General features: G+C 43.5%; 5 protein-coding genes across 5 annotated transcripts in view; 2 read left to right on the top strand and 3 right to left on the bottom strand.

Moving 5' to 3' along the window:
- The window catches only part of LOC307234140 (sodium bicarbonate cotransporter 3-like), a 34,401-nt gene extending 29,944 nt beyond the window's left edge, over nt 1-4,457 (bottom strand). The window contains exon 1 of the mRNA XM_080005738.1: nt 4,366-4,457. Coding sequence (XP_079861864.1) covers nt 4,366-4,410 — 45 coding nt within the window. The 5' untranslated portion in view covers nt 4,411-4,457. The remainder of the gene's footprint in view (nt 1-4,365) is intronic.
- Nucleotides 4,458-15,317: 10,860 nt separating this feature from the next.
- Nucleotides 15,318-16,913, top strand: ankrd34a (ankyrin repeat domain 34A; the record flags this gene model as incomplete). The annotated part of the gene is made up of 1 exon (XM_080005013.1): nt 15,318-16,913. One exon carries the CDS (start codon nt 15,318-15,320, stop codon nt 16,911-16,913), a length of 1,596 nt encoding a protein of 531 aa, XP_079861139.1.
- Nucleotides 16,914-18,468: 1,555 nt separating this feature from the next.
- On the bottom strand, nt 18,469-48,514 carry iqgap3 (IQ motif containing GTPase activating protein 3). Its single transcript, XM_080005737.1, has 37 exons — nt 48,348-48,514; nt 47,639-47,726; nt 46,957-47,113; nt 46,458-46,535; nt 46,112-46,188; nt 45,707-45,774; nt 45,461-45,574; nt 44,148-44,326; nt 43,641-43,719; nt 41,042-41,205; nt 39,929-40,013; nt 39,672-39,835; nt 39,432-39,592; nt 39,174-39,289; nt 34,720-34,877; nt 34,515-34,590; nt 34,106-34,273; nt 33,875-34,017; nt 32,287-32,451; nt 32,063-32,134; nt 31,527-31,596; nt 31,134-31,342; nt 30,762-30,914; nt 30,524-30,687; nt 29,674-29,895; nt 29,420-29,560; nt 28,088-28,172; nt 27,675-27,907; nt 27,459-27,591; nt 27,167-27,269; nt 26,808-26,931; nt 26,382-26,469; nt 26,088-26,300; nt 25,410-25,570; nt 20,488-20,601; nt 18,888-18,996; nt 18,469-18,803 (listed from the first exon to the last, which is right to left on the bottom strand). The coding sequence occupies exons 1-37, from the start codon at nt 48,367-48,369 to the stop codon at nt 18,690-18,692; spliced, it is 4,770 nt and encodes a 1,589-aa protein (XP_079861863.1). The 5' UTR covers nt 48,370-48,514; the 3' UTR covers nt 18,469-18,689.
- A 10,775-nt stretch (nt 48,515-59,289) lies between these two features.
- Nucleotides 59,290-61,189, top strand: LOC307234138 (gonadotropin-releasing hormone II receptor-like; the record flags this gene model as incomplete). Its single annotated transcript, XM_080005736.1, has 3 exons — nt 59,290-59,766; nt 60,449-60,650; nt 60,777-61,189. The coding sequence occupies 3 exons, from the start codon at nt 59,290-59,292 to the stop codon at nt 61,187-61,189; spliced, it is 1,092 nt and encodes a 363-aa protein (XP_079861862.1).
- Nucleotides 61,190-65,356: 4,167 nt separating this feature from the next.
- The window catches only part of LOC307234137 (immunoglobulin superfamily DCC subclass member 3-like), a gene marked incomplete at both ends in the record, with an annotated part of 18,715 nt that continues 11,982 nt past the window's right edge, over nt 65,357-72,089 (bottom strand). The window contains 6 exon segments of the mRNA XM_080005735.1: nt 65,357-65,475; nt 65,691-65,795; nt 66,368-66,556; nt 66,644-66,808; nt 66,931-67,181; nt 67,392-67,557. Coding sequence (XP_079861861.1) covers nt 65,357-65,475; nt 65,691-65,795; nt 66,368-66,556; nt 66,644-66,808; nt 66,931-67,181; nt 67,392-67,557 — 995 coding nt within the window.

Genomic DNA, 72,089 nt, shown 5'->3' with positions numbered 1-72,089 from the left:
ACTGCCTTGCCCAAGGGAGGTAAGACTTCCTCTTCACCAGCTGGCACTTGTACCTGCGACCCTCAAGTCGAAAGTTCACTGTTCAAATCCTGGAAAAAAAATCCCCACTTCCCCCAGATTCTATCTGAAAAACACACAATACGTTGAATCTGGCAACCGGTCAATTCTGCAGAGAAACAAACAAAGAACGGCCGTGTTCCACTGTGTGCAACCCTGCCAGGAGATTAGAAGAGTCAAGGACCGAGTCCAGCAACAGCAACCACACCACGGTGACCAAAAGCAGATTTCACAGGTGGACTGACGCAGGTTCAACCAAGACAACCTGTTGCTCAACCTGACAACCAGTTACTCAGCCTGACCACCTGTTGCTCAACCTGACAACCAGTTACTCAGCCTGACCACCTGTTGCTCAACCTGACAACCTGTTGCTCTACCTTATAACCAGTTGCTCAACCTGACAACCGATTGATCAACCTGACCACCTGTTGCTCACCTAACTCAGTACTACCACCTAACACAGTACTACCATCTAACTCAGTACTACCACCTAACACAGTACTACCACCTAACACAGTACTACCACCTAACACAGTTCTACCACCTAACTCAATACTAACACCTAACACAGTACTACCACCTAACACAGTACTACCACCTAATACAGTACTACCACCTAACACAGTACTACCACCTAACTCAGTACTACCACCTAACACAGTACTACCACCTAACTCAGTACTACCACCTAACACAGTACTACCACCTAACACAGTACTACCACCTAACTCAGTACTACCACCTAACACAGTACTACCACCTAACACAGTACTACCACCTTACTCAGTACTACCACCTAACACAGTACTACCACCTAACACAGTACTACCACCTAACTCAGTACTACCACCTAACACAGTACTACCACCTAACACAGTACTACCACCTAACTCAGTACTACCACCTAACACAGTACTACCACCTAACACAGTACTACCACCTAACTCAGTACTAACACCTAACACAGTACTACCACCTAACACAGTACTACCACCTAACACAGTACTACCACCTAACACAGTACTACCACCTAACCCAGTACTACCACCTAACACAGTACTACCACCTAACACAGTACTACCACCTAACTCAGTACTAACACCTAACACAGTACTACCACCTAACACAGTACTACCACCTAACACAGTACTACCATCTAACACAGTACCACCACCTAACACAGTACTACCACCTAACACAGTACTACCATCTAACACAGTACTACCACCTAACACAGTACTACCACCTAACACAGTACTACCACCTAACACAGTACTACCATCTAACACAGTACTACCACCTAACACAGTACTACCACCTAACACAGTACTACCACCTAACACAGTACTACCATCTAACACAGTACTACCATCTAACACAGTACTACCACCTAACTCAGTACTACCACCTAACACAGTACTACCACCTAACACAGTACTACCACCTAACACAGTACTACCACCTAACTCAGTACTACCACCTAACACAGTACTACCACCTAACACAGTACTACCACCTAACTCAGTACTACCACCTAACACAGTACTACCATCTAACACAGTACTACCACCTAACACAGTACTACCACCTAACACAGTACTACCATCTAACTCAGTACTAACACCTAACACAGTACTACCACCTAACACAGTACTACCACCTAACACAGTACTACCATCTAACACAGTACCACCACCTAACACAGTACTACCACCTAACACAGTACTACCATCTAACACAGTACTACCACCTAACACAGTACTACCACCTAACACAGTACTACCACCTAACACAGTACTACCATCTAACACAGTACTACCACCTAACACAGTACTACCATCTAACACAGTACTACCATCTAACACAGTACTACCACCTAACTCAGTACTACCACCTAACACAGTACTACCACCTAACACAGTACTACCACCTAACTCAGTACTACCACCTAACACAGTACTACCACCTAACACAGTACTACCACCTAACTCAGTACTACCACCTAACACAGTACTACCACCTAACACAGTACTACCACCTAACACAGTACTACCACCTAACTCAGTACTACCATCTAACACAGTACTACCACCTAACACAGTACTACCACCTAACACAGTACTACCACCTAACACAGTACTACCACCTAACTCAGTACTACCATCTAACACAGTACTACCACCTAACACAGTACTACCACCTAACACAGTACTACCACCTAACACAGTACTACCACCTAACACAGTACTACCACCTAACACAGTACTACCACCTAACACAGTACTACCACCTAACACAGTACTACCACCTAACTCAGTACTACCACCTAACACAGTACTACCACCTAACACAGTACTACCACCTAACACAGTACTACCACCTAACACAGTACTACCACCTAACACAGTACTACCACCTAACACAGTACCCCTATTAGGGTCCTCACAAAGTCTCTACATCCTCCTGTGTGTATGTGTGTGTGTGTAAATATGTGTGTATTTGAGATATTACCAAGTTTAATCTAAATCACTTTCCACCAAAGACAATGGATCAGTGAATCGGTTTGATATCAATACAACACTGATCACTGATCATTGATCATTGATCAGTGATCTGATCAGTGGCTTTGGTGTGAACTCTGTATGACCTCGTATTGTTACTTTCATCTCATATCAGATCAGCAACAATATTCAACATGAATTCAGACTGAAACCAAACGACACAGGAAGTGATTATGTGCCATGTGATATAATATTTCACTTGGAAAAACTATATATATATAAATACAAAAGTTTATTAGTATAAATCAATTAAATTCTAAATAAAATACATATTAATAATTAAACAAATACTTAATTTTGGGGAAACCTGATCTGGGACGGCTACAAAGCACCATGTGTCTGTTTAAAGAAATACTTTTTTGGACAATTTCACCAACAATAAAGGTTGCCCAGTTGCATATGGTCTGGTTGCCCAGTTGCATATGGTCTGGTTGCCCAGTTGCATATGGTCTGGTTGCCCAGTTGCATATGGTCTGGTTGCCCAGTTGCATATGGTCTGGTTGCCCAGTTGCATATGGTCTGGTTGCCCAGTTGCATGTGGTCTGGTTGCCCAGTTGCATGTGGTCTGGTTGCCCAGTTGCACATGGACTGGTTGCCCAGTTGCATGTGGTCTAGTTGCCCAGTTACACATGGACTGGTTGCCCAGTTGCATGTGGTCTGGTTGCCCAGTTGCACATGGACTGGTTGCCCAGTTGCATGTGGTCTGGTTGCCCAGTTGCACATGGACTGGTTGCCCAGTTCCAAACCCCATTGATGCCAAACAATGAGCATACGTTGAGAAACACCCCAGATGAGTTTTCCTTCTGCATTGCTTTAGTTTTCTTAAAGTGTGGACCCAGGTGAGCAGCACTTCCTGTGTGGACCCAGGTGAGCAGCACTTCCTGTGTGGACCCAGGTGAGCAGCACTTCCTGTGTGGACCCAGGTGAGCAGCACTTCCTGTGTGGACCCAGGTGAGCAGCACTTCCTGTGTGGACCCAGGTGAGCAGCACTTCCTGTGTGGACCCAGGTGAGCAGCACTTCCTGTGTGGACCCAGGTGAGCAGCACTTCCTGTGTGGACCCAGGTGAGCAGCACTTCCTGTGTGGACCCAGGTGAGCAGCACTTCCTGTGTGGACCCAGCATGGTGGCCGTGCACAGGGACCAGAACCAGAATTCTAGAAACTCAGACAGGTCTGCAGGTCTGTCTGTCTGCATGCCTGTCTGTAGTCTGTCTGTCTGCTGGTCTATCTGCATGTCTCTGTCTGCAGGTCTGTCTGTCTGTCGGCAGGTCCGTCTGAAGGTCTGTCTTTCTGTCTGTCTGTCTGAAGGTCTGTCTGTAGGTCTGTCTGTCTGCTGGTCTATCTGCAGGTCTCTCTGCAGGTCTGTCTATCTGCATGTCTGTGTGCAGGTCTGTGTGCAGGTCTGTCTGCAGGTCTGTCTGTCTATCTGCATGTCTGTCTGTCTGCTGGCCTGTCTGTAATTTTATCTGTCTGCAGGTCTGTCTGTCTGTCTGCAGGTCTGCATCTCTATCTGCAGGTCTCTCTGCAGGTCTGTCTATCTGCATGTCTGTGTGCAGGTCTGTCTGCTGGTCTGTCTGTCTATCTGCATGTCTGTCTGTAAGTTTATCTGTCTGCAATTCTGTCTGTCTGTCTGTCTGTCTGTCTATCTGCAGGTCTGTCTGTCCGTCTGCAGTTCTGTCTGTCTGTCTGTGTGTCTGTCTGCAGATGAAGCTCAGAAACATCAGGAAGTGGAAACAGGAAGAACTTACAGATGTGAGCAGAGGACGCATCTGTTCTCTCATCTCCTCCTCCATCTTCTCCCTGTCTGTCCGTTTGTCCTGCAGGCTTTAAACCGGGTCCTGGTCCTGGTCCTGGTCCTGGTCCTGGTCCTGGTCCTGGTCCTAAAGCGCTGGACCTCCGCCGTGTGTCTTACTTTCCTTCTTCTTCTTCTTGCTGGATAGAACTCTGCGATAAGCCCCGCCCCCTCTCGGTTTGACTGACAGGCCCGTGGATCCATTTCTACCAATGGCGGCAGTGGAAAGTAGGAGGGGCGGGGCTTAGCGGGCTGCTCCATCACCATTCATTTGTTGATGAATGAATTAATTGATGAATTGATGAACCGTTCAGCTTCACTTTACAATTACAATAATCACTTCTTAACATTAAAATAGTAATGAATACATTTATGAATTCAACATGGAATAAATAAAGATGTTACAACATATATATTTAAATATATATAAGATGTTATATATATAATATATATAAATAAATGAATATATATAATAAATTATAATAAAACATATATAATATGATGTATATAATGTACATATCATATTATTGATAATATGTTAGTTAGTACTGTACAGTGTACTACTGTGTAGTGTAGTACTGTGTAGTAATGTTTCTGTGTAATATTCTGCTTCTGTTCCTGTGTTTGTGGCAGAACTATTCACTATAATAATAAAATATAATATTATTATTATTATTATATTATTCAAGCAAAATCGGATCAAATCAATAATAAAATGACGTCCACAGAAAGCAAACAATGAATGAATCAATTCAAAGTCTTTGGAAATGAGTTCATGCTCCACAATGAGTTTAAGTCACTAAAAATATGTAAATATGGATCAGATCAGCTCAGTGAGAGACCCCGCCCCCCTGCGTGCATGTGTGTGTGTGTGCGTGTGTGTGTGTGTGTGTGTGTGTGTGTGTGTGTGTGTGTGTGTGTGTGTGTGTGTGTGTGTGTGTGTGTGTGTGTGCATGCTCACTCAGCAGTTTATCTGGGATCAGCAGCTGTAGCTGTTGGTGCTGTTGGTGCTGTTGGTGCTGTTGGTGCTGTCACATTGTTTCATTCGGTTCTTTCTTCATTGTTCTTGTCGTCACTTTGAAAGCAGCAGTTCCAGAGTTCACTCCAAAGAAAACTATTTACCAGTTGCTTTCATGTTGGAAACACATCATAAATTCCATACTTCATATTTCCTGAACTATAGGACTATGAATCTGTGTGTAAGGAACTCAGGGATCAGGAGCGGAGACGCATGTGTCTCTGTGTTCACAGATAAGAAGAAGAATTAAAGCTGCGGCAGCGATGAGCGGCTCCATGAATGGTCTTGGAGGAGTCCAGCAAAGTACGGAGCATGAAAATGACCAGAAAGCGTCAAAAAGGTCACGTAAACAGTGCCTTTCATCCAACATGAAATTCAACGCGTTGCCATGGCCACATTGTGTGACCAAAACAAAATATTTTAACATTTAACCGTGAAGGTGTCTTGTAGACACTCGCCAAGTTTGTGGTCGATCTGATAAATCCCCTCGGAGGAGTTCACCAAAGTACAAAGCATTAAAATGACCAAAAAGTGACTGAAATTGCACCTTTAATCCAATATGGCCGACTTCCTGTTGGGTGTCGGTCATGGCGGCCGAACAATTGTTTTCAAGTCTGGTGATGTTACATAAGTGAACCAAATTTGTTGAGTTTTCATGGAGAAAAGTGAATAGGTTTGGCCACGCCCATGCACGGAACCCGTATAATAACAATGGGAGGACGGGGGCAAACGTGTGTGTTTAACGTTTTGTGTGTTTGAGTTTCTTAAGGCCCCGAAAAAGCTGATTCAATTTGTCTGAAGATAATAATAACGATAATGATATTTATAACAACAATAATAATAATAATAATAATAATAATAAGAGACAATGCGTGAGCAGCGCTCACTTAATTCTATTCTATTCAGAGAAGAGAATGTCAAACAGCGTATTGGCCACAGTAACATTAAGCTTTTATTTTGAAGTCGAGCTTCACGGACTTTATTTGTGGAGCAGACTTCCGGTGCGTTGTGCTTCATTCAATTCCATTGGGAGAGGAGGGAACTTCCTCATCCTTCCTAATTAAACTCAGTTTAAGTACTACACTGAACATACAGTGTTTTTAATAATAACACAGTGTTTTTAATAATAACAGTGTTTTTAATCACAACACAGTGTTTTCAATAATAACAGTGTTTTTAATAATAACACAGTGTTTTTAAAAATAACAGTGTTTTTAAAAATAACAGTGTTTTAATAATAACAGTGTTTTCAATAATGACAGTGTTTTGACAATAACAGTGTTTTTAATAATAACAGTGTTTTTAATAATAACACAGTGTTTTCAATAATAACACAGTGTTTTTAACAATAACAGTGTTTTAATAATAACAGTGTTTTTAATAATAACACAGTGTTTTAATAATAACACAGTGTTTTTAATAATAACAGTGTTTTTAATCACAACACAGTGTTTTCAATAATAACAGTGTTTTTAATAATAACACAGTGTTTTCAATAATAACACAGTGTTTTTAACAATAACAGTGTTTTTAATAATAACACAGTGTTTTCAATAACACGGTGTTTTTAACAATAACAGTGTTTTTAATAATAACGGTGTTTTTAATAATAACAGTGTTTTGACAAAAACAGTGTTTTTAATAATAACAATGTTTTAATAATAACAGTGTTTTTAATAATAACACAGTGTTTTCAATAATAACACAGTGTTTTGAACAATAACAGTGTTTTTAATAATAACACAGTGTTTTCAATAACACGGTGTTTTTAACAATAACAGTGTTTTTAATAATAACGGTGTTTTTAATAATAACAGTGTTTTGACAAAAACAGTGTTTTTAATAATAACAATGTTTTAATAATAACAGTGTTTTTAATAATAACACAGTGTTTTCAATAATAACACAGTGTTTTGAACAATAACAGTGTTTTAACAATAACAGTGTTTTTAATAATAACAGTGTTTTAACAATAACAGTGTTTTTAATAATAACAGTGTTTTTAATAATTACACAATGTTTTTAATAATAACAGTGTTTTTAATCACAACACAGTGTTTTCAATAATAACAGTGTTTTTAATAACAACACAGTGTTTTCAATAATAACACAGTGTTTTTAATAATAACAGTGTTTTTAATCACAACACAGTGTTTTCAATAATAACAGTGTTTTTAATAATAACACAGTGTTTTCAATAATAACACAGTGTTTTTAACAATAACAGTGTTTTTAATAATAACACAGTGTTTTCAATAACACGGTGTTTTTAACAATAACAGTGTTTTTAATAATAACGGTGTTTTTAATAATAACAGTGTTTTGACAAAAACAGTGTTTTTAATAATAACAATGTTTTAATAATAACAGTGTTTTTAATAATAACACAGTGTTTTCAATAATAACACAGTGTTTTGAACAATAACAGTGTTTTTAATAATAACACAGTGTTTTCAATAACACGGTGTTTTTAACAATAACAGTGTTTTTAATAATAACGGTGTTTTTAATAATAACAGTGTTTTGACAAAAACAGTGTTTTTAATAATAACAATGTTTTAATAATAACAGTGTTTTTAATAATAACACAGTGTTTTCAATAATAACACAGTGTTTTGAACAATAACAGTGTTTTAACAATAACAGTGTTTTTAATAATAACAGTGTTTTTAATAATAACACAATGTTTTTAATAATAACAGTGTTTTTAATCACAACACAGTGTTTTCAATAATAACAGTGTTTTTAATAACAACACAGTGTTTTCAATAATAACACAGTGTTTTTAATAATAACAGTGTTTTTAATAATAACACAGTGTTTTTAATAATAACAGTGTTTTTAATCACAACACAGTGTTTTCAATAATAACAGTGTTTTAAATAGTAACACAGTGTTTTCAATAATAACACAGTGTTTTTAACAATAACAGTGTTTTTAACAATAACAGTGTTTTTAATAATAACGGTGTTTTAACAATAAGTGTTTTTAATAATAAGTGTTTTTAATAATAACAGTGTTTTTAATAATAACGCAGTGTTTTTAATAATAACATAGTGTTTTAACAATAACAGTGTTTTTAATAATAACACAGTGTTTTTAATAATAACACAGTGTTTTTAATAATAACAGTGTTTTTAATAAAAACAGTGTTTTTAATCACAACACAGTGTTTTCAATAATAACAGTGTTTTTAATAATAACACAGTGTTTTCAATAATAACAGTGTTTTTAACAATAACAGTGTTTTCAATAATAACACAGTGTTTTTAACAATAACAGTGTTTTTAATAATAACAGTGTTTTGACAATAACAGTGTTTTTAATAATAACAGTGTTTTGACAATAACAGTGTTTTTAATAATAACAGTGTTTTTAATAATAACACAGTGTTTTCAATAATAACACAGTGTTTTTAACAATAACAGTGTTTTAATAATAACAGTGTTTTTAATAATAACACAGTGTTTTAATAATAACACAGTGTTTTTAATAATAACAGTGTTTTTAATCACAACACAGTGTTTTCAATAATAACAGTGTTTTTAATAATAACACAGTGTTTTCAATAATAACACAGTGTTTTTAACAATAACAGTGTTTTTAATAATAACACAGTGTTTTCAATAACACGGTGTTTTTAACAATAACAGTGTTTTTAATAATAACAGTGTTTTTAATAATAAGTGTTTTGACAAAAACAGTGTTTTTAATAATAACAATGGTTTAATAATAACAGTGTTTTTAATAATAACACAGTGTTTTCAATTATAACACAGTGTTTTGAACAATAACAGTGTTTTAACAATAACAGTGTTTTTAATAATAACAGTGTTTTAACAATAACAGTGTTTTTAATAATAACAGTGTTTTTAATAATAACACAATGTTTTTAATAATAACAGTGTTTTTAATCACAACACAGTGTTTTCAATAATAACAGTGTTTTTAATAACAACACAGTGTTTTCAATAATAACACAGTGTTTTTAATAATAACAGTGTTTTTAATAATAACACAGTGTTTTTAATAATAACAGTGTTTTTAATCACAACACAGTGTTTTCAATAATAACAGTGTTTTAAATAGTAACACAGTGTTTTCAATAATAACACAGTGTTTTTAACAATAACAGTGTTTTTAACAATAACAGTGTTTTTAATAATAACGGTGTTTTAACAATAAGTGTTTTTAATAATAAGTGTTTTTAATAATAACAGTGTTTTTAATAATAACGCAGTGTTTTTAATAATAACATAGTGTTTTAACAATAACAGTGTTTTTAATAATAACACAGTGTTTTTAATAATAACACAGTGTTTTTAATAATAACAGTGTTTTTAATAAAAACAGTGTTTTTAATCACAACACAGTGTTTTCAATAATAACAGTGTTTTTAATAACACAGTGTTTTCAATAATAACACAGTGTTTTTAACAATAACAGTGTTTTTAATAATAACAGTGTTTTAACAATAACAGTGTTTTTCATAATAACAGTGTTTTAATAATATCAGTGTTTTTAATAATAACACAGTGTTTTTAATAATAACACAATGTTTTTAATAATAACAGTGTTTTTAATCACAACACAGTGTTTTCAATAATAACAGTGTTTTAATAGTAACAGTGTTTTCAATAATAACACAGTGTTTTTAATAATAACACAGTGTTTTTAATAATAACAGTGTTTTTAATCACAACACAGTGTTTTTAACAATAACAGTGTTTTTAATAATAACAGTGTTTTTAATAATAACAGTGTTTTGACAATAACAGTGTTTTTAATAATAACAGTGTTTTAATAATAACAGTGTTTTTAATAATAACACAGTGTTTTCAATAATAACACAGTGTTTTCAACAATAACAGTGTTTTTAATAATAACAGTGTTTTAACAATAACAGTGTTTTTAATAATAACAGTGTTTTAATAATAACAGTGTTTTTAATAATAACACAATGTTTTTAATAATAACAGTGTTTTTAATCACAACACAGTGTTTTCAATAATAACAGTGTTTTTAATAATAACACAGTGTTTTCAATAATAACACAGTGTTTTGAATAATAACAGTGTTTTTAACAATAACAGTGTTTTTAATAACAGTGTTTTAACAATAACAGTGTTTTTAATAATAACAGTGTTTTAATAATAACAGTGTTTTTAACAATAACACAGTGTTTTTAATAATAACAGTGTTTTTAACAATAACAGTGTTTTAATAATAACAGTGTTTTAATAATAACAGTGTTTTAATAATAACAGTGTTTTTAATAATAATAGTGTTTTTAATAATAACACAGTATTTTTAATAATAGAAGAAGAAGAAGAAAGAAGAAACAGTCTTTATTTGTCACACGACACATGCTTGATGGTGCCGGTGAAATGGCTCCTCTGCTTTTAACCATCCTGGCTTGTCCTTCCTCCGGGGCCACAGCCAGGAGCAGTGGGCAGCGTACGTGGACGCACCCGGGGACCAGGTGATAAGTGTCCATCGCTGGTCAGACCATGATGGGTGCATGTTTTTGGTGGGGGTCCTTACTGACGTGAGGTGGAGGAAACCCCATGTGAGCACGGGGAGAACATGCAAACTCCACCCAGAAAGGCTCCTGTTTGGGAGATAACCCACCGGAGCACAGTGCCAAGAGCGCCCCAGGCGGGAATCGAACCCAGGACCTTCTTGCTGTGAGGCAGCAGTGCAATGCACTGCGCCACCGTGCCACTATAATAACAGTGTTTTTAATAATAACGCAGTGTTTTTAATAATAACAGTGTTTTTAATAATAACAGTGTTTTAATAATAACAGTGTTTTTAATAATAAGAGTGTTTTTAATAATAATAACACAGTGTTTTTAATATTAACAGTGTTTTAATAATAACAGTGTTTTTAATAATAAGAGTGTTTTTAATAATAACACAGTGTTTTTAATAATAACAGTGTTTTAATAATAACAGTGTTTTTAATAATAACAGTGTTTTCAATAATAACAGTGTTTTTAACAATAACAGTGTTTTTAATCACAACACAGTGTTTTCAATAATAACAGTGTTTTAATAGTAACAGTGTTTTCAATAATAACACAGTGTTTTTAATAATAACAGTGTTTTTAATAATAACGCAGTGTTTTTAATAATAACAGTGTTTTCAATAATAACACAGTGTTTTTAACAATAACAGTGTTTTTAACAATAACAGTGTTTTTAATAATAACAGTGTTTTAATAATAACAGTGTTTTTAATAATAACACAGTGTTTTTAATAATAACAGTGTTTTCAATAATAACACAGTGTTTTTAACAATAACAGTGTTTTTAATAATAAGAGTGTTTTAATAATAACAGTGTTTTTAATAATAAGATTGTTTTTAATAATAACACAGTGTTTTTAATAATAACAGTGTTTTTAATAATAACGCAGTGTTTTTAATAAAAACAGTGTTTTTAATAATAACAGTGTTTTTAATAAAACAGTTCGATTTCAGTTTAAAACGGGTTCGAGTTAGAAGCTGGTGTTACGGGCCAGACTGGAATTCCCACATGATTTGAACGCAGCATCAGTGTGGCGCATCAGATCTTACGTCACTCTTCACCAATGTAACGGATTACTAAATGTAATGTAACTAATCCGGTTGTAATGAAAGATGAGAAGTAATATGAAATAAAATACAATGACAAGATTAAAGAACAAATATTAAGCAAGCCATTAATAAAAAGAGAATAAAATGAATATAAAAAAGACAAAGTCTTTTATTAATTATGAATAAATCATAATTAATAAAATCATAATCATCATCCTGGTTGAATAAATCATAATTAATAAAGCCTGTTTGAATGTGCCGCAGCGCTTCTACAATATTTATTCCTTGTGATGAATCTGAGTTTATTGATCCTTATTCTGTTTGAATCTGATCAGTTTTTAAATAAAGCTTTGAAAGCGGCGTTGCCATGGAAACACGTGGAGGAATGCAGCAGAGTAGTTTCCGTGGCAACGGTGTGCCACAAAGTAATGACAGGACTAAAATACTACGGAACTATAGTACTACCAATATTGTAGTAGTATAGTTCCGTAGTATTTTAGTCCTACTACCAGTCTAGTATACTACTACCAGTACTGTAGTAGTATAGTAGTGACAGGACTAAAATACTATAGTACTATAACGCCATAATACTTTAGTACTGGTAGTACTATAGCAGAATTGACAGGACTAAAATACTACGGAACTATAGTACTACCAGTACTGTAGTAGTATAGAGCTGGCAGGTCTAAAATACTATAGCACTGGTAGTACTATAGTAGTATTGACAGGACTAAAATACTATAATACTATAGTACTGGCAGTAGAAAAGAATGTTCAGTTATTTTGATTACTACAAGTGATCATATTGATAACATAGTAATTATAATAATAACAATAAATATTATTAATAACTATAATAATTATATTTTTAATTTTATTTAAAGATCCTCTTAAAAAGTATTTTTTAAGAGTTGAAGGTTTTTATCGTGTTGTTATATTCATGTTTTATTATTGGTGTTATTATATAATCATGTGTATGTGGTGGAGGTCTCAGTTCCACCAGTGCATTCTGGGTCCATGGTGGGAGGAGCCAATGGAGGAGACGCAGCCTCCCCCTTCTGGTCCATCTCTTCTCCTCCACACCCAGGGTCCCCTCCACCCAGAGTCCCCTCCACACCCAGGGTCCCCTCCACCCAGAGTCCCCTCCACACCCAGGGTCCTCTCCACCCAGAGTCCCCTCCACACCCAGGGTCCCCTCCACACCCAGGGTCCCCTCCACACCCAGGGTCCTCTCCACCCAGAGTCCCCTCCACACCCAGGGTCCCCTCCACACCCAGGGTCCTCTCCACCCAGAGTCCCCTCCACACCCAGGGTCCTCTCCACCCAGAGTCCCCTCCACACCCAGGGTCCTCTCCACCCAGAGTCCCCTCCACACCCAGGGTCCCCTCCACACCCAGGGTCCCCTCCACACCCAGGGTCCTCTCCACCCAGAGTCCCCTCCACACCCAGGGTGCTCTCCACCCAGAGTCCCCTCCACACCCAGGGTCCCCTCCACACCCAGGGTCCCCTCCACACCCAGAGTCCCCTCCACACCCAGGGTGCTCTCCACCCAGATTCCCCTCCACACCCAGGGTCCCCTCCACCCAGAGTCCCCTCCACACCCAGAGTCCCCTCCACACCCAGGGTCCCCTCCACACAAGGTCTCCTCCACACCCAGAGTCCCCTCCACCCAGCGTCCTCTCCACCCACGGTCCCCTCCAACCAGGGTCTCCTCCACCCAAGGTCTCCTCCATACACCCTGGGTCTCCTCCACATCCAGGATCACCCTGACTGACAGACAGACAGGTGGACGGGCAGACAGACAGACAGGTGGACGGGCAGGGTAGCAGAAGCGCCATCAGCGTTTTTCGTTTAATTCACTTCATTTTCCGCTGCAGCTGCAGAGCGGGTGGTGCAAGATGAAGGAAGAAGGGAGGAGGAGAGGAGGAATAGAGCGGGAGGAGGAAGAGTAGAGGAGGAGGAAGAGGAGGAGGAGGAGGAGGAGGAGGAAGAGGAGGAGGAGGAGGGAGAGGAGGAGGAGGAGGAGGAGGAGGAGGAGGAGGAGGGCTGTCGGAACTCAATCGTTTCTGTTGCGGGAACTGAACCTTCATCACTGGACCTTGAGCTCCAGGTTCCGCTGGTTCTACGGCTTCTACTGGATCCGCTGGAGATCTGGGTCCAGGAAGCAGAGGAACCGTCAGAAGATCCTCCGAGCCGCATTCCGTGACATCCGAGCGGTTAGTGTCGGTTACATAAGGGACTGACGGAGCATTTGGATCAGCTTCACACCGGGGATTTTAGTATGAGCATTATTATCATTATTATCATCATAAATATTATTATCGTCAGCATAGTAACCATTAATATGATCATCATCATTATTATTTTTACAATTAATCACCATTCATCACCATTAATATCATCATTATTATTATTAGCATTATCATCATCACTATCATAATTATCAGATTATTATCATCATTAATGTTATTATCCATATTATTAATTCTATCTTTATTATCACCATTACATCAGTATCATTATCAGTGATATTATTAATATTATCATTATTATTAGTTTCTGATAAGATCAAAGCAGCTCCTGCGTTTTTACTCCTATGCCCAAGGTGTAAATATTATACAGAATATAGAAGATGCATATAATATTAATATATTGTACAGAAAGACAGGTGATAGTACTACTATATACACTAGTACCACTATATGTAGGCCGTGTGCTACTATTGTACTACTATATGTGCGTCTAGTACCACTAAGCAGTATATAAAATTCAGACAATGACCTTGTAATGTAAAATGTGATAAATTAAAGTTGTTTTTAAAGATAGTTTTATGATGTAGTATCATGTAGTATTTAATACTTTATAATCTGTACTAAACACTCATGATTTGATGTTAATTTACATATTACGTTCACTTAAGACCAAGAGCTATATAAAATCATTGTGTACACATACTGCACTGTGCATCCTGCACTGTGTACACATACTGTACTGAACAGGATGACGTAACCATGGTAACTAACCATCACCTAGTTAGTGCGCTGTAACCAATGGAGGTGAAATGGAAGCCGTGTTGATGCTGTCAAGGAGTGAAACATTGGTTCAACTAGACGAACAGAGTTGAACTGTTTTAACTAGATGACGAGGGTTAGGGTCACATGGTTTGCTGTTTATGTTCATGCAGATTCCTCTCAAACAGCTTCACTAGAACTTCGTCAGAACTCCTGGACTAACCCCGTCTGTCCCACAGGTCATGTGAGCGCTGCTGAGGAGGGCGGGGCAGCGTCAGGCTGCAGCTGGAGACCGGCCATGGGAGAAGGAGGAGCTCTCCACACGGAGGGCAACGCGCTCCTCAAAGCCGTCTTCCACGGAAAACTCAGACTGACCCGGCTGCTTCTGGAAGGCGGAGCCTACATCAACGAGGGCAACGAGCTCGGGGAGACGCCCATCTCCGCCGCCTGCATCGCCCGCTACGACGACCCGCAGACCCGGCAACGGATGGTCCGGTACCTTCTGGAGAAAGGGGCCGATCCAAACATCCCTGACAAAAGCGGGCGGACGGCCCTGATGCACGCCTGCGCGGGGCAGGCGGGCCGCGAGGTAGTGGCCCTGCTCCTGGAGAACGGGGCCGACCCCAGCCTCAAGGACTACGCCGGAGCCTCCGCCCTGGTACACGCCATCAACAGGGGTGACCGCGACACGCTGCAGGTTCTGCTGGATGCCTGCAAGGCCAAAGGAAAGGAAGTGATTATCATCACCACCGACACGTCTCCTTCAGGGACCAAGAAGACCAAGCAGTACCTGAACTCCCCCCCCTCCCCCTCTCCCGCCCTGGTGGACAAGCTGTCTCCCACCTGCGTGACACCCTCCTGCATGTCGCCCTCCCAGGTGGAGATCGGCACCGCCGCTTCCCCGGCAACCGACAAGCCCAAGGAAGAAGAGGGGATCTTCACCTTTGCACTCACGTCAGCTCTCCCCTTACCGTTGGCGCCACCTGCTGGAGAGAAGCGCCCCACCCCACGCAAGCTTCTAAAGAGGCTGAACTCGGAGCCCTGGGGCCTGGTGGCCGCGTCGGCACTGGGGGCCCCTCTGCAGGACACAGTGGAGGGCGGGGTGGATGAGGAAGGAAGTTTAAATCAGACCAAGACCATCTTGGCTCTGAACGGACTTTCCATCTCAGAGGCAGCGAAGCCTCTTCTGTCGCGGCGTCACAGCATCGAGACCCATGACCCCACGTCCCCCAGAGCAATGGACCGATCCTGCTCCGAGGACTCGGCCTGGGCCGACCGGGTCCAGCAGCACCAGATCCTGTACCGCAGGAACACCGCTCCGGAAGCCCAGGAGAACGCAGGGGGGTTGGGGGCCAGCAGAGCCCTGGTTCATCCCAAACTGACCCGCATGGAGCACTACGAGTCGGACGGCCAGCTCTGCCCCGAGTCCCTCCCGGGGTCTCCGGACTCGGGGAGGGTGTCGGTGGAGAGGAGGAGGTACAACACCTCCCCCCTGTCGCTCTTCACCTGCTCCTCCAAGGAGTCTCTGGAAAACATCCCCAGTTCTGTGTCACCGATCACCATACGCAGACGCCCCCTTCTGGAGCGCAGGGGATCCGGGACCCTCCTCTTGGATCACATCTCCCACACAAGGCCCGGCTTCCTGCCCCCCCTCAACCTGAACCCTCACAGACCCATCCCGGACATCAGAGCCAACGGCAGAGCCCCCTCCCCCGTCCATTCGGGCCAGAAGGTCCTGCTCCCCGTGGCTCCGGCATCCCCCAAGAGGGGCCCGGACTTCAAGACCAAGAAGAAGCTTCTGCGGAGGCACTCCATGCAGACAGAGCAGATGAAGCAGCTCTCCACCTTCCAGGAGATCCTGGCCGAGAAGGTGGTGGAGTCCAACGGTGACTGACAGAGCTCAGCAGGGGGCGCTGCGCCACTGAGTATGTGAAGCTTCAGATGAAACTCTGATTCTAATGTTTACAAACGCGCAATTTGCACCAGTGGCAACGCAGCAATGTCCACGCCCGACCAGGAGTCCTGGCTATTTGATGGAATCAGTTCCTTGCTTTCAGATAAAACTGCAGTTGCTCAGTAGTTGCTTTGATTATAGAAACTGAACTTTATTTGTACGTACAACATGGAAACATGCGATTCTACTTTTCACCGTTTGTTCAGATTTTGCTTCATAGCTGTGGGAAAAACCAGTAGTAACTAGTGTGTAACTTTACTCCATAGTTATGTTCCAAACAGGGTAAAAGGTGAGTTTTCATCGGACGTTAGGTTTGTTTTTTATAGCACATTCAATTCCAAAGAAAGCGCGACAGGCGAGTTGAACCATTTGAGTTTTGATTATTGCAGTCGCTGTTGGTCCTATTCTCCTCACACTGTAAATACTGTACAAAACTGGCAACCCTCATCTAAGCCTGGCAACCCTGGTCTGTTTGTGCAGCAGAGTGAACTGGGACACAGGCGGAAGTAATTCACAAAACACCGCAAAGCTGGTTACGCGCTGCTGGAGCTGGAAACATCTCAACTCTTACTTTCGTCTGGTCTGCAGATTTTGGGATTAAACTTCGTGAGGAGAACAGTTGGATCTTTTTGTCATTTAATCTTCCACGTTTCTACTCGGTCGGTTCAGTGACGCTGCGGGTTCAATCGACTTTGTGATTTATTGTCTGTAAACAACTTGAAGTTTATTATAAACACAAACAAAAACAAAGTATTTTTTTATGCCTGTTGGTAAATAGAAGGTACATTGTATGTAATCTATTTTTCTCCTTTAACTGATTGTAATTTAACCGTGAATTAAAGTGGTTGCCTGTTCTGGTGCGGCTTAGGAGGCGGTGTCACAGCAGGAGGCGGGGCTTCTAGTGCTGCATCTATATATCAATATTCTGGGACATACTACACTTACATACCAATATACTATAAAACTACTACATTACTTCATTTATGTACTCACGTACTACTAAGGTACTACACTGTTACTCAAGTTGCCCTGACATTCCAACTCTGAACTTCATCCGAATCCACCTGAACCTGGAGGAGTCCACCACCTCCACACAAATCTGGAGGCGTCCACCATCTTCACAGCGTTCTTGAAGTTCTGAAACCATGACATAGAACCTGGGGGGGGGGGGGGGGGGGGGGAGTACACACACACACACACACACACACACACACACACACACACACACACACACACACACACACACACACACACACACACACACACACACACACACACACGTTTATTGCGTCTTCTAAACAGGGTCTCAGATGGGATCCAGGGTGGAGCTCCTGGATGGAGGTGGAGATGTTTGCTTCTGCAGATGGATCTTGTGGATTTCTCAGTGAGTGAAGTTTCTGCCGTTCCACCTGATGTTCCAAACAAAAAGCTCCGGGGCCTCCAGGGGCCAGCTGTTAGTGCTTTAGCCAGGACATGGAACAAACACGCTGTACAGTAGGTTTCAAATATTTATTTATGTTTAAATGTTAAAGAATAAAAAAACAAGTTTTGTGTAAAAAAGAGTTGGAAGACACAAAAATAAGTTTCAAACCATTTGCAGGAAGAGAGAGAGAAAGCAGCATCAAACATGTTTCATCGAGTGTTTGTTTATATTTTTGTTTAAAAAGCACCAGGTTGAAGGAGCCAATTAGACGCTTTTCTGCTGAGGGGGCGGAGTCACTTCCTGTAGAACTTCCTGTTGAGCAGGAAGATCAGAAGGTTGACGTTCACCTTGGCGTTGTCGAACATTTTCATCACAGCGACGCCGTCGTACTGGAGCTGCAGGAGGTCCTACACACACACACACACACACACACACACATTAATAAAGCTAAATAAAACCTGGTGCGTTCTGTGCACTATGCGTGTACAGACCTGGTACTTGAGTGTGAACTCCTCCATGTCGACGCCCAGGAAGCGAGTTTTGATTCTGAAACTTCCTGTTTCCTGTCCAGGCTCAATCTCAAACACCACGTTCTTAAACCTGAAAACACACACACACACACACACACACACACACACACACACACACACACACACACACACACACACTTTAACACAGTTAATCAGTTTTATTATGTTTTGTTCTAATATTCAGTTTGTTGGTTTTTGGACCTTTCACACATAGTTCCCATTGAATTACTGGAATAACCTGGCACCGCTAATGAGTTTCACTATTCACACATGCACTGCATTCAGGAACATTTCCACACATGCCATGATAAGGCCGGAACAGATGGGGCAGGGGACAGTCCGTTCCAGTGTCGATGCCGTCGTTTGGACAATCTGTCGGCAACGGACGTACAATCTGAATGGGTTTGGGTTTTCCCCCCTGGCTCTCAGAGACCAGCTCCACCTTCACGTCTCCCCACCCCTCCCGGACGGAGTCGGTTCCCTCCGCCGACGAAGCGGAAAGAGAGCCCCCGTCCCCGGACGCAACAACCCTAACACCATGTTTTTAAATCAGTTTGATCACTTTCAACCTGTCCTCCACCCTCCGCCTCCGGAGAAGGAAGGTTCTCCACCCGTTCTCCCTCCCCCCATCCACTTGCTCCCTCCATCTCCGCGCCGCGGTGCAGCCGGTGGGCGGAGCCAATCGCTGCTGTCCGATGTCCCTGCACTTTAAGCGCTTCCTACTTCCCCAACTGACATACAGCATGTAGCGCCCTCTCCACCCTCAAAGACACATCTCCAGTCTGAGGATTTTTAACAATATAAAGACCTGTTTGTTTTCCTACTCTAAGCATAACCTTTTCATAAATATTTTTACGATATAATTATTTGTAAAAGCTCACTATTTTTGCTTCGCCTATACCATATTTGGCTCCACCCCTACTTTACGTGCTTGTTCTGGCAATGCTACTGCTTCCATTCACAGCAAAGCGTGGGAGGTGGGAAATTGCAAGTACAGATTTCCCGGAATATCGATCCCTGCTCCCATTCACACATGACCCGATGCAGGACATATTCTGGAACATTTCAGCGATACAAACACGCACAGTAAGGTCTGATCGCAGCGTGTTTATTTCCCTGATTTCTCAGGACAGAGTGGATTCTGAGAAAAAAAGGAACCGGAGTCCACTCCAAAATGTGGAATCAAAGAAACAATTTAATTGAAAGCAACACTTTTTTACATTAAAGCAGCACTATGTAACTCTTGGGATTTGGCGACCCGACAGTTTCTGAGTGCACTTTTACACCGCTGCCGTGAAACTCGGCACGTCGTCCAAAAATAATTTATTTTACAAATTTGAACCTTATCGGTCATGTCTCAATAACTGTTCAATATCTGTTAAAGATATAATGTCCACCCAGGTAACAGCGCCCCCAGCAGGGACCTCACTGCTTCAGCGAGCACTCAGTCCACGGCTCCCCCAAGCCACTGGGAGTACATAAATATAAAGTATACATACAAGTATAAACTAGTATACATTCAGTATAAACTAAGTGTAAACTGTGTGTGTGTGTGTCTCACTGTGTGGCGGGCAGCTCCTGGATCTCCAGCAGAACTCCCTTCTCCAGCAGCCTGGTGGCGCTGTAGGTGACTGGCTTCCTCCTCCCGTCCACCGCCTTCTGGCTGGACGCCTGCCTGAGGAGCACGGGACAGGAAGTCAATCATCAAAATATGCTTCAAACCCTTCAAATGACACTGAACTAAACTGAAACATACTGGAATCACTTTAGCTTACATTTTGTTAAGAATCAAATAGTTTTATTGCATCATAGGATTCATATATTTTTGTGAACATCCTTTTTAGTAAAAACAAACAAGGACAGATTGAGACGCTCGGCAGCACCCAGCAGCTACTCACAATGAGAGAAAAATTCCAAGTACAGCAAGTACAGCAGAATTAATGTAAAAAAAGACAATCAATCTTAAATAAGGTCATCATAAATTATAAGGTCTCCATGCATTAATAAAGGATAAATAATAAATAAAATAGCAACATTGCCTGAGTCTGTTTTTTACAGGGGACCGATTATGAAAAACTAAATTTTTCAGTGCCTGTGCACATCCATCTGGGATGGAACTACTAACACACTGCAAAATAAGACGACTCAGTCAGTTTTTGATGTGAGCTGTCAGTTCAGAAAACATCAAGCCCCTTCTTACTGTTGACATATGAATAATCTGCTCTCGGATAAAGAGTGTATTCTAACATGAACATCCCAATCTACGACATAGACAATGACATGTGTTATGCATGTATACCCCGACCAGACACAACATGAAACCAGTGACAGGTGAAGTGAATAACATGGATCATCTGGTTCCAATGACACCTGTCAAGGAATAGGATATATTATTATTATTATTAAATAAATACTGTTATCTATATATATATATATATATATATATATATACACAGACACACACACACACACACACACACATATACATATATAGATATATATACACACACACACACACACACACACACACACACACACACACACACACACACACAGTGATCATTATTATTATTATTATTATTATATATAGTGTTATATATAATTATTATATTTATACTGTTGTATATTATTATTATTATTATTATAAATATATTGTTATATATTATATATATATGAGGCAGCAGGTGAAGAGTCAGTTGTTGAAGTTGATGGACGACTGGGTCAGAGCATCTCCACAAGCACAGGTCTTGTGGCTGTTCCTGCTCTGCAGTGGTTACTACTACTACTAAAAGTGTCCAAGGAAGGACGACTGGTGAACCGGCGACAGGGTCATGGGGCCCAAGGCTCATTGATGCACGTGGGGAGTGAAGTCTAGTCTGTCTGGTTTGATGCCACAGAAGAACTACTGCGGCACAAAGTGGTGAAGAAGTGAATGTTGCTGTGATAGAAAGGTGTAGAACACACAGTGCATGGCAGCTTGCTGCGTATGGGACCTCACAGTGTCCATGCTGACCCCTGTCCACCCCTGAAAGCACCTACAATGGACACGTGAGCCTCATAATTGGACCATGGAGCAATGCAGGAAGATGGAGGTCTGATGAATCACCTATTCTTCTACATCACGTGGATGGGTGGGGTTATGGTCCGATCTCATGGAGCATCTGGTGGATGTGCTGGAACAACAAGCCCCATCCACGGGGGCCCCCACCTCCACCTTCCAGGACTTAAAGGATCTGCTGCTAACGTCTTGGTACCAAATACCACAAGACACCTTCAGAGTCTGGTGGAGTCCATGCCTCCACCTCACAGCTGTTTTGGCAGAACGAGCAGGAGCAACACAATATTAGTGGTTATAATTACGTTGTGACTGATCGGTGTATAATAAATGAGCGTATATCAATGAAGTTCTCTTACTATTTTGAGTTCTAGTCAGGCCAGAACTGAAGCGTCACCGTGTTTATTTCTCCTTAATCTTTCGGGGCTAGCGCTTGGTACTTAGGCCAGCATGGCTGAACAATTCAACTCGGCCAACAGGTTATAGGCCCAGAGCTCCCCAGAGTTATCAAGTTATACAGCGAACTGCCACATGAGAAACGTTGTGACGTACTGCGTGTCCGGTGAGAGTTAGCATGCTGTGCTGGCACCATGAATCGACAAAACGCAGAGTCCAGTAGCCACTGGTCTCAGCTAGTTTTTGACGGAGATTACATTATTATTATTATATTTCATTTAGCAGATGCTTTTATCCAAAGCGACTTACAATTATTCAAACACTGACGGACGCAGCCATCAGGAGCAACTAGGGGTTAAGTGTCTTGCTCAAGGACACTACAGCATGCTAGCAGGAGGAGCCTGGGATCCAACCAGCAACCTTTAGATTACTAGACAACCAGCTCTACCAGCTCTACCTCCTGAGCCACCATCCCCTACCATGAAAGGAACTATGAACTGTGGGAGACTACACTTTTGGGCCATCTACGGTTGCAAGGGCTAAATGATATGTGGAGCTAATCCAGTTTCTGAATGATAAATGTTTGTCACGAAGATGCGAGTGCGAGACCACTTTTGGCAGCTGCAAGTGACCGGGAAGCAGAGGGTGTGGACATAGTCTGCTTCAGATGTGGCCTTACAAGACACAAAGCCAGAGCACGTCAACGCAAGCAGTGGTGTAGTCGGTAAAAGCACCACACATGGGGACGCAGCCAGCAGCGGGACAACGTGCAAAGTTTTCAAGGAGACGAGCAGCCAGGGGTATGTATTCCGGATGAGCGACAGGGGTGTGGAGATCCAGCCAGGCTGTGCCATGGTGGACACGGGGGCAACTTTGCACATCATCACGAATATAGCAAATTTCAAGAAGTCCGACGACAAGTTCCAGCCCGGGACACGGTGCGTGGAGTTGGCTGATGGCACAAGGTGCAACAACAGGGTAAGCAAGAGAGAAGTTTCTTTCTGATAGAGCGAAGATTAAATGTATCAGGTCAGACAATGGTGCAGAATTCATTGGAAAGAGTTACCAGGCCCTACTCAGCAGAAAGAGGGTTAGACATGAGACCTCAACACCGTACTCACCACACCAGAATGGTACTGCAGAGCAAAATGGGCGCATCCTGTTTGACATGACTAGGTGTATGCAAATAGAGAGCGAGTTACCAAAGGAGTTATGGGCCTGGAAGCTATGGAAGTGCAGACAGCAGCTGTAGTAAGGAACAGATGCTTTAACAATCGCACAAAACAGACGCCCTACTTAATGCTGACAGGAAGACAGGTCCAACATTTTCAGGATGAAAAAGTTTGGGTCGGTGTGTTATCCCTGTAAACAGGACAATAGAAAACTGGGCTCAAGCAAGATTCACGTTGAACAACCAGAGGGTTACAAGAAGAAATCGAGCACAAATGGAAAGTGGGTGTACAAGCTAGAAAAGACACTATCGGGGCTAAAACAATCAGGCAGAAAATGGAATAAGAGGCTGCACAAGCATCTGAGTGAAAACAACTTTGTTCAAAGTCCAGCTGATCATTGCGTTTACACAAGTGAAACAGAGGATGAGAAAGTGATGGTGATAAAATGGGTGAATGACTCGGTCATTGCTGCCAATGATGAAATGCACAGAAGAATTCAAGATGAAAGACTTTGTGTCTTTGTAGTATTTCCTTGGTATCGATTTTGATCACAGTGTTAAATATGTTAAAATGTCACTCGATGACGAGAAAATACTTGAAAGGTTTGACACGCGAGATTGTAAACCTAGAGTGACACCTTGAGAACAAGAATTAAACTACACTGACGATGCAGAAATAAGCAATGTCAGAAAGTACAGAGGCAGTAGGCAGCCTAATCTACCTGACTCATGTACAAGACCCGGTCTGAGGTTTTCAGTACGTACACTGTCGCAGTACTTTGCTGAGCCAACAAAAGAGCAATGGATTCCTGTAAAACATGTACTGAGATATCTGAAAGGCAATTGAGAAAGAGTTGTGCAGACAGGAAATGCGAAACTGGGGCTACAAGCGTACAGCGATGTCGATTGGGCAACTATAGTTCCCGGTGAATCACTGGGATAACCTTTCCGGCACCGCCAGTGAGTTTCACTATTTACACATGCAGATACATTCAGCATCGAAGCTAAGCGCTCAGCATGGGAACTGCTCTGACCGCTGCAGAAACCAGCACAAATCTTTTAATAGAAAGAGGAATTAATACCAAATGACCGTGACAAAATTGCAGCAGACGAGTGAAATTTAAGTATTTAAAAAATAATTATGCTGTGTTTCTTTCTAAAAAACAGCCTCGTGCGGTGCAACTGGCAGTGCAGCAGTGCCTGTGCCTGACGAAAGTGGGAACAAACTTTTAAATGAGGCCTTGTTGATCTAATACGAGTGAAGATTCAGCAAGTGGATTTATTTTTTTCTCACCTTAGATTTGTTCAGAAACAGATTTTGGCTGACTGATGAAATCAGTGTTTACATACGTCACACAACGGGCTCACGGAACTGGGGCTCACAGTTTCGGAGTGGGCAGGGGGAGCAGCAGCATTTTAATTGAAAGCGAAACACGCACACTGAAGCGGAGCGTCAGGAACAGGTTGGATTAGAGGCATGTTAGAATGGCTAGAATGTATTATCGGAGTGATTTTTCAGCAATAAACTTCAAAGACATGGTTTGGGGACCTATATTAACTTGTTGAAAAGCAGTATAACAGGTCCCCTTTAGGTAAAATAAAGTCCGACTGACATCATGGCATAGGACGTTCACAAATGGAAATTCAAAATAAATCAGGAAATCAATAGGACTGTACATCAGTGAGATAGACAGCTTCTTCAGGTCACTTGTGAGGATATTTACGATAACGGAAATTCACAGTGATGAAATTATCTTGAGTTTTATTATCGCAATAAAATATCAAATGTTATATTCTCCCATCCCTAGTTGAGACTTCTTCTGATCTGTGTATTACCCACAATCGTCTGCTGTGAGTGTACCTGGCGGTGAGGTTGTCCAGACAGGAAGTGATGTAGTGGCTGTAGTAGTCCACCTGGTGGCGCTGGGCGGAGCTCTTCTCCTGCAGGCCGCTCAGCGTCTGTCTGAGCCGCTGCAGCTCTGCTGCCCTTTGCTGGCGGTGCACGCCGCGCTGGCAGATATCCTACAGTACACAGTAAGTTCAAGTTCAAGAGGTTATTTGTCACATACATATACACACGTTCATACATGTATGCAGTGAAATGTCATGACGAACAATAAGCTCTATTAGCTCTAAAAATACTTAACTGTGCGTAATCGACACAAGGTGCTCATGCAGGTGACCTCAAGGGACAGAGCCGCAATCAGTAATACTATTACTATAACTTATAATAATATATAAACTATATACATTCCAAAGTACACAGCAATATTACTATATAATTTGTGTATATATACACATCCTGAAATACACACTTCAATATATAATACATATATCCGTAATACAGTTATACACATACACACACACACACACACACACACACACACACACACACACACACACACACACACACACACACACACACACACACACACACACACACACACACCAAAACACAAATGATTAAGGAGTAGCTACTATGTCCACTACAGAGTGTAGCATGAATACTGTGCAGTAGTAGTAGTAGTACTGCATGTACCTTGGCAATCAGGTGCAGTACTTGTACTTCGGGGTCGGGGGGGTGTAGTACTCCCAGCGCCTCCAGGCGGCGCAGGCTGCGGAGGATCTTCCTCTTCTTGTCGTCGAGGCTCATGTTGCCGTCGGCAACCAGCGACGGGTTCCTCCGCATCCTTTGAGCCGTGCGTGCGTCCTGACGTGCACGGCTCTGGACCAGCACGCCGTGCCGCAGCTCCTGGCGAATGAGAGAACTGCTTGAGATCTGACCCCGCCCACTAAGGTCCCGGACCACCCCCCCCCCCCGACCACGGCGTACCTGGTCACGTGACGTTGATGTTTGAAGGATCTGACGTAGGGAGTCTCCAGGCTGCGAGCGGAGCACGTCCACCACCAGCAGCTTGGTGCTGAACACCAACACACACACACACACACATAATTATAGATACATACATATATACACACACACACACACTTATATATACATACATATACACACACACACTTATATATACATACATATACACACACACACTTATATATACATACATATACACACACACACTTATATATACATACATATACACACACACACATATACATACATATACACACACACACACACTTATATATACATACATACATATACACACACACACATATACACACACACACTTATATATACATACACACACACACACACTTATATATACATACACACACTTATATATACACACACACACACCTGAGCAGGATCCCTCTGGCATCTTGCTGCTCTCTGGAGTCGTCGAAGACGTCAAACTTGCTGGTGAGCGTCAGAGAAACCTCCATCTTGGTGCAGTCTGACCCTGGATCAGCGGCTGCTTCTCCTGAGACAGGAAACAGGGAGCTGATGCTAGCAGTCGTGCAAGGAACTGACAGGCTGCCCGTTGCAACTGGGCAACCTAACACTGAGAAACTTTATGAACACTGAAGTTTCAGCTACAACAGAAATTAAATCACTTTTGGCCACTTGGTTTTAAATTTTAATAGCATTCGTTATAACTGGGAGGAAACCATGGAGCCGCTTCCTGTTTACAAGAATCACCCGGAGGCGGAGCCTACCGAGCAGGTCCTGCAGGGAGGGGACGGCCCCCAGGTCCCGGAGCAGGAGGCGCAGGGGATCCGAGGGTCCGGAACACAGCTGGTCCTGGTGCTCCAGCAGAAGCTGGACAGGATGAAACAGATATTTCACTTTATTACGTCTGAAGAGGCTCCGCCTACTTTCACCACCAAACACAAGGAGGATGTTGCCATGGAAACAAAGACAGTGGAAAGATCCCCCAGGCTCCCCACGCTTAAAAAGATATTTCTCGGTCTTCGTTGTTGATGAGATGAGAGCAGAGCGTCCCCAGACCTTGTGAGTGTTGAGCAGCTCGCTGACAGAGATATGGATCAGGGGTTTATTGATCAGGATCAGCTCAGAGTATTGATCAACACTGAAACGCTGCTCGGGCTCCGGGACGTCGCACACAGAATGGAGGAACTTCCTGTCGGAGGCAAGAAGGCCGCCACATCACCATAGATCCACAGTATCGAGAACTAGTATTCATATTGTGGTTTTAAGAAGTACCTGAATCTCTGGTGTGTTTTGTCAATGTACTCATTGAGGATGTGGAGGTGCGGGCCGTTGCCGTGGAAATGCTTGTTGGCGGCGGCGTACTGCAGCATGCGGGCGATTGAGCCCAGGATGCGGCGTTGCCCAGGCAACAGGGCGGAGCCAGCAGAGAGGTGGAGCACATCGAATCCGTCCGGGGCAACCACCGCAGGGTTCATGTAGCGGTAGTACACCAAGTTTCCCACGATCTGGAGGAATACACAGCACAGGAAACAGTATACCAGCATAGGAAGTAGTACATTACAACAGGAAGTAATTCACTAGAACAGGAAGTAGCACTTTACAGCAATACACTCATCTAGTACCAGGTAGTGCCTTATAGTAGGTATACCAGGTAGTTTCAGGATGTAGTACTTTGTGTGTAGTACCTTGTAGAGTTCTTCTTCACTGGTTTCAGGAAATTTGGCGCGCAAAGTGTCTCGGAGGACCTTTGCTGCGTAGCGTAGACCGTACCTGAAGGCAAAGCTTCAGTTAGTACCTGGACCTGAATCACCAGGACCTGGCACAGATTATATTTCATCTTCCAGATTAAATAACTTCCTGTCCTTCAGATTATGTAACTTCTTGTCGCCCAGACCAAGTCATTTCCTGTCCCCCATACCAAGTGACTTCCTGTCATGCAGACTAAGTAACTTCCTGTCTCCCAGACAAAGTAAGTTCCTGTCTCCCAGACAAAGTAACTTCCTGTCTCCCAGACAAAGCAACTTCCTGTCCCCCAGACAAAGTAACTTCCTGTCCCAGAGTTTAGGTAACTTCCTGTCCCCCATACCAAGTGACTTCTTGTCACGCAGACTAAGTGACTTCCTGTCTCCCAGACAAAATAACTTCCTGTCTCCCAGACAAAGTAACTTCCTGTCCCCCAGACAAAGTAACTTCCTATTTCCCAGATTGAGTAACTTCCTGTCCCCCTGACTAAGTGACTTCCAGTCCTCCAGACCATGTGACTTCCTGTCCCGCAGACTAAGTAACTTCCTGTCTCCCAGATTGAGTAACTTCCTGTCCTCCAATACAAAGTGACTTCCTGTCCCCAAGTTGAGGTAACTTCCTGTCCCCCAGTTTAGGTAACTTCCTTTCTCCAAGTTTAGGTAACTTCCTGTCCCCCAGGTGAGGTAGCTTCCTGTCCCCCAGGTGAGGTAGCTTCCTGTCTCCCAGTTGAGGTAACTTCCTGTCCCCCAGTTGAGGTAACTTCCTGTCCCCCAGTTGAGGTAGCTTCCGGTCCCCCAGTTGAGGTAGCTTCCTGTCTCCCAGTTGAGGTAACTTCCTGTCTCCCAGTTGAGGTAACTTCCTGTCTCCCAGTTGAGGTAACTTCCTGTCTCCCAGCTGAGGTAACTTCCTGTCTCCCAGTTGAGGTAACTTCCTGTCCCCCAGTTGAGGTAACTTCCTGCCTCCCAGTTGAGGTAACTTCCTGCCTCCCAGTTGAGGTAACTTCCTGTCCCCCAGTTGAGGTAACTTCCTGTCTCCCAGTTGAGGTAACTTCCTGTCTCCCAGTTGAGGTAACTTCCTGTCTCCCAGTTGAGGTAACTTCCTGTCCCACAGTTGAGGTAGCTTCCTGTCCCCCAGTTGAGGTAACTTCCTGTCTCCCAGTTGAGGTAACTTCCTGTCTCCCAGTTGAGGTAACTTCCTGTCTCCCAGTTGAGGTAACTTCCTGTCTCCCAGTTGAGGTAACTTCCTGTCTCCCAGTTGAGGTAACCCGCCCTTACGGCAGCTGGTGCAGGTTGGAGGTGATGGCGTCCAGGACTCGCTCCGTCAGGTGCTTCAGGTTCACGATGGAGACGTCCAGTCTCCGCTGCACCTCAGGGTGCGACAGGGCCTGCTCGGCGGTGACATCATAGGGCAGGACGCTGGTGACAGGAAGTGACATCACACACAGGAAGTGACATCAGAAACAAAGCAGAGATGAAGAAATGGACAGTGAGACAGACGGATGAACAGACAGGCAGGTGGGTGGTCCAACCTCTGGTTCCCGGTCTGGGTCTCGGTCTGGTTGATCCAGCTCCTGTAGACCTCCACCGGGTCGGTCCTGAGGCTGAGGCTCGGGTCCTGCAGCACTTCCTGCACTGCGTTACCCAGAATGCCCTGCAGCGCATTCTGACCCGCCTGCCGGTAGAACGTAACCAGCAACTTCATCACCAAGGCACTTCCTGTCGCCACTTCCTGCGGGCGCTCCACCTGCAGCCTGGGGCAGGAAGTGACGGTCAGTACAGGAATTAATAACACTGCGTGTACTAGTACCGGATGTGGAACTCCAGCACTGCAGTAAATATCAAGAATGCGTCTGTGTGTGTACATGTATGTGATGTGGTACTTTGTGTAGTATTGTGTGTACTCGTATCTGATGTGATACTTTGTGTAGTACTGTGTGTACTAGTACCTGATGTGGTACTTTGTGTAGTACTGTGTGTACTAGTACCTGATGTGGAACTGCGTGTACTAATACCTGATGTGGTACCGTGTGTAGTACTGTGTGTACTAGTACCTGATGTTGTACCATGTGTACTAGTACCTGATGTGGTACTGTATGTAGTACCGTGTGTACTAGAACCTGATGTGGTACCTTGTGTACTAGTACCTGATGTGGTACTGTGTACTAGTACCTGATGTGGTACTGTGTGTAGTACTGTGTGTACTAGTACCTGATGTGGTACCGTGTGTACTAGTACATAATATGGTACTGTGTGTAGTAGTACCTGATTTAGTACTGTGTGTAGTACTGTGTGTAGTAGTACCTGATGTGGTGCTGTGTGTAGTACTGTGTGAACTAGTTCCTGATGTGGTACTGTGTGTAGTACTGTGTGTACTAGTACCTGATGTGGTGCTGCAGCGCTGCAGTAAAGAGCTGCAGCAGCAGGAATGCATCCCTGCATTCTGAGCCATAGTTGAACAGGGAGAAAAGTACAGTTTCCAGGAAACATGTACTTTTACTGTGAGGCATGAGGACGATGAGCTGGGCCAAGTACAGCGGCTGGGTCTGGAGTACATGCAGTACACGCATCAATATATAAAGTACAGACAGAAACACACTCAGTGTACAGGTGTGTGTACCTGCAGCAGGTAGAAGAGGTGCTGATAGTTCTCCAGCCGCTCTCTGCACTTCCTGTTCAGAGCCTTCAGACCTGTAGAACGTTCCAGAACCATCAGGTCTGAGAGCTGCTCCTTGTTCTTCCTGGTCAGCTTCTTACAGTGGGACACCACTTCCTGTACACACACACACACACACACACACACACACACACACACACACACACACACACACACACACACACACACACACACACACACACACACACACACACACACACACACACACACATACACACACAGAAATGATATGATGCAAACCAGCCCAATTATTTTAGAAGGTGGAGAACCTCCTCCTCCTGAGGGTGGAGAACCGCCCCGAGCACCACCTGGTACCTGCAGGGTGACTCTGTTCCGGACCAGCAGTCCGATCTTCAAGTCCATGATGTTGAGGTCAGCCTCCAGCTTCCTGTTGGAGCGGATCAGTCGCACCACTTCCTGCCGCAGTCTCAGAAGCTCCGCCTCCTGGTGGATGTCAGCGTCGCCCAGGTCCAGCAGGTAGACGAACTTCCTGAGGACTGCCAGAGGGGGCACCGCAGAGCACACTGCAACAGGACGACACAGCAGGAACATCAAGCAGGTCCCATCAAACTCTACAAGGGGCCCCGCCCACCACTCCCTCTGAGGTTGGTGACCAATCAGAGTGCTGCTGCGAGCTGCGCGATACTAACTAGCAGAAGGCAGAGGTGATAGACATCCTGTTCGATACTGAGCAGGAAGTTCACTCACCCAGCTTCCTGTACTCCTCCCGTGCCCGGTAGGCTCTGAACCACGCCTGGATCTTTATTACGGCGCCAACCTGCGGAGGGCAGAAACAGAGCAGGTCCTAACAGCTGCCTGACTGCACTGGTGCATGCTGGGTAAATATAGCACAGCAGTGTTGCATGCTGGGTAGTTTGTTTTAGCTCCTATGATGATGCATGCCAGGTTGGAATATTAATTTATCAAACATTTGAGTCTTAAAAACACTAATATTCAACATAACAGTTTAGAATATGGGTGAAGGAACAACTTCCTCATCAATATGAAATTTCATTTATTCAACGTTCAGCTTTTTTTATTTAGATTATTCAACCTCATTATTTCAATAACCTCAGATTATTTTGACAAGCACATATACACAGCATAATAATAATTTCAGAAAACATGGACTGAAGCATCTCCATTCAGCCTGTGGCATTTCCCAGCCTAACGTGTACTTGTACACAGTAAACAAAGTATTGCTCCGTGAACTACTACAGTACTGTGGTTTAGAGTGTACTCACATTGTGTGTGAAGAAGTCCAGACGGGCTCTGAACCTCCTGCGGACCAGAACCATCCTCACCCAGGACTGGATCTGCAAGAGGAGGTCAGGAGCAGCAGGAGGAGGAGGTCAGGCAAGGGGCAGGAGGAGGTCACAGAAGGAGGAGGTCAGGGAGGAGCAGGTCAGAGAGGAGCAGGAGGAGGTCAGGGAGGAGCGTCAACATGGCTGTACTTGCTGTGTCTGACCTGCAGGGCGGCAGACTCCTGGCTCCCCAGGTACTGCAGTCTGGCCGACAGAGTCTTCCTGAGGAGAAAGCCGCGGCTCCTGGCCTGCAAGAGGACCAGCAGGTCCCGTTTCTCGGTCCACTGCCTGGCTCTGTTGGAGGAGGCCGCTATGCTGCTCACCACCTCCTGCAGGGGGCGCCACACACCAAGGCACTGAAGCTGTTTTCACACATGAACTCCAGACAAAGTCCAGATAATCAGGGCTGGACATTTATCCTTTCACACATGTAGTGTGACAGATGCATTTACACCACCCGGAAATAATCAAATTGGTTTAGACGAGGGGCGGAACTTGGGTGGAGCGTGCAGGAGGCAGGATGTCACAAAATGATGCTGCAGAGTTTTACAGCGCACCAAAGATGGCGGACAAGGCTACAGACTTAACAGTAGTTGGGCACTTTTGCATTGATACTCCATGTATTTGGACGTATCCACCTTATAAAGGCAAGAAGAAAGGAACACGAAGCAGCTACGCTCCACGCACCAAGGTAAACAACTGGAGCATGATAGAGACGTCACGCACGACACACCCACTCGTCACTGAGAGACGTCATCAACGCGCGACACGCCCCCTCGCTCACTGAGACGTCATCAACGCGCGACACGCTCACTAAGAGACGTCATCAACCCGCGACACGCCCACTCGCTCACTGAGAGACGTCATCAACGCGCGACCCGCCCACTCGCTCGCTGAGAGACATCCTCAACGCGCAACACGCCCACTCATCACTGAGAGACGTCATCAACGCGCGACATGCTCACTGAGAGACGTCATCAACGCGCGACACGCCCACTCGTCACTGAGAGACGTCATCAACGCGCGACACGCCCACTGAGAGACGTCATCAACGCGCGACACGCCCACTCGCTCACTGAGAGACGTCATCAATGCGCGACACGCCCACTCGTCACTGAGAGACGTCATCAACGCGCGACACGCCCACTCAATCACTGAGAGACGTCATCAACGCGCAACACGCCCACTCATCACTGAGAGACGTCATCAACGCGCGACACGCCCACTCGTCACTGAGAGACGTCATCAACGCGCGACACGCCCACTGAGAGACGTCATCAACGCGCGACACGCCCACTCGCTCACTGAGAGACGTCATCAATGCGCGACACGCCCACTCGTCACTGAGAGACTTCATCAACGCGCGACACGCCCACTGAGAGACCTCATCAACGCGCGACACGCCCACTGAGAGACGTCATCAACGCGCGACACGCCCACTCGTCACTGCGAGACGTCATCAACGCGCGACACGCCCACTCGTCACTGCGAGACGTCATCAACGCGCGACACGCTCACTGAGAGACGTCATCAACGCGCGACACGCTCACTGAGAGACGTCATCAACGCGTGACACGCCCACTCGCTCACTGAGAGACGTCATCAACGCGCGACACGCTCACTGAGAGCTGTATGTGTTCACACATACAGCTCCTCTGAGTAATATCTCGATCATTTTAGGGCTGCAGTGCATGTGTGAAAGCGGCTTTCGACAAGATCAGGCTAACAGGGGCCAGGCTAGCAGGAAGCTACCTGGATGTCGTGGTAGGTGAGGAACAGGGAGTTGTGGGTAAAGGCTGGGGGCCGGTCCCAGGTCCCCTCCAGTCTGGACAGGTGCAGGTAGTATGACGTTCCGTCCTCCGTCTGAGTCCGAACCCACGGACTCCTGTTGTCTCCTAGAAATGACAGTAGAACCGTAAGACCAGCGTGGACCTCAAACCAAGAGACAGACGGATAGGCAGACAGACAGGCAGGCAGACAGACCTCTCTCTGCCTTGGCTCTGCGCAGAGCCCTCAGTTCAGTCTGAACTGCAGCTGCACACTCAGAGCGTAGGCTCTGCAGCGCCACCTCAGGAAGCTGAAGCACCCGCAGCGTCTGCACCGCTGAGCCCTCCTTCACCGCCTGGTTCACTGCAGCCACGGCAAGGGCCCCTGAGAGACAAGTCAGGAGGGGGAGACAGGTGGAGAGAGACAGACAGACAGACAGACAGGTAGAGGATTATATTATTCAAATGTTCACATGATTTCTAATTCGATGGAACACACACACACACACACACACACACACACACACACACACACACACACACACACACACACACACACACACACACACACACACACACACACACACACACACACACACACACACACAGAGAGGGAGTGGCCTTACTCTTCAGCGCCCTTTGTGTCTGCTGATTGGCTGTCATCACGACTTCCTGGATTTCATCCAAATACAGATTGCCGCCCTGGTGTACAGGAAGAGCCATGAAGCAAGGCATGAAGGTTGCTGCTGTGCATAAAATGTGTATGTTGTGTATAAAGTAAAGTAGTATATAGTGTATACAAAGTGTGTATACAAAGTGTGTATAAAGTACCTTGCGTCTCCGGGCCCCCGCCAGCAGTTCGTGGTACCTGCGGGCGGTGGCCGGCTGCACCTCCTCCACGCCACAATGGGGCAGCATCAGGGCGGCCAGCGTCTCGTTGGGGTTTCCGCTGGACGCCGCCTGGTTGATCAGGCCGATGGACAGCAGGTCTAGAGGAAGACAGGAAGTGGTCACCAATCACACAGGAAGTCACAATATACACTGTACTGTAGTACGGCAGCAGTATAAAGTACATGTCTAAACAAAAAATCTCATGTAAAACATCAGTGGGACTTCAAAGGCTTAAGAATTCTCAAGAATACACATATTATTCACCACCCCACCAAAGCTTCTCTCGAATCCACCATTTCATGACAAGTAACTCTGTAATGTCCAAAATCACTACTCCTGAAATCCACCCTATTGTAATTTCCGATCACAGGCCGATTAGTTTCAACCTCATAAGTGAAACCAACCAGAACCCTCCCGGCAGGTGGCGGTTTAACACCTCGCTTTTGACGGATAAAGAATTTAACCATTTCTTTTCCAGAGAATAGACTTCCTTCATTGAACTGAATGCCTCTCCAGAAATGTCACCATCCTTACTCTGGGAATTGGCTACGGTAGTTCTAAGAGGTAGTATTATTTCATTTTCCACTCACAAGAAAAAGAAAGGATGGCAAAATAAACTAGAACAAGGACTTAAGGAGTTGCACTCCCAAAAAGCCCACTCACCCACTCAGCAAGTCCGAAATGAGGACAATTACATTTCAACTTGATATAATCCATCAAAAGACACAATTGCTGCAATGAACAAAAGCAAATTCTTTTGAATTCAATGACAAATCTGGTAAATTTCTTGCCAATCAATTGAAACACGATAGAGAAAAAACACTTATTACAGCCATCAAAGAGCCACAGGGTAGGGTAACATACACCCCCCAAGACATCAATAACATATTAAGAGACTTTTATAATAAGCTTTATTACTCGGATAATGAATCTAATATATATCAAACATTCACTCATTCCTTGATGATATTGACCTCCTTAAACTTTAACAGAGCAGGCTACACACTAGATCAACCACTTCCTCTTGAAGAACTCAGGAAAGCTCTCTTCTCTATGCACAACAATGAATCACCTGGATCAGACGGCTACACAGTGGAGATCTACAAACACTTCTGGCGACTTATAATCCCCATTATTCATCACAATGCTTACAGAGGTCAACCTCCACCATGCCTCCGCACATGAATACCGCTCTCATTTCGGTTTTGCTCAAACCCAATAAGGACCCAACCCTCTCCTCCAGTTACAGACCGATAAGCCTTATTAATTGCGATCTTAACATTATGAGTAAAACACTAACCAACAGAACTGAAAAAGTCATTCCATTTATAATTCACCCAGACAAACAGGCTTTGTCAAAGGCAGACACTCGTCCAGCAATATGCACTGTTTATTCAGTATGATCGGCATATCTCAGAGGAACAACTTTAATACTGTTATTGCTTCTTAAGATGCAAAAATCATTTGACAGAGTTAATTGGACAAATCTCTTCTCAATCCTCAACAAATTTGGCTTTGGAGAGTCACTCATTCAATGGATCAGAATCCTGTACGACTCCCCATCTGCTTCTGTCATCACCAATGGTTACACTTCACAGTGTTTCACTCTACAACGCGGCACAAGATAAGGATTTCCGCTCTCCCCTTTACTATTCGCCATCTTTAATGAACACCTTGCGGCGGCCATCCGTCAGAACAGGAATATCATTGGCATACAAACAGGAAACTCTGTTCACAAAATCAGTTTGTATGCAGACAATATCTTGTTGTACTTACGGAACCCTATATCATCCCTACCGGAGGTGTTCAATCTTATATCTAAATTCTCAGCTTTCTCAGACTATTCAATAAACTGGACTAAAACCACAGTCTTACCACTCAGTGGGGGGGACTGCAATGCTGTAAACCAGAAACTTCCCTTAACCATCACAACGGGCAATATTAGATAACTTGGTATTGATATCTCCACCAACCTGTCAGATTTTTTACCTTTAACTTTACTCTATTGCTCAAATCCACTTATTTATTACATTTCACTGCATATATGTACAAAAGTATGTATATGTATGTGACGAATAAACCTCTTGAATCTTGAAATCCATTGAAGACCTCATTCGATGGAACAACTTACCCATCTCATTAATTGGTAGGATAGCACCAGTGAAAATGAATATACTACCAAAAATAAACAATATATTTTGAATAACCCCAGTGCAACCAACAGTACATTGGTTTAATACTCGAGACTCAATAGTCAATACATTCTATTGGAAATAGAAGAAGCCGAGAATTAAACTAGGAACACTACAGAAAAACAAAGACTGTGGAGGCCTAGCAGCCCCAAACTTTAGATACTACTATCTAGCGAACCATCTTCAACTTATAATTAAATGGTTACATGCAGAGCAACAATTGGGCCATGGATGGAGACACATTGAACAAACAGAATATCAGGAGTTATCATTATCTGATCTATCATTCCTTACTGAATCAATAAGAAAACAATAATTGCTTTATCTATTTATTTATTTATCTTAAACCTGTGCTGTCATCATGCTGCACATACAACACAGAGTATTTGTTCCATTGTATTCAGGACAGAGTTAGTTGCAAGTGAAGTTCAACTTCTCAACCTGCAATGAAACTCTTTATTCATCTTTAATCATCAACAACTGCTGCAACAACTCTGTCCTGTGACGAGCTGTAGAATGACAAGAGCACAGAAGCAGCAGCAACCCCCCTCTTTGGAGAACTATTAATCATGTTTGGGTTTATAAACAACTGATCACTACTCCAAGAGGGAGAATCACCACGGTTGAGACAAATAAACATAGAACCAAAAAACATAAACATTGGACGACAACATGTATTGAAAACCCCAGTGCTCATGTGTGCTGTTGGCAATTGCAGTTAAAATTGCGGGGTGTGGGGTGCGAGTCCTTCAGGCAAGTTGAACCTGAATCACACGGTTCACACGGTGTGTACACACACACACACACACACACACACACACACACACACACACACACACACACACACCCCCCCCCCCCCCCCTCCTGGTATCATCCTTCTCCTTTTCTCCCTCATTTACTGTCATAACTATGACAGGAAGAGGCCACGTGACCTGTTTTTTAATACATGTTGTCGTCCAATGTTTATGTTTTTGAGTGAATGTTGTTTGGTTCAATGTTTATGTTTTCGTGTACATGTTGTTGTTTCTATGTTTGTGTTTTCGTGTACATGTTGTTGTTTCTATGTTTATGTGTTTTTGTGTACATGTTGTTGTTTCTATGTTTATGTGTTTTTGTGTACATGTTGTTGTTTCTATGTTTGTGTTTTCGTGTACATGTTGTTGTTTCTATGTTTATGTGTTTTTGTGTACATGTTGTTGTTTCTATGTTTGTGTTTTCGTGTACATGTTGTTGTTTCTATGTTTATGTGTTTTTGTGTACATGTTGTTGTTTCTATGTTTATGTGTTTTCGTGTACATGTTGTTGTTTCTGTTTATTGGCGTCACCATGGTGATTCTCCCTCTTGTGGTAGTGATGATGATCAGTTGTTTGAACACCAAACCTGGTAAGATGCTTCTCCAAAGAGGGGGGTTGCTGCTGCTTCTGTGCTCTGCTCATTCTACAGCTCCTCACAGGACAGAGTTGTTGCAGCAGTTGTTGATGATTAAAGATGAATAAAGAGTTTCATTGCAGCTTGACAAGTTCAACTCCACTTGCAACCAACTCTGTTCTGGATGCAACGCAACAAGGACTCTGTGTAGTATGTGCAGCATGATGACGGTACAGGGGAAAAAAAAAAAAAAGAATACATTTTTTTTTTAAAAAGGGACTTCAAGGCGTCCTCAGTAGGAGGAGGCTGTTTACTCAGAAGCCTGTACAGGGAAGTGCTGCAGTCCAGGGACTCCAGACCCTAAAGGTTCTGCTGCCGGCTTGGCGATTTGGACGGGCTCACGAGGCTCAAGGGGCTCGTGGAGCAGTGCACCCTGGGAGATCTGGCCTCAGTGTGTCAAAACCAGGCCAGGCCTGCCCAGGAGGAGGAGCAGCATGAGACAACAGGGGCTCCAGGAGCATGGAGCAGGTGGAGCAGGTGGGCCCCATGGACTGAGCTCTGGACATTAGCTTCATGTCTCAGCGGTCTATGGATTCAGATTTGGAGCAAAGCAACATGGCCATTGCTCCGGGGAGGAGGGACGTTGGAGAAGGTCCTCAGCTGCTGCCCTGAAGCCACTGGGTGCTCAAGGTAACACTGAAACCTTCTCCAGCACCATCAGCTCCATCAGGAAGCTCCAACCACCAAGGAACACCATCAGGTTTGTTGGGGAAGGAGCAGCCCAGAAGAGGACGAGTACAGTACAGTACAGTGGAATACAGTAGAGTACTTACGCTGCTCTTCCTGTTCCTGCTCCATGTTGATGCTGGTGATCACTTCCTGTAGCTGGTTCCAGGTCAACATGTCACTTCCTGCCGCATGCTGAATATCAGAGAGCGCCGAGAAATACCTACAGTACACACAATATACACACATTATACACACATTATACACACACAATAGGTTTCAGACAGACTAACAGACAGACAGACAGACAGTCTAACAGACAGACAGACAGACAGACAGACAGCAAGGGCGCCAGACAGACCGACCTGTGCAGCATGTGTTCCTGGACAGCAGACAGGCCGGCAGACAGACAGGTCAGTGCGCTGCAGAACGCCTGCAGGTCTCGCTGCTTCAGTGTCTGGTTAATGAGGGCGACAGCTGAGAGCATCTCCACGGCAACAAACAGCTGCTCCTGCTGCAGCGCCCCCTGAAGGAAGACACTGTTATGGTAGCAGACAGACAGAGCAGGAGACAGACAGAGCTCCAGACAGACAGCCGGTCAGTACCTGTGTGTGCTGCTTTGTGAGCAGCGCCAGCTGCTGGTGGTACAGTGCCGCCGCGCGGGGCTGAACCTGCGGCAGCTGAGCGTCCGGGTCCATCAGGCAACGAAGCGTGCACGTGGCGTCAGTGCCACGCAGCGCTGCGTTGATGCGCAGCACAGCCTCGTGCACTGCAACACACACGCACCATATAAAACCCGGAATGACAACAGTTCAGTTTTCATGACTGAAGTGACTTCCTGTTTGTGAAGGAAGTGACTTACTGCTCCTGCTCTGCTCAACTTCCTGATTCGCTGTATCAACACCAAGCTGCAGCTGCTCTGCATCCAGAGGCTCAATGCAAACCCCCTGCAGTGAGTCAGGGAGAGGGAGAAAGTAGTAGTAGAGTCTTAGTAGTATCGTAGTAGAAGACTGGTAGTAGTAGAGCTGTAGTAGAATGGTAATAGTAGAGTGGTAGTAGTAGAGTAGTGGTCGTATAGTAGTAGAGTCGTAGTCGAGTTGTAGTAGAGTGGTAGTCATAGTAGTAGAATGGTAGTAGTAGAGTGGTATTAGTAGAGTGGTATTAGTAGTAGGGTGGTAGTAGAAGCAGAGTGGTAGTAGTAGTAGTAGAGTGGTAGTAGTAGTAGGAGAGTAGTACAGTAGTTGTAGTACAGTAGTAGTAGAGTGGTAGTAGTATTAGGAGAGTAGTAGTAGTAGTAGTAGAGAAGTTGTAGTACAGTAATAGTAGAGTGGTAGTAGTATTAGGAGAGTAGTAGTAGTAGTAGTAGTACAGTAGTAGTAGAGTGCTAGTAGTATTAGGAGAGTAGTAGTAGAGTAGTTGTAGTACAGTAGTAGTAGAGTGGTAGTAGTATTAGAAGAGTAGTAGTAGTAGTAGAGAAGTTGTAGTACAGTAGTAGTAGAGTGGTAGTAGTATTAGGAGAGTAGTAGTAGTAGAGTAGTTGTAGTACAGTAGTAGTAGTAGAGTGGTAGTAGTAGAAGAGTGTTAGTAGTAGTAGAAATAGAGTGGATGTAGGAGAGTAGTAGTCGTAGAGTAGTAGTCGTAGAGTAGTAGTCGTAGAGTAGTAGTCGTAGAGTGGTAGTCGTAGAGTAGTAGTCGTAGAGTGGTAGTCGTAGAGTAGTAGTCGTAGAGTAGTAGTCGTAGAGTAGTAGTCGTAGAGTGGTAGTCGTAGAGTGGTAGTCGTAGAGTGGTAGTCGTAGAGTGGTAGTCGTAGAGTAGTAGTCGTAGAGTGGTAGTCGTAGAGTGGTAGTCGTAGAGTGGTAGTCGTAGAGTGGTAGTCGTAGAGTGGTAGTCGTAGAGTGGTAGTCGTAGAGTGGTAGTCGTAGAGTAGTAGTCGTAGAGTAGTAGTCGTAGAGTAGTAGTCGTAGAGTGGTAGTACCAGGGCGCCGTCTTCCCGTGCAGCCCTCAGAGTCTCCATGTAGAAGCTGATGTTCTCTGCTCTCAGGTTCCTCAGCCTCAGGGCAGGAAGTAGCAGCGCAGCAAGAAGATCCACTTCCTGTCTGGAGTCCAGGGCCTCATCCACCTGCTCTGCAGCGCAGTGCACTGCAATACACACACACACACACACACACACATTACATGTTAACACACACACACACACAAGTACATACTGCAACACACACACACACACACACACACACACACACACACACACACACACACATTACATGTTAACACACACACACACAAGTACATACTGCAACACACACACACATCACATGTTAAAACACACACACACATACACACACATACACACACACACACACACACACACACACACACACACACGTTAACACACACACACACACACATACTGCAACACACACACACATTACATGTTCACACACACACACACACACACACACACACACACACACACACACACACACACATTACATGTTAACACACACACACTGCAACACACACCTACACATTACATGTTAACACACACACACGTACACACTGCAACACCCACGCACACATTACATGTTAACACACACACACACACACTGCAACACACACCTACACATTACATGTTAACACACACACACGTACACACTGCAACACCCACGCACACAATACATGTTAACACACACACACACACCACATGTACACACTGCAACACACACACACATACCACATGTACACACTGCAACACACACCCACACATTACATGTTAACACACACACACACACACACACACACACACACACACACACACACATGTGCACACTGCAACACACACCCACACATTACATGTTAACACACACACACACACACACACATACAACATGTACACACTGCAACACACACACACATTACATGTTAACACACACACACAAACGTACACACTGCAACACACACCCACACATTACATGTTAACACACACACACACGTACACACTGCAACACACACCCACACATTACATGTTAACACACACACACACGTACACACTGCAACACACACCCACACATTACATGTTAACACACACACACACGTACACACTGCAACACACACCCACACATTACATGTTAACACACACACACACACAACATGTACACACTGCAACACACACCCACACATTACATGTTAACACACACACACACGTACACACTGCAACACACACCCACACATTACATGTTAACACACACACACACACACACACACGTACACACTGCAACACACACACACATACCACATGTACACATTGCAACACACACCTACACATTACATGTTAACACACACACACACGTACACACTGCAACACACACACACACACATACCACATGTACACATTGCAACACACACCTACACATTACATGTTAACACACACACACACACACGTACACACTGCAACACACACCCACACATTACATGTTAACACACACACACACACATACCACATGTACACACTGCAACACACACCCACACATTACATGTTAACACACACACACATACCACATGTACACACTGCAACACACACCCACACATTACATGTTAACACACACACACACATGTGCACACTGCAACACACACCCACACATTACATGTTAACACACACACACACACATACAACATGTACACACTGCAACACACACACACACACATTACATGTTAACACACACACACAAACGTACACACTGCAACACACACCCACACATTACATGTTAACACACACACACACACGTACACACTGCAACACACACCCACACATTACATGTTAACACACACACACACACACACACGTACACACTGCAACACACACCCACACATTACATGTTAACACACACACACACGTACACACTGCAACACACACCCACACATTACATGTTAACACACACACACACACAACATGTACACACTGCAACACACACCCACACATTACATGTTAACACACACACACACGTACACACTGCAACACACACCCACACATTACATGTTAACACACACACACACACACACGTACACACTGCAACACACACACACATACCACATGTACACATTGCAACACACACCTACACATTACATGTTAACACACACACACACGTACACACTGCAACACACACACACCACATGTACACACTGCAACACACACACACATACCACATGTACACATTGCAACACACACCTACACATTACATGTTAACACACACACACACGTACACACTGCAACACACACCCACACATTACATGTTAACACACACACACACACATACCACATGTACACACTGCAACACACACCCACACATTACATGTTAACACACACACACACAACATGTACACACTGCAACACACACCCACACATTACATGTTAACACACACACACACACACACAACATGTACACACTGCAACACACACCCACACATTACATGTTAACACACACACACACAACATGTACACACTGCAACACACACCCACACATTACATGTTAACACACACACACACACACACACACACACACCATCTCCTTCTATACCGTTGGCTCTGTGCACCTCCTCCTGGATCTCCCTCTGGCTCAGGTTCTCCTCATAGATCTCCTTCTCAGAGCTGCATGACTGGGAGAGCAGGACTCACTGGTTAACTAGTCCCTCTAGTTAACTAGTGATGCTGATCAGTAAAGTTCTGCATGAATTTGATCTTATTTAATGAACCACACACACACACACACACACACACACACACACAGTTCAGCTGGATGTGAACAGTTGGTTGATCCCATCAGGATTATTTCCATTCAGTTGTTTTTATTCATATTTCCATTTATTTTGATAATTTGTGGTTAAATCGTCTTTTTGAGAAGAAGCAAAACAGAAAAGTACTGCTGTTACCAAGCGCTGCCACTAGAGGGCGGTAAAGGTCAGGGAATCTGTTGCACTCTTATTCTGTGATTTACATCTTTGGCTCTAAATCCACCGCTAACGATCCTTGTGACTGATCCTAACACTTGAGCAGCCAATCACAGCGCAGAATAAAGGGGCCATGCCTGGGTGGAGGCCCGCTCCGCCTTGTGTGTCCGGGCCTGGCTCAGCACCTCGTGGTACACGCCCATCAGCGCCCCCTGCAGGTCGCACAGGGCGGCGTGCGGGTTGGACAGCGCCTGGGCTGTCAGCCGGGCGTCGCCCCGGGAAACCGCCTCGTTGATGGCAATCACAGCAGCGTGGACTGAGAGGAAGAGGAGGAGGAAGAGGGAGAGGAGAAGGAAGAAGAGGAGGAAGAGGGAGAGGGAGAGGAGGAAGAAGAAGAGGAGGGAGAGGAGGAAGAGGAGGGAGAGGAGGAAGAGGGAGAGGGAGAGGGAGAGGAGGGAGAGGGAGAGGAGGGAGAGGAGGAAGAGGGAGAGGGAGAGGGAGAGGAGGGAGAGGGAGAGGAGGGAGAGGAGGAAGAGGGAGAGGGAGAGGGAGAGGAGGGAGAGGAAGAGGAGAAAGAGGAGAAAGAGGAGAAAGAGGGAGAGGGAGAGGAGGAAGAAGAAGAGGAGGGAGAGGAGGAAGAGGGAGAGGAGGAAGAGGGAGAGGAGGAAGAGGGAGAGGAGGGAGAGGAAGAGGGAGAGGAGGGAGAGGGAGAGGAGGAAGAAGAAAGGAGGGAGAGGGAGAGGAGGAAGAGGAGAAAGAGGGAGAGGGAGAGGAGGAAGAGGGAGAGGAGGGAGAGGGAGAGGAGGGAGAGGGAGAGGAGGAAGAGGAGGAAGAGGGAGAGGGAGAGGAGGGAGAGGAGGAAGAGGAGGGAGAGGAGGAAGAGGGAGAGGAGGAAGAGGGAGAGGAGGAAGAGGGAGAGGAGGGAGAGGAGGAAGAGGAGGGAGAAGAGGGAGAGGGAGAGGAGGAAGAGGGAGAGGGAGAGGAGGAAGAGGGAGAGGAGGAAGAGGGAGAGGGAGAGGAGGGAGAGGAGGAAGAGGAGAAAGAGGGAGAGGAAGAGGAGGGAGAGGGAGAGGAGGGAGAGGAGGAAGAGGAGGGAGAGGGAGAGGGAGAGGAGGAAGAGGAGGAAGAAGAGGAAGAGGAAGAGGAGGGTCATTTACAAATCCTTGAGTTTCACCGTGAATCATCTTCTCACTGTCACCGTCTACAGGACCTGGCACTAACTGAAGGAGTGGTAACCATGGCAACCATTCATCAGCTGCTGGCTGCAGGATTGTAATCATTTTATAACTGAGTGAAATGAAGCTTTATGATTAGAATCCATATTTCAATATTCTTAGCACCTATTTCTTTACATTAGGTGGTTGCCACACCAGATTTGACGATGGCCATAATCTAGTTGCCCGGGGCAACTGGTGAACCGTTACTGTCGGGCGTCTCCATGGCAACCCACCTGCGGCCTGGTCCACCGGCAGCTCGCTGGTGAGGATCCCCCCGATCTTACTGAACGCCGGCATCTGGACGCCCAGCTCCTCCAGCTCCACCTTCACATGGAGGAGCTCCTCATCTGAGGAGGAACCACCAGAGCTTAGACTCCTCCCATCTCTCCCCCCACTCCTCCCCCAACTCCTTCCATCCCCCCTCCTCTCCTCCATCCCCCCTCCTTGCCTCCATCCCTCATTACTACTACCCTCCTTACCGGTGAACTGGACCTTCCCACACAGGTCGTGGATCTGAGGAGCCAATCCCATCCTGAACAGGTACAAGCTGCAGGAGAACAGAGGATGGAGGGATGAGATGGAGGACACCGGGTGGAGTGAGCACCACTGCATAACTCATACTAATTCAACACATCAACAATATTTGTGAGAGCTTGAAATTTGTGTCGCCGTGAATGTTTGGCATCAAATGATGATGGATAAATGGAGTGATGGAGGAGGGAGAGGTGGGTTGAGTGATGGGTGGATGGAGTGATGCAGGAGGGATGGAGTGAATGGCAGATGGAGTAATGCAGGTGGATGGAGTGATGGGTGGGTGGAGAGTTGGGTGGATGGGCAGATGGAGTGATGGAGGAGGGAGCGGTGGATGGACGGGTGGGTGCGACCTGAGGGCGTGGATGCAGTAGATGGCTCGGGGCATGTTCTTCTTGTCGTAGACGTCTGTGGTTTCAGGATGAAAGATCTGAGACAGAAATAAACAAGTTACTCCTTTTATTCTATCGATCGGTTTGAAAATCTCAACATCGATCGCGTGTTTTTCGGAGGATTTCAAATCAACTACGTTCCACAGATCAGAATCACAGATCGACTGATATATTTGAATTTATGTATCAGGATTTATTCCTAAAATATGGTTGTAATGCACATGAAACGTCTAACTGAAAAGTTGGAGGGTACTTATTATGTATTACTGTATGGATATAGAATGACATCATGGCCCCGCCCCCTCACCGCAGGAAGCCCCGCCTCCAACATGGCGTTGCGCCAGTGGTTGATGTTGTCCGTGTGACGGAACTGCAAACCCTGCGCCTGCAGGAGGACAAGCAAGACTGTCAAACAACACAGCACACGGTTAGAGATAAGGATATGGTTATAGATAAGGATAAGACTAGAGATAAGATTATAGAAATAAACTGGACCATGTCATGTTTTTTGATATGGTTTCATAGTTGGTCATAGTTTTGAATGTAGTTGCATTTAAAACAATTACAATCTCACTTCACTTCAATGTCTTTCAGGAGCTTTCCACGAAAGTAACACATTCCAGTTCAGAACAGACTTCTGTCTAATATCCACGTGACTGGTGATCTGATGCTTCTAGAACGCTGCTTTTGTGTGAATACCTTATTCAAGCACCGAGAGTCATCTGCAAAATATCAATATGCATTGATTGGCCAACAGTGATGTTTGATGTCATGCGAGCCTGGTTCCTTCCAGAGCACAATGTTACCGCGTAGCGTCTCTGCTCCGGGTCGTAGATCTTGCGGAGGGGGACGGTGTCGGGGGCGAATCGGTGGCCCAGCTTGGCGAGCCACACCCCGTTCCTCAGGGCCTCCTCCAGCTCTGTGGGGGCGGGCAGCGCCTCCTGCAGGCAGGCCTCCATCCACCTGCACACAGGCACAACAGGTTGGAAACACTGTATGGAGCGAGACACGCACGGCCCCGGCCACACTGATCTGTGCCACCGTCAGCCATCTTGCTCAGATACAAAAATAATAAATAAGTGCGGTAAAGTTGAAATATGGATTATTATTATTATTATTATTATTATCATACAGGATCAGTATCCCTCAATAATCAATTTGTTGCTCGAGGTACGATCACATGTCCTGGAGACGATCTGTGTATTTCTACAGACAATTAGTATTTAAAATGCTTAACAGGCTGAAAAAATAAAATTATAAAATAAACAAATATACACAAATAAAGCCCAAAAATACAAAATAAATATAGAAAGATATACAGAACATACAAAAGCCACTCTATGCACAGGATAAGTCATTGCTATGGGTTTAGTGTGCACACATACATATTTCATAACATTTCATAATATATTAATGTCAAATAAGGTTATAACATTGGGCAATCTACAGCTGATGTGGTTGCCATGGTTGGAGCAGCAGCTGACTCACCTCTTGGCCTCCTCCAGGCGGCAGAGGTACTGATACGCCTCATTCTGGACGCGCTGCTCGTCCATCTGATCAGCCGTCAGACGCTCCCCTGCAGGACACAGCCAGTACTGCATGACTCTACCACGTTTACAATATCTGTACTTTCACTGATTAACTCTATTTTAACGACACCGCATTCAAATTCAAATATCTATACTTTTATGACGTTTTATAGACGATATTACCAGGACTCTGGATATGACAAGCCCTTTGTATACTATGTACATTTAATAGTAAGTACTTTTATACTTTTACTTAGGTATAAATATAATTGTGGTTCTTTCATTTCAGTTATTGTCATGTATTGTCAGAGTATTTTCACTACAGTACAATGTCTGAGTACTTCCTCCTCCACTGAAAACCACATTATGTGTCTTTGAGCGACAAACTACCTGAACTGACAAACGACATGATCTACTGTCAACGACTTTGAACTGGTGTGAACTAACTAGTTTAACTGGTTTTAACTAACTAGTTTTAAGTGGTGTGAACTAACTCGTTTTAAGTGGATGGGATACATTTGGATAGATTAACATTTCATTTATTTCCAACACACTGACAAATCATTTTAAATCATTGTGATTTTAACTTGCTGCTTAGTAATCAAACGGGATTTAACTCGTTTAAACCGTTTTCTCTGTAACGTCATAAATGTGGAAGTTGAACTTACAGGTTTGTGCTGATTCTCCCATTTCCAGGTTCTGTTGTCACTTCTCGTGGTGAAAACCTTGTATTTACCACATGTAGTTGTTATTTTTCCATCTAGTTTGACATTTCACACATCGTTTCATTTATCTGTGACGGAAACGACTCAGCGCGACAGACGCTCCAGCATGCTAATACTAATGCTAATGCTAAGGCTAACTGTTTACTGACGGCGTTTCAAATCTCCCGCCGCAAGCCCATTGGCTGGCCAACCGAAAGCCCCGCCCTCTCTTCTACATCACATGGCGCAGGCGCCTGTGTTCGCGGTGCATCATGGTCCTTGTAGTTCACTTCAAACACCGGCTCTTAACTCTAGGACGCTCTAAACTCCCCGTGAACTCTGAGATACACTCCAACCCTAACCCTAAAGTCTAAACTAACCATCTCCAACCTAACGACTAAACTAACCATCTCCAACCTAACAACTAAACTAACCATCTCCAACCTAACAACTAAACTAACCATCTCCAACCTAACAACTAAACTAACCATCTCCAACCTAATAACTAAACTAACCATCTCCAACCTAATAACTAAACTAACCATCTCCAACCTAATAACTAAACTAACCATCTCCAACCTAATAACTAAACTAACCATCTCCAACCTAATAACTAAACTAACCATCTCCAACCTCAAGATTCAAGACTCAAGATTCAAGATTCAAGATTTTTATTTGTCACATACATATACATACTTCCATACATATATGCAGTGAAATGTAACCTAACAACTAAACTAACCATCTCCAACCTAATACCTAAACTAACCATCTCCAACCTAATACCTAAACTAACCATCTCCAACCTAACAACTAAACTAACCATCTCCAACCTAACAACTAAACTAACCATCTCCAACCTAACAACTAAACTAACCATCTCTAACCTAACAACTAAACTAACCATCTCCAACCTAATACCTAAACTAACCATCTCCAACCTAACAACTAAACTAACCATCTCTAACCTAACAACTAAACTAACCATCTCCAACCTAATACCTAAACTAACCATCTCCAACCTAACAACTAAACTAACCATCTCCAACCTAACAACTAAACTAACCATCTCCAACCTAATACCTAAACTAACCATCTCCAACCTAATAACTAAACTAACCATCTCCAACCTAATAACTAAACTAACCATCTCCAACCTAATAACTAAACTAACCATCTCTAACCTAATACCTAAACTAACCATCTCTAACCTAACAACTAAACTAACCATCTCCAACCTAACAACTAAACTAACCATCTCTAACCTAACAACTAAACTAACCATCTCTAACCTAATATCTAAACTAACCATCTCTAACCTAATAACTAAACTAACCATCTCCAACCTAACAACTAAACTAACCATCTCTAACCTAACAACTAAACTAACCATCTCTAACCTAACAACTAAACTAACCATCTCTAACCTAACAACTAAACTAACCATCTCCAACCTAATAACTAAACTAACCATCTCCAACCTGATAACTAAACTAACCATCTCTAACCTAATACCTAAACTAACCATCTCTAACCTAACAACTAAACTAACCATCTCCAACCTAACAACTAAACTAACCATCTCTAACCTAACAACTAAATTAACCATCTCTAACCTAATACCTAAACTAACCATCTCTAACCTAATAACTAAACTAACCATCTCCAACCTAACAACTAAACTAACCATCTCTAACCTAACAACTAAACTAACCATCTCTAACCTAACAACTAAACTAACCATCTCTAACCTAACAACTAAACTAACCATCTCCAACCTAATAACTAAACTAACCATCTCCAACCTAACAACTAAACTAACCATCTCCAACCTAATAACTAAACTAACCATCTCTAACCTAACAACTAAACTAACCATCTCCAACCTAACAACTAAACTAACCATCTCCAACCTAACAACTAAACTAACCATCTCCAACCTAATAACTAAACTAACCATCTCTAACCTAACAACTAAACGAACCATCTCCAACCTAATAACTAAACTAACCATCTCTAACCTAACAACTAAACTAACCATCTCCAACCTAACAACTAAACTAACCATCTCCAACCTAATAACTAAACTAACCATCTCCAACCTAACAACTAAACTAACCACCTCTAACCTAATACCTAAACGAACCATCTCTAACCTAATACCTAAACTAACCATCTCTAACCTAACAACTAAACTAACCATCTCCAACCTAACAACTAAACTAACCATCTCCAACCTAATAACTAAACTAACCATCTCCAACCTAATAACTAAACTAACCATCTCCAACCTAACAACTAAACTAAACATCTCCAACCTAACAACTAAACTAACCATCTCCAACCTAATAACTAAACTAACCATCTCCAACCTAACAACTAAACTAACCATCTCCAACCTAACAACTAAACTAACCATCTCTAACCTAACAACTAAACTAACCATCTCCAACCTAACAACTAAACTAACCATCTCCAACCTAACAACTAAACTAACCATCTCCAACCTAATAACTAAACTAACCATCTCCAACCTAACAACTAAACTAACCACCTCCAACCTAATACCTAAACGAACCATCTCTAACCTAATACCTAAACTAACCATCTCTAACCTAACAACTAAACTAACCATCTCTAACCTAACAACTAAACTAACCATCTCTAACCTAATACCTAAACTAACCATCTCTAACCTAACAACTAAACTAACCATCTCTAACCTAATACCTAAACTAACCATCTCTAACCTAACAACTAAACTAACCATCTCTAACCTAACAACTAAACTAACCATCTGTAACCTAATACCTAAACTAACCATCTCTAACCTAACAACTAAACTAACCATCTCCAACCTAACAACTAAACTAACCATCTCCAACCTAACAACTAAACTAACCATCTCTAACCTAATACCTAAACTAACCATCTCTAACCTAATAACTAAACTAACCATCTCTAACCTAATACCTAAACTAACCATCTCTAACCTAACAACTAAACTAACCATCTCCAACCTAACAACTAAACTAACCATCTCCAACCTAACAACTAAACTAACCATCTCTAACCTAATACCTAAACTAACCATCTCTAACCTAATACCTAAACTAACCATCTCTAACCTAATACCTAAACTAACCATCTCTAACCTAACAACTAAACTAACCATCTCTAACCTAATACCTAAACTAACCATCTCTAACCTAATACCTAAACTAACCATCTCCAACCTAATACCTAAACTAACCATCTCTAACCTAACAACTAAACTAGCCATCTCTAACCTAACAACTAAACTAACCATCTCTAACCTAATACCTAAACTAACCATCTCTAACCTAATACCTAAACCAACCATCTCTGACCTAATACCTAAACTAACCATCTCTAACCTAATACCTAAACTAACCATCTCTAACCTAACAACTAAACTAACCATCTCTAACCTAACAACTAAACTAACCACCTCTAGCCTAATACCTAAACTAACCATCTCTAACCTAATACCTAAACTAACCATCTCTAACCTAATACCTAAACTAACCACCTCTAACCTAATACCTAAACTAACCATCTCTTACCTAACAACTAAACTAACCATCTCTAACCTAACAACTAAACTAAACATTTCTAACCTAACAACTAAACTAACCATCTCTAACCTAATACCTAAACTAACCATCTCTAACCTAATACCTAAACTAACCATCTCTAACCTAACAACTAAACTAACCATCTCTAACCTAACAACTAAACTAACCATCTCTAACCTAATACCTAAACGAACCATCTCTAACCTAACAACTAAACTAACCATCTCTAACCTAACAACTAAACTAACCATCTCTAACCTAACAACTAAACTAACCATCTCCAACCTAATAACTAAACTAACCATCTCCAACCTAACAACTAAACTAACCATCTCTAACCTAACAACTAAACTAACCATCTCTAACCTAATACCTAAACTAACCATCTCTAACCTAATACCTAAACTAACCATCTCTAACCTAATACCTAAACTAACCATCTCTAACCTAATACCTAAACTAACCATCTCTAACCTAACAACTAAACTAACCATCTCTAACCTAATACCTAAACTAACCATCTCTAACCTAATACCTAAACTAACCATCTCTAACCTAACAACTAAACTAACCATCTCTAACCTAATACCTAAACTAACCATCTCTAACCTAATACCTAAACTAACCATCTCTAACCTAACAACTAAACTAACCATCTGTAACCTAATACCTAAACTAACCATCTCTAACCTAACAACTAAACTAACCATCTCCAACCTAACAACTAAACTAACCATCTCCAACCTAACAACTAAACTAACCATCTCTAACCTAATACCTAAACTAACCATCTCTAACCTAATAACTAAACTAACCATCTCTAACCTAATACCTAAACTAACCATCTCTAACCTAACAACTAAACTAACCATCTCCAACCTAACAACTAAACTAACCATCTCCAACCTAACAACTAAACTAACCATCTCTAACCTAATACCAAAACTAACCATCTATAACCTAATACCTAAACTAACCATCTCTAACCTAATACCTAAACTAACCATCTCTAACCTAACAACTAAACTAACCATCTCTAACCTAATACCTAAACTAACCATCTCTAACCTAATACCTAAACGAACCATCTCTAACCTAATACCTAAACTAACCATCTCTAACCTAACAACTAAACTAACCATCTCTAACCTAACAACTAAACTAACCATCTCTAACCTAATACCTAAACTAACCATCTCTAACCTAATACCTAAACCAACCATCTCTAACCTAATACCTAAACTAACCATCTCTAACCTAATACCTAAACTAACCATCTCTAACCTAATACCTAAACTAACCATCTCTAACCTAACAACTAAACTAACCATCTCTAACCTAACAACTAAACTAACCACCTCTAGCCTAATACCTAAACTAACCATCTCTAACCTAACATCTAAACTAACCATCTCTAACCTAATACCTAAACTAACCACCTCTAACCTAATACCTAAACTAACCATCTCTAACCTAACAACTAAACTAACCATCTCTAACCTAACAACTAAACTAAACATTTCTAACCTAACAACTAAACTAACCATCTCTAACCTAATACCTAAACTAACCATCTCTAACCTAATACCTAAACTAACCATCTCCAACCTAACAACTAAACTAACCATCTCTAACCTAACAACTAAACTAACCATCTCTAACCTAATACCTAAACTAACCATCTCTAACCTAACATCTAAACTAACCATCTCTAACCTAACAACTAAACTAACCATCTCTAACCTAATACCTAAACTAACCATCTCTAACCTAACAACTAAACTAACCATCTCTAACCTAACAACTAAACTAACCATCTCTAACCTAACAACTAAACTAACCATCTCCAACCTAATACCTAAACTAACCATCTCTAACCTAATACCTAAACTAACCATCTCTAACCTAATAACTAAACTAACCATCTCTAACCTAACAACTAAACTGACCATCTCTAACCTAATACCTAAACTAACCATCTCTAACCTAACAACTAAACTAACCATCTCTAACCTAATACCTAAACTAACCATCTCTAACCTAACAACTAAACTAACCATCTCTAACCTAACAACTAAACTAACCATCTCTAACCTAACAACTAAACTAACCATCTCTAACCTAACAACTAAACTAACCATCTCCAACCTAATACCTAAACTAACCATCTCTAACCTAACAACTAAACTAACCACCTCTAACCTAACAACTAAACTAACCATCTCTAACCTAACAACTAAACTAACCATCTCTAACCTAACAACTAAACTAACCATCTCTAACCTAATACCTAAACTAACCATCTCTAACCTAATACCTAAACCAACCATCTCTAACCTAATACCTAAACTAACCATCTCTAACCTAATACCTAAACTAACCATCTCTAACCTAACAACTAAACTAACCATCTCTAACCTAACAACTAAACTAACCATCTCTAACCTAACAACTCAACTAACCATCTCTAACCTAACAACTAAACTAACCATCTCTAACCTAACAACTAAACTAACCATCTCTAACCTAATACCTAAACTAACCATCTCTAACCTAACAACTAAACTAACCATCTCTAACCTAACAACTAAACTAACCATCTCTAACCTAACAACTAAACTAACCATCTCTAACCTAACAACTAAACTAACCATCTCTAACCTAACAACTAAACTAACCATCTCTAACCTAACAACTAAACTAACCATCTCTAACCTTGTGCTGCAATGAACTCCATCGACCATAAGAGGCACATGCACTGTATCTGTCTGTCTATCATCTGTCTACTGTATCTTTCTGTCTCTCCATCTGTCTACTGTATCTGTCTGTCTATCACCTGTCTACTGTATCTGTCTGTCTATCACCTGTCTACTGTATCTGTCTGTCTCTCCATCTGTCTACTGTATCTGTCTGTCTATCATCTATCTACTGTATCTGTCTGTCTATCATCTGTCCACAGCCTCCACCTGAACGTCGGCAAAACCAAGGAGCTGATTGTGGACTTTAGGCGTGGATCACAATCGAGGACGCACGCGCCCTTGTTGATTAATGGGACTTCTGTCGATAGGGTGAGCAGCTTCAGATATCTGGGAGTCCACATCACAGAGGACTTAACATGGACTGTTCACACAGACACTCTGGTGAGAAAGGCGAGGCAGCGTCTCTACCACCTCAGGCAGCTGAGGAAATTCCGGGTCTCGGTGAGGATCCTCAAGTCCTTCTACTCTGGAGCAGTGGAGAGCATCCTGACAGGCAACATCACTGCCTGGTTTGGGAACTGTACTGCCCAGGACAGGCGGGCCCTGCAGAGGGTGGTGCGTTCAGCTGAACGTACCACTGGAACTACCCTCCCCCCCTTGCAGGAGTTATACACCAGGAGGTGTAGTAGCAGAGCCCGTAGGATCATGAAGGATCCTCATCACCCCAACAACGGACTGTTTCAGCTGCTGCGGTCAGGCAAGCGCCTCCGCAGTCACACAGCGAGAACAGAGACTGAGACGGAGTTTCTTCCCTCAAGCCATTAGAACTGTCAATGCTGACCTCACCAGGGGTCCTAACTGAGCCATGCACTAGGCTCCACTACCTACTGTACTGTATGTAGCATACTGTACCGCATACTGTATCACTGTTCAGGGTTGTTCGTGATGTCGTATTGCTGCGCCGTACTGTTGTATACTGTGCTGTATTATCCCAAACACTACCTCACACTATTCACATTCACATGCCACTTTAATTCACATGCCACTTTAATGCACATATCTGTATATACATAGGCATATTCCCTCTATCTATTCCATTTTATTTATTTTTTATTTTTATTGTATTTTATTCTATATATTTTTATTTTATTCTATAAGTATTCAACTTACTGTATTACGTTTTAGGAGTCAGTTAGTCGGCCTATAGAAAGAAACTTTTTATTTTTATTTTTTCCTAGGACATATTGTGTGCTATCACCGGGTGCGTTGCATTACATTTCACTGCATATATGTATGAAAGTATGTATATGTATGTGACAAATAAAACATCTTGAATCTTGAATCTTGAATCGCAGGGTGGCTGTGGCGGACCCCGCCACCCAGCGTGGAAACAGCATCAGATTGCAGATTGGCTGAATGGCTGTTTGTTTTAGAAAGGAGCAGATCAATAAAGCTTTGAAAGTTCGATTTTATTGACGACATAGATGACCACTTTAGAGGAGCAATGTGCTGATCAGATTGATTCATTGATCATCAGATGGGAGTTGAAAACAGCCTGTTTGGTTTGGATGTGCGCTTTGTACTCATAATACTCTCTGACAGAAGTACTTATTAGTATTTGGTGCGAGCTTTACTGAAGTGACATGGACCATGTTGTTAGATAGGTATTGATCAGGTATCGACCAGGTCTTGATCCGGTGTTAATAAAGTACTTTGACGTGGTTGCCATGGAAACCACCTGCCTCTGTTGATCTGCTCGCTAAAGGGCAGAGGGCGCTAATGACCGGCGATGACGTCACATCCCCTCCAAAAGTGTCAAAGCAGGTTTCTCGAGAAAGTCTCTATCTGCGTTGAGGTCATATCAGATGAATGGTTATTTATTCAGAATATGAAAGTGAAACACAACATATATGTTTGCATTTAAAGTACGAGTGCACGTTTGGTTCAAATCTTACTGGAACGTCACATTTACACAAAATCCTGGATTTTTTTCTGTGATTGTCCAAAAGTAACAAGAATATTCAAACCATAAATGAATACTTGAATGTGAAATGAAACCATCAAATAATGAAAACATTTATGTTTGTGGTCTATAGTAATGTCAATGAAAGATATACACGTAAGCAGTGATTATATGCTTTATTATGTCCACATATGTTTTCATGTTTTCAATATTAAAGGTCGTTTGTGTCGCTGCGTCGAACACGTGGCGGAGCTGCGGTGCGCGTCAACTATAAATAGCAGCGTGCACGCGCCCGTGAGCCGCTGCAGCAAAACGCGGATTAACCCTTTAACTGCCCCACCCCTGCACCTCCACCTGCAGAGCCCTGGGTGGAGGGGAGAGTCAGAGCGGAGGAGGAGGAGGAGGAGGAGAAGGAGAGGGAAGAGGAGGAGGAGAAGGAGCAGAAGGAGCAGGAGGAGCAGGCGGAGAAGGAAGAGAAGGAGCAGGTGGAGCAGGAGGCGCAGGAGGAGGATGGATGGAACGGGGGAAACACGTGGATTACAGAGAGAAACATCCTGAGGATCTTTGCTTAGAAGGTGAGAATCACTCATCACTCCATCTTTCCTTCTCTCTGTACCTTTTCGTTCTTCTCATTGTAAAACACAGTGAGATAAAGTTAAATAGATTTTGATACATCTTATTGTATTTCAATTTAGTGATATGCGATACTACTGCACATACAGTACTACTGTTCATACAGTAAACACAATAAAATACAAAAACTTTTTTTGTATTTGTGCTGTGTTGATGAATTCAAGTAAACTACATTCAAATACATTCATCTACATTCAAATATATTTAACTACATTCAAATACATTGAAATACATTCAACTTCATTCAAATATTTTTAACTACATTGAAATACATTCAACTGCATTCAAAAGCATTAAACTACATTCAAATACATTCAACTACATTTAAATGCGTTCAATTACATTCAACTGCATTCGAATGCATTCAACTGCATTCAACTACATTCCGATTTATTTAACTACATAAAATACATTAAACTACATTAAACTACATTCAAATACATTCAACCACATTAAAAAACATTCAACTTAATTGGAATGCATTAAACTACATTCCATTACATTCAAATATATTGAACTACATTTAAATGCATTTAACTACATCAAATACATTTGACTACATTGAAATACATTCCACTGCATTCAAAAGCATTAAACTACATTCAAAAGCATTAAACTACATTCAAATACATTCAACTTAATTTAAATGCATTCAACTACATTCCACTACATTCAAATGCATTCAAATACATTCAACTACATTCAAATGCATTAAAATGCTTTCAATTGCAGGCAAATTATTTCAATTACATTGTAGTTGTTATTTGAATGTAGTTGAACATTCAAATATATTTAACTACATTCAAATGCATTCAACTACTTTCAAATGAATTCAACTATATTCAAATGCATTCAATTGAATTCAAATGCTTTCAACTACATTCAAATATATTTAACTACATTTGAATACATTAAACTACATTCAAATGCCTTCAACTACATTCAAATACATTTAACTACAGTAAAATGCATTCAATTACATTCATTTGCATTCAACTTCATTCAAATTCATTCAACTACATTAAAAAACATTCAACTTAATTGGAATGCATTAAACTACATTCCATTACATTCAAATATATTCAACTACATTTAAATGCATTTAACTACATTCAAATACATTCCACTACATTCAAATGAGTTCAAAAGCATTAAACTACATTCAAATACATTCAACTTCATTGAAATATATTCAACTACATTCCACTACATTCAAATACATTGAACTACATTGAACCACATTCCAATACATTCAACGACATTCAAATGCATTCAAATACATTCAATTGCATGCAAATAAATTCAATTACATTGTAGTTGTTATTTGAATGTAGTTGAACATTCAAATATATTCAACTACATTCAAATGCATTCAACTACTTTAAAATGAATTCAGCTACATTCAAATGCATTCAATTTAATTCAAATGCATTCAACTACATTCAAATATATTTAACTACATTCAAATACATTAAACTACATTCAAATGCCTTCAACTACATTCAAATACATTTAACTACAGTAAAATGCATTCAATTACATTCATTTGCATTCAACTACATTCCAATACATTGAAATACATTCAAATGCATTAAACTACATTCAAATGCAATCAACTACATTCAAATACATTCAACTACATTCAAATACATTTAACTACATTTGAATACATTAAACTACATTCAATTACATTTGAAAGCATTCAACTACATCCAAATACATTCAACTACATTCAAATGCATGTGTAATACTCTGTGCTGTACATCGTTTTTAATTTAAAATCATGTACTTGCTACTAAAAGTTGTAGTACTTGTAGTACTGCACAGAGGACTACATTGTATTATAATCCATCCATTCACTGTGTCCTTGTGGGAGATTTGTACTGTCGTGTATAGTACAGTGTACTATATGAATTATGAATTTCTATATATAGATATGAATATTATTAATACCCCTCTGGTTGACAGTATCCTAGTCTTCATCGTAACGTGTACTCTGTAATTTCCAGGTGATGTCATCGAACTGGTCTCTAAACTCCTCCCAGTTGTTGGACTGGGAAGCTCCCAGTTTCACTCGTGCTGCCCAGTTCCGTGTGGGCGCCACATCCCTTCTCTTCTTGTTCGCCGCCTGCAGCAACCTTGCCCTATTGGTCAGCGTGTGCTGGGGGCGTGGCCGGCGGCTGGCTTCGCACCTGCGGCCCCTGATGGTCAGCCTGGCATCGGCCGACCTGATGATGACCTTTGTGGTGATGCCGCTGGATGCGGTGTGGAACGCCACGGTGCAGTGGCATGCCGGCAACTTCCTGTGCAAGCTGCTGTGCTTCCTGAAGCTGTTTGCCATGCAGGCGTCGGCGTCCATCTTGGTGGTGATCAGCCTGGACCGCCAGCATGCCATCCTGCGCCCACTGGACTCGCTCAGCGCACAGACGAGGAACCGTAGGATGCTGATGGCGGCATGGAGCTGCAGCCTGCTGCTGGCGGCTCCACAGGTGGGTGGCGCCATGACATGTTCTGGGGGCGGGGATAGTACGTGTTCTGGGGCGGGGATAGTACATGTTCCGGGGCGGGGATAGTACATGTTTGGGCCGGGGATAGTACATGTTAAGGGGCGGGGGTAGTACATGTTTAAGTCGGGGATAGTACATGTTCTGGGGGGATTACTCCCCTTAAGATTTCCCTCCTCAAGACGGCCGGACTCCTGGCGTCCATCAGTTCAGATCCTATCTGCCCACTGGACACCAGGTCCTGGTCCCGGTCCTGGTCCTAGTGTGTAGGACCGTTCTTTCAGTTCCTCCAGGACTTTGGCTTCAGCTTCAGGAACAAAACGATCCAAAGAGAGAAAATCCTGAGAGGAATGCGTTGACCGACAGATTAGCTGCCGCTGTGCCTCCTGCTGTTAGCGCAGCCGGAGCTATCGCTAGCCTGGAGCTTAAATGAAGAATGTGAACAACGGCAGGAAGGCAGGCAACTGAAAATTACAATTAATCTCAAAGAAAAACACAAAGACGTTCCCGACTGAGACCACCGAACAAGGTCATATGTAAATGGGTATGGTAGCATTGCTTGGCAACACCATAGGGCTACTGGTAGAGCTAACGGTAGAGATTTTCCAATCGGTCGTAACACTTTAGCCGAAAGGTTTTAAATCCTCTCCTGCTTCCTGTTCGACAGCCCTTCATCTTCCGGGCGATCAAGGCCAAGGGCGTGGACTTCACTCAGTGCGTGACGCATGGCAGCTTCAGCGAGCGCTGGCAGGAAACGCTCTACAACATGTTCCACTTCATCACGCTCTATGTAGTCCCCCTGCTGGTCATGGGCTGCTGCTACACCCGCATCCTCATCCACATCAACCACCAGCACCAGCTCAACAAGGGTACAAGTCAAGTTGAATTATCTGTTTATCCCTCTACAATCCCAGTACAGTGTCAAAGGGGTTCAGCAGGAACCCTGACCCTCCACAATAACCCTAAACCCTGACCTGGGTCTCTCTCTCTCTCAGCAGGGGAATCGTGTTTGAGGCGAAGTGGGACGGACATGATCCCCAAAGCTCGGATGAAGACTCTGAAGATGACCATCATCATCGTCATGTCCTTCGTGGTGTGCTGGACGCCATACTACCTGCTGGGGATCTGGTACTGGTTCCAGCCCGAGATGCTGCGCATCACCCCGGAGTACGTGCACCACGGCCTCTTCGTGTTCGGGAACCTCAACACCTGCTGCGACCCGGTCATCTACGGCTTCTACACGCCGTCCTTCAGGGCCGACCTGGCGTCCTGCTGCCGCTGCCGGGGCCGCCGCCCGCCGGCCTCGCCCCGGTCCCTGGACCGCCTCCCCGTCCCGCGAGGTCCTCACAGCGGAGAGCAGGAGTCTGACGCAGCCAGCGTCCACCGGGCAGGGTCCGCTGTGGGCTAGCAGGGACCAGGACCTCCACCCAGACACCTCTGACTGACTGGACGTTGGCGGCTGAGGCTCCAGGACCAGATGAAACCTTTCTGTGGTTGACTCTATCGCTTTGTTTTGTGTCCGTTTCTTAAAGGTGATAGGAAAGGGAAACAGCTGAAGTGGTTCAGATAGAAGCACTGATGCTTCCGGGTTTGAAACGAGATTGAAGAAGAAAGTATCTAGCTTCCAATTAGCCTTCAATTAGCCTTCAATTAGCCTTCTACCTCTAATTAACCTGCACATGTGCATGTTAACAAGCCTTTCATCAGCGGCGCTGAGCCTCAGATGACAGCTTTGGAATGTGGCTGCGTCCCGGCGCCGTGGCCTTCAGTCAGTTCTCAGATGAAATGTTCTTTCATTCAACGTTTCTCTGTTGGAGACGAATGAACCGACTAAAATAATCTCATTGTGTAGCGTCAAAGGGGCCAGTTGTTTATATTTATTAATATATCGATGTGAGTATAAATCCTGTTAATCGCCTCAGAAATGTTCCTCTTTGTACAGTATCCAATAGCGTTTGGTTTATTTATTGATTGTTTTCAGGTCTTTGATCAGCCCCAAATAATCTTTCAATTCCAGACACGTCCAGGAGTCCACACGCCTCAAATCTACAGTGTGTCTCATGTGAGAAGTTTCTGGAATGGTACTTGCATGGAGGTCAATGGAATAATAATCATAATCATAATAATAATAAAATCACAATAATATGATGGATGTGATATTTATGGTGTGATGCTGCTGAACTGGAAGTTAATCTGCTGTTTAAACCCGTCTCAAATGAATCCCATTTCATTCTTTCTGAAGCAGATCTGGTATGGGGATGGTAGCTCAGGAGGTAGAGCTGGTGGTCTAGTCATCTAAAGGTTGCTGGTTGGATCCCAGGCTCCTCCTGCTAGCATGCTGTAGTGTCCTTGAGCAAGACACTTAACCCCTCATTGCTCCTGATGGCTGCGTCCGTCACTGTTTGAATAATTATAAGTGGCTTTGGATAAAACCGTCTGATCAATGTAATCTCAGAGGTTCAAACATCCCATAATATCCACAGAACCGTATATTCATCATTCATACGAGCTGCTCATAACATGCAACACATTGTTACGGTTAAAAGGGAACACCACCCAATTTCACCATACACTGAGATTGTCCATTCATCTCTATCAGGCTCTCAAGGGGGCGCTACATCACAGCCTCTAGGGGACGCTACGTCACAGGATCTACTTGTGGAGTTCCCTCCATCACTGTTGGACCTTTTCTCTGTTTCAGTTCTTCGACAATTTTCCGTCATTTTTCCCCAGAACGTCTGCTCCAACAGCACCGTCAGCGGAGACGTGAGAAATGTAGAGTTTTGTTTCCAGGAGTCTGCAACTAAAACGTTGAATCAGTTTACAGACAGACAGACAGACAGGAAACTGGATTCTACTTCAGGTCAGACTTTATTTGGCGTCAGAACATCAACACATTCTTTACATCCACAGTCTGCACCACCTTCTAAACGTCTGAGGGGTGGAGATGTGCACCACCTTAGTTTTACTAAAAGAGTTGAAGCTTTGGAAAGTTGCAGAGTAAAGAGCATGGAGCATCACTCCACCTCCTGCTCCACCTCCTGCTCCACCTTCCGTCTAAAAAAACACTTCATATTTCACTGAAAAGCAGCAAAGTTTGAACCTAAAATGTTTAGGAAACAACTTTATGGCTTTTTAAAAACGGCTCCGAGTGGCAGGAGACGCTTTCAATTCATCCAAGAAAACAACAACAACAACAACAACAACAGATGAAACATGAAGAAGAATAAAAGGTTTGAGGAGCTGAGTCGACGCTTCACTGAGCACAACAACATTTCAAAACAAACAATCACATCAGGTCTTCAAACGCCAGCGATGTCACGTGACCTCGTGATGACGTCACGTGACCCCGTGATGACGTGACCTCGTGATGACGTCACGTGACAGTTGACTTTTGCCCTTGAAGACACGTTGGACTCAGTCCTCATGTTGCTTCTTTCCAGACTCGAATAAAATGTCCTCCAACCGTCAATTACACACATTGTGAGGACATTCCAGTAACATAACAGCTAACACAGTAAACAATCTGTGACATTTGGTTTTCATGTTTTCCATCCCATAAACGTTGTGTTATTTGGCAGATTTCATGTCTTAACAATATGAAAATATAAAGCGTCCTCAGGTTTCCAAGTGGAAGCGGACGGACGGTTTGGTCCTTTTGGTCTTGTTTCCACAACACTAATACATCCCATAATCAGTGAGGAAACGGAATGGTCTTTGGATCTGGTTCTGTTTTGACACATTTTTTGGAAACTGAGCTACAGCTAAATTCATATTCACTCATATTAACAATTCAAAACTATTTGAAAACAGGAAGCAGGAACGGCAGCACAGGAAGTTTACAGATAAAACCTGGAACTTCCTGTTTCCTGTTTGAAGCTTCACCGAAGAGCAGCTGGTTCAACGTCGCTCGACCAGATCTGAAGCCGCATTACCATCCTGTTTGGCACCGGACCCCGAGGGACCGGACCGGACTGGACTCCCTCTGGGGTCCCTCTCAGTCCGGTCCGGTGGATCCTTCTTCAAACCTCCCAAATACACAGCGGGTGACCAAACCAGCGCCATTGACCAGGCTGCGATGTTTCCAAACAGGAAATGAGGCGTCAAAGAAAACAGGAAGGGGCGGGGCTAGTGCAGACAGTGGCCTTGGCACATAAGGTAAGAAGGTTAGCTGGGCTCCGGACGCCCTTTTGGTTGGAGGTAGGTGGTGCTGCTACAGCAGTGGGAGGCAAAATGGTTTCTTGGGTAGCTCTGGCGTTTGGTGGCAAGCTGAGGCAGCCATCTTTGGAGGTAGAGTTTTGGTAGGTGGGGCGGGGCAGGGTTCAACCAGCTGATCTGAGCTTCCTGTGCTTTCAAGTGGAGGCAGTAACAATGGACTTCATCACCTTGGCTCAAGCTGCAGTTGGAGGCCACGCTGGTGGACCCCTCGTCTGAGCAGTGAACGGACTTTGGCATCGGCGTCGCCGACCTCCTGAGGTTCAGCTGCTCAGGACGAGGGGCGGACGCCGGACCCCTGCTGGACGGCAGCGGGACCGGGAGGTGAACCTGGTCCTGTCACACTGCTGACGTCCACCAGGGGCGTGAGGTCCAAACTACAACAACTGGACTGAGACGGACGACAAACGTCATGAATTGGAGTCAAAACAAACAATGTGTTTAAAATACACGTCTGAAGAAACGTGGTCAGAGCAGCAGGAGGCGGAGCAGCAGGAGGCGGAGCAGCAGGAGGGGGCAGGGTAAAGGGTGAGTTAAGGGTTAAGTTTGTGAGTTAAGCAGCACCTGGGGGGGTGGAGCCTGCTCCACCAGGACCTGGCAGTCTGCAGCAGCAGGGGGCGGAGCCAAACTCTGCAAAGAGAAAGAAATCTGAGTGTGTGTGTGTGTGTGTGTGTGTGTGTGTGTGTGTGTGTGTGTGTGTGTGTGTGTGTGGTTCTGAACTCACCTGTGCCGTCAGCTCAATGGCGTCCCTCTGGAGCACTTCCTGTTTGGGGCGGGGCCAAGTGTTCTGCATGCCCTTGGTGCAGAACATGCTGTAACACAAACACAAGGTTCCACTGGTTCTACTGGTTCTGCTGGTTCTGCTGGTTCTACTGGTTCTGTTGGTTCTACTGGTTCTGCTGGTTCTGCTGGTTCTGTTGGTTCTACTGTTTCTACTGGTTCTACAGGTTCTGATGGTTCTACTGGTTCTGCTGGTTCTGCTGGTTCTACTGGTTCTGTTGGTTCTACTGGTTCTACTGGTTCTGATGGTTCTACTGGTTCTGCTGGTTCTGCTGGTTCTGTTGGTTCTACTGGTTCTACTGGTTCTGCTGGTTCTACTGGTTCTGTTGGTTCTGTTGGTTCTACTGTACCATCATGCTGAGGAAGATGAGGATGGAACCATGATGAAGGAGCTGATGATGATGATGATGATGATGATGATGATGGTGGTGATGACGAAGGGCGCGGGGTCCTCCGCTCGGGTCATATTGTCACGATCACTCGGTCGCCATGGAGACGGTCTCCGTACACAATGTGGTGCCAACACGTCCAGAGTACAACGTTCAGGCAGAATAAGTATTATTAAATGCAGTACAACTAATTAAATGGTGTGTATCTGTGATTTTATCACTTCTTGTGTCTGTTGCTGGGGGCTGGGAGGCAGGTTACCGTGGCAACGCATGGGGCCGATGAAGATGATGCTGAGGGCCTCACCTGTGTCTGAAGGCCAGAAGGAGGAAGAGGAGGCAGAAGATGATGCACGCCAGGCTGATATGCACGCCCATGAGCAGCGTGGAACCAGCAACCTTCTGCTCACAGTTACAGCCAGCTGCCACACACAAACACACACACACACACACACACACACACACAATGTAATTTAAACCCTGACCTGAAGACAGACAGACAGACAGGGGGACAGACAGTTGTCTCACCTTTGTTGTCCACATCCTTCACCAGTGAGACCAGTTTCCTGTTGACTGGACTCTCTCCGTTCCCGTTAAAAGCCACAAGTTGGATCTCATAGACGGCAGCAGGTTCTACACAGCAACACACAACCTCATTAACACACAACCTCATTAACATACTACCTAATTAACATATAACCTTATTCACACATTGCCTCATTCCAACACAACCTCATTAACATACAACCACAGTAACACACAGCCTCATTAACACACAACCTAATTAACATATAACCTTATTCACACATTGCCTCATTCCAACACAACCTCATTAACATACAACCACAGCAACACACAACCTCATTAACACACAACCTCATTAACATACTACCTAATTAACATATAACCTTATTAACACATTGCGTCATTCCAGCACAACCTCATTAACATACAACCACAGTAACACACAGCCTCATTAACACACAACCTCATTAACATAAAACCTCATTAACACACAACCTCATTAACATACCACACCATTAACATACAGCCTCATTAACACACAACCTCATTAATATACCGCACCATTAACATACGGCCCCATTCCAACACGACCTCATGAACACACAACCTCATTGACATGCTGCCTCATTAACACAACCTCATTCCAACACAAGCTCCTTGTAGCTTGCTGTGGAACGCACCCAGCTGGGACAGTGTGTGTGTGTGGGCGTGGCCGGGGAGGCTCGCCACTTCCTGGAAGTCGGGATCCGGGAGGCGACGCAGCCAGAGGCGGAACCCCTGGAGAAGCCCCGCCTCCTGGGGCGGATCCCACTGGAGCTGGACCGCCGATTGGTTCAGGACCCGGGCGGAGAAGGGCGGGGAGGCGGGGACTGGGGGAAGGGGGGGGGGGAGAGAGAGTGAGGTTGAATGGGAGTGGAGACAGAGGTTGGTGGTGGGTGGAGGAGGCGGAGTCTTACCCCCTCCCAGCGTGGTGGCGACCACAGTGCTGGAGCGCCTGCTGCCCCCTAGTGGAGAGTAGGCCTTCAGGTAGACGGAGTAGGTGGTGGCGCGCTCCAACGACGAGAAGACATGTTGGAACGTGGTCTTACTGACGGCCTCCTGCAGCTCCCTGCTGTCCGGCTCTACAGGAAGCACATCGCAGGTCGGAGGTCACAGGAAGTAGAACACAGGCCCAATAGAACAGATCACAGGAAGCAGATCACAGGAAGCAGATCACAGGTCAGAGGTCAGCTGCGCGGCTAACCTCCCAGCTTGCGGATGTGGAGCACGTATCCGATGATGCGCTCGGTGGCGTCGGGCGTCGGCTGCTCCCAGCTCAGTCTGAGGCTGCCGGGAGAAAGGGGCGTGGCCTGCAGCTTGGCCGGGGCTTCTGGGAGTTCTGGGGCGGGGCTTAGGGCCAGGCGGGCGCTGGCCTGGTTGGTTCCCGCGCTGTTCTCTGCGATGCACTGGTAGATGGCCTCGTCCTCGGCCGTGATGCGTGTCACCGCCAGCGTCCTGCAGGGGGCGACACCAGAGTCACAATCAAAAACAAAACAAAAAATAGATAAATACAAAAAAAATAAGAAACAAAGTCAAATAAACTTAATACATTTAATAAATCTAATCAATACAGATTTCAAAAATGATAAAGTTGAGACATTATTTAACAACCTATAATAAAGATAAACTGATCCGCAGACCTTCATTCGGCCCTTCACCACCTACGTGTTGTTGTTGCCCAGCGTGACGCTGCTTCCCGGCGTCAGGATCTTGCCGTTCTTCAGCCAGATGAGGTGCGGGCGCGGCACGCCGCGTGCCGTGCAGGTGAACTCGGCGCTGCCTCCCAGTGGCCGGGACACAGACTGCGGCCACTGCAGGAAGTCTGGAGGCGCTGCAGCGGTGAAGGATGAAGGACAAGCAAATGTTACCTCCACAATAACTACATTATTGTCCTTAATGGTTAACTTCTACATTGTTGTTAATATTTAACTACTATATTGTTATTAATATTTAACTACTATATTATTATTAATATTTAACTGCTATATTGTTATTAATATTTAACTACTATATTATTATTAATATGTAACTGTTGTATTATTATTAATATGTAACTGTTATATTATTATTAATATTTAACTACTATATCGTTATTAATATTTAACCACTATATTGTTATTAATATTAACTACTTTATTGTTATTAATGTGTGTGTTGTAGTGTAGTGTGTGTGTGTGAGTGTTGTAGTGTGTGTGTGTGTGTGTGTGTTGTAGTGTAGTGTGGTGTGTGTGTTGTAGTGTGTGTGTGTGTGTGTTGTAGTGTGTGTGTGTGTTGTAGTGTGTGTGTGAGTGTTGTAGTGTGTGTGTGTGTGTGTTGTAGTGTGTGTGTGTGTTGTAGTGTGTGTGTGTGTGTGTTGTAGTGTAGTGTGGTGTGTGTGTTGTAGTGTGTGTGTGTGTGTTGTAGTGTGTGTGTGTGTTGTAGTGTGTGTGTGAGTGTTGTAGTGTGTGTGTGTGTGTGTTGTAGTGTGTGTGTGTGTTGTAGTGTGTGTGTGTGTTGTAATGTGTGTGTGTGTTGTAGTGTGTGTGTGTTGTAGTGTGTGTGTTGTAGTGTGTGTGTTGTAGTGTGTGTGTTGTAGTGTGTGTGTGTTTACATTTACATTACATTGATCAGACGCTTTTATCCAAAGCCACTTACAATTGTTCAAACAGCGACGGACGCAGCCATCAGGAGCAATGAGGGGTTAAGTGTCTTGCTCAAGGACACTACAGCATGCTAGCAGGAGGAGCCTGGGATCCAACCAGCAACCTTTAGATCACTAGACCACCAGCTCTACCTCCTGAGCTACCGTCCCCAGTTGGAGTGTGTGTGTGTGTGTGTGCTGTGTGACGATTAAAGATTCTTCTTCTAGTGAAACTAAAAAGTAGGTAAAATGTAAAAAATATGGATTCATCTCTAATTCATCTATTCATCATCCTGTCGTCTGCTCAGTGATGGAGACAGGTGCTGTCTCGCCTCCAGCTGGTCTCCATGACGACACCCAACATCACCACGCCCCCAGGCACTGTGTGTGTGTGTGTGTGTGTGTGTGTGTGTGTGTGTGTCTGTGTGTGTGTGTGTGTGTGTGTCTGTGTGTGTGTGTGTGTGTGTGTGTGTGTGTGTGTGTGTGTGTGTGTCTGTGTGTGTGTGTGTGTGTGTGTGTGTCTGTGTGTGTGTGTGTGTGTGTGTGTGTGTGTGTGTGTGTGTGTGTGTCTGTGTCTGTGTGTGTGTGTCTGTGTGTGTGTGTGTGTGTCTGTGTGTGTGTGTGTGTGTGTGTGTGTGTGTGTGTGTGTCTGTGTGTGTGTGTGTGTGTGTGTGTGTGTGTGTGTGTGTGTGTCTGTGTGTGTGTGTGTGTGTGTGTGTGTGTGTGTGTGTGTGTGTGTGTGTGTGTGTGTGTGTGTGTGTGTGTGTGTGTGTGTGTGTCTGTGTGTGTGTGTGTCTGTGTGTGTGTGTGTGTGTCTGTGTGTGTGTGTGTGTGTGTGTGTGTGTGTGTGTGTGTGTGTGTGTGTCTGTGTGTGTGTGTGTGTGTGTGTGTGTGTGTGTGTGTGTCTGTGTGTGTGTGTGTGTGTGTGTGTGTGTGTGTGTGTGTTTCATTTCAGTGCAGCAGCTTCATGAAATGTCATTTTTATAAAAGTTATTTTCAATATTTTACTTGATGTTGTTTTTCAATGTGTTCAAAATCTCCAAATTATTTTCACTTTTATCTTTTATTCTTTATCGACCCCCCTCCACCAGGGGGGTCAGAGGTCAAGAGGGCACTTGAAAAGAGGCCATCAATCAGTCTGTGTCTGTGTGTGTGTGTGTGATGACTAATATTTAGAATATTTAAAATGTTGGAATATTTTATGTAGTAGAACTGTGTATTTTATACTGGAACTCTGTTTCAGTACCTAACATCCAATTAAAATGCAGTACTCAACAGTATAAATGCAGCCTGTGGTCTGGGGGCCCAGAGGGTCCTCACCAGTTAAACTTGTTTAATTCCAGTGAGGACTGTTTGGGGGACACAGTGAACCGGTGATCAGGTTGGATCAGGAGGCTGAGGAGCATCACTGCTCTGCTCTCCCTCATCAAACTAACTCTGCTCCACCTCATCAAACTATCTCTGCTCCACCTCATCAAACAAACTCTGCTCCACCTCATCAAACAAACTCTGCTCCACCTCATCAAACTAACTCTGCTCCACCTCATCAAAATAACTCTGCTCTCCCTCATCAAACTAACTCTGCTCCACCTCATCAAACTATCTCTGCTCCACCTCATCAAACAAACTCTGCTCCACCTCATCAAACTAACTCTGCTCCACCTCATCAAACTATCTCTGCTCCACCTCATCAAACTAACTCTGCTCCACCTCATCAAACTATCTCTGCTCCACCTCATCAAACTATCTCTGCTCCACCTCATCAAAATAACTCTGCTCTCCCTCATCAAACTAACTCTGCTCCACCTCATCAAACTATCTCTGCTCCACCTCATCAAACTATCTCTGCTCCACCTCATCAAACTAACTCTGCTCCACCTCATCAAAATAACTCTGCTCTCCCTCATCAAACTAACTCTGCTCCACCTCATCAAACAAACTCTGCTCCACCTCATCAAACAAACTCTGCTCCACCTCATCAAACTAACTCTGCTCCACCTCATCAAAATAACTCTGCTCTCCCTCATCAAACTAACTCTGCTCCACCTCATCAAACTATCTCTGCTCCACCTCATCAAACAAACTCTGCTCCACCTCATCAAACTAACTCTGCTCCACCTCATCAAACTATCTCTGCTCCACCTCATCAAACTAACTCTGCTCCACCTCATCAAACTATCTCTGCTCCACCTCATCAAACTATCTCTGCTCCACCTCATCAAAATAACTCTGCTCTCCCTCATCAAACTATCTCTGCTCCACCTCATCAAACTATCTCTGCTCCACCTCATCAAACTAACTCTGCTCCACCTCATCAAAATAACTCTGCTCTCCCTCATCAAACTAACTCTGCTCCACCTCATCAAACAAACTCTGCTCCACCTCATCAAACTAACTCTGCTCCATCAGGAGGAAAATCTGAGCGTCTGACTCTGCACCGCAGCACATACACATTACAACACAGACAATACACACACATTACAACACACACAATACACACACATTACAACACACACAATACACACACATTACAACACACATAATACACACACATTACAACACACACAATACACACACATTACAACACACACATTACAACACACACAATACACACACATTACAACACACACAATACACACACATTACAACACACACAATACACACACATTACAACACAATACACACACATTACAACACACACAATACACACACATTACAACACACAACACACACACAATACACACACATTACAACACACACATTACAACACAGACAATACACACACATTACAACACACACAATACACACACATTACAACACACACAATACACACACATTACAACACACACAATACAACACAGACAATACACACACATTACAACACACACAATACACACACATTACAACACACACATTACAACACACACAATACACACACACAATACACACACATTACAACACACACAATACACACACATTACAACACACACAATACACACACATTACAACACACACATTACAACATACACAATACACACACATTACAACACACACACAATACACACACATTACAACACAAACAATACACACACATTACAGCACAAACAATACACACACATTACAACACACACAATACACACACATTACAACACACACAACACACACACACATTACAACACAAACAATACACACACATTACAACACACACAATACACACACATTACAGCACACACACATTACAACACACACAATACACACACATTACAACACACACACATTACAACACACACAATACACACACATTACAACACACACAATACACACACATTACAACACACACATTACAACACAGACAATACACACACATTACAACACACACAATACACACACATTACAACACACACAATACACACACATTACAACACACATTACAACACACACAATACACACACATTACAACACACACAATACACACACATTACAACACACACATTACAACACAGACAATACACACACATTACAACACACACAATACACACACATTACAACACACACAATACACACACATTACAACACACACAATACACACACATTACAACACACACATTAGATTCAAGATTTTTTATTTGTCACATACATATACATACTTCCATACATATATGCAGTGAAATGTAATTACAACACACACATTACAACACACACAATACACACACATTACAACACACACAATACACACACATTAC

This window comes from Zeus faber (assembly GCF_960531495.2).
Source record: "Zeus faber genome assembly, chromosome: 8".
NCBI classification, from domain to species: domain Eukaryota; kingdom Metazoa; phylum Chordata; class Actinopteri; order Zeiformes; family Zeidae; genus Zeus; species Zeus faber.
The sequence above is the reverse complement of the archived record's forward strand: the minus strand, read 5'-3'. Positions and strand labels throughout refer to the sequence as shown.

Bases quoted from the DNA above. Each gene is read 5' to 3' on its own strand.
- iqgap3 (XM_080005737.1), bottom strand. From the start codon at position 48,369: ATGGGAGAATCAGCACAAACCT. The intron at 30,915-31,133 runs GTACCAGGTGGT...GTGTGTGTACAG, and splicing joins GGAACAGAGTCACCCTGCAG to GAAGTGGTGTCCCACTGTAA. The intron at 26,470-26,807 runs GTGTGTGTGTGT...GTTGGTGTTCAG, and splicing joins GCCAGAGGGATCCTGCTCAG to CACCAAGCTGCTGGTGGTGG.